Source organism: Quercus suber, unplaced genomic scaffold, assembly GCF_002906115.3.
Source record: "Quercus suber isolate HL8 unplaced genomic scaffold, Cork oak 2.0 scaffold_463, whole genome shotgun sequence".
NCBI lineage: Eukaryota > Viridiplantae > Streptophyta > Magnoliopsida > Fagales > Fagaceae > Quercus > Quercus suber.
In genome coordinates, this window is record NW_027069914.1 from 3,597 (window position 1) to 75,685 (window position 72,089).

The 72,089-nt window shown below is 37.5% G+C and overlaps 4 protein-coding genes across 6 annotated transcripts; all 4 read right to left on the reverse strand.

Moving 5' to 3' along the window:
• Nucleotides 1-6,848: 6,848 nt before the first annotated feature.
• Nucleotides 6,849-33,657, reverse strand: LOC112038888 (thaumatin-like protein 1). Of its 3 annotated transcripts, none has more exons than XM_065762552.1 (2): nucleotides 33,467-33,602; nucleotides 6,849-7,665 (listed from the first exon to the last, which is right to left on the reverse strand). In XM_065762552.1, exons 1-2 carry the CDS (start codon nucleotides 33,516-33,518, stop codon nucleotides 6,989-6,991), a joined length of 729 nt encoding a protein of 242 aa, XP_065618624.1. In that variant the 5' UTR covers nucleotides 33,519-33,602; the 3' UTR covers nucleotides 6,849-6,988. The 3 variants fall into 3 exon arrangements, with proteins under 3 accessions (XP_065618624.1, XP_023927478.1, XP_023927494.1); XM_024071710.2 differs by lacking the exon at nucleotides 33,467-33,602 and adding an exon at nucleotides 8,188-8,332; XM_024071726.2 differs by lacking the exon at nucleotides 6,849-7,665 and adding an exon at nucleotides 32,321-33,163 and having other exon boundaries at nucleotides 33,467-33,657.
• LOC112038887 (thaumatin-like protein 1) lies at nucleotides 31,109-32,348 on the reverse strand. Its single transcript, XM_024071725.2, has 2 exons — nucleotides 32,265-32,348; nucleotides 31,109-31,971 (listed from the first exon to the last, which is right to left on the reverse strand). The coding sequence occupies exons 1-2, from the start codon at nucleotides 32,344-32,346 to the stop codon at nucleotides 31,304-31,306; spliced, it is 750 nt and encodes a 249-aa protein (XP_023927493.1). The 5' UTR covers nucleotides 32,347-32,348; the 3' UTR covers nucleotides 31,109-31,303.
• A 13,539-nt stretch (nucleotides 33,658-47,196) lies between the features above and the next one.
• Nucleotides 47,197-51,094, reverse strand: LOC112030036 (ABC transporter F family member 4). Its single transcript, XM_065762547.1, has 2 exons — nucleotides 51,037-51,094; nucleotides 47,197-48,344 (listed from the first exon to the last, which is right to left on the reverse strand). The coding sequence occupies exons 1-2, from the start codon at nucleotides 51,092-51,094 to the stop codon at nucleotides 47,197-47,199; spliced, it is 1,206 nt and encodes a 401-aa protein (XP_065618619.1).
• Nucleotides 51,095-58,490: 7,396 nt separating this feature from the next.
• Nucleotides 58,491-61,488, reverse strand: LOC112030943 (ras-related protein Rab11C-like). The gene is made up of 3 exons (XM_024063612.2): nucleotides 61,354-61,488; nucleotides 60,893-61,085; nucleotides 58,491-59,373 (listed from the first exon to the last, which is right to left on the reverse strand). Exons 2-3 carry the CDS (start codon nucleotides 61,055-61,057, stop codon nucleotides 58,888-58,890), a joined length of 651 nt encoding a protein of 216 aa, XP_023919380.1. The 5' UTR covers nucleotides 61,058-61,085; nucleotides 61,354-61,488; the 3' UTR covers nucleotides 58,491-58,887.
• Nucleotides 61,489-72,089: the final 10,601 nt, after the last annotated feature.

Here is a 72,089-nt window from a genome sequence, read left to right on the forward strand (position 1 = left end):
GTAATTCCGTTTCAACAATCTTCGATCCATCCTTCAACAAATTGAAGGATACTTTGTGTTCAAGTGAAAATCACATTACCACAAATCCAATTAACAAATCTTTCAAGGAATCGAATCAGAGGATCACTCTTTGTAATTACAGAGAATTGTACCACACATATATTCAATACAAATTCGCATTTGTGACACTTTTTACTTGTTTGACTTAAAAAAAAAAAAAAAAAAAAAAACAAAAAACAAAATAAAACATGGCTAATTTATGCGGGACAAAAGGTGATACTGAAACTTGTTGCCCCACTGCAACTATAAATTGGAGGTTGATTATTACCAGGATAAGTGTGGGCTAGACCACATGCTTTCTTGAAGACACTTGAGTACTCATTAGGCTGGCAAGTCTGTGGACTAGCAAATTTCCAAAGCAACAATGTTTTGGATCCTTTAAAGCATCACAAGAACTAAGACAACCAACATATCGCCCATCCTCGCCCTTGGCCACTAAGTTAGGTGGGCACACATCGCTAAAATCTTGAGCACAATCCACCGCAGGGCATGGTCCAGAACCACCAACAGGTTGGATCCGGACTGGTACGTTATGCCCGTGGTTCAAGTTCAGTTCATAGGAGACCACAAGGGGTTTGTGCTGGCTGGTTAATAGTGAAATTAATTATGGTCACTGGGGAATTGGGTATTGGCCATTGGCAAATTTTGTTGCCACCACAATCTCCAGTTCCACATGAAAAATAATTTGAGGCATTGAGGCTGCACTTGGTCCTCCCCCAAATGAAACCCTTCCATTGATCAGGCAATTGGAGTGTTTTTGAAGTTCCTGAGGTGAACTCAGGATCACTATCACCAATTGATGGGGTGGCACCAAAGCCATATTGACTCAGTGCATCGGTTCTCGTATTTGAAGGTTACCGTAGACTGTCCACCTGAAAAATATTGTTTCAAACTTAGACAGTATATATTACTTTTGAAAAATAGTGTTTTTGTTAAGTTATGATCTTTATCATAACATTTTTGTTGGCTTATTCTATGACAAAAAGTGTTGTATTTGTTTTAATTGTGTTCCTTATATTTTGTGGGATTTTATTGTATTGGATTTAGTACTAAGTTAGTGAAAAATTGAGCATAAAATGAAGAATCAGTGGATTTCGCGAGTGTCTCGTGGGTAAGGCTTTCTCATGAGATATCCACGAAACTCTCTAACTAAAAGATTTTTAAGTGTGACTTTCTTATCCTTCACCCATACTATATATACCCTTATCATCCACAAAAGTATTAAGGAGGTCATTTAGAGACAAAAACCCTAGATAGATTTTCTACAACACGCACACACCCATCTTTTAGAGAGAAAGTTACTCATCCTTAGTAAGAAATCATTTTAACTTCTTCTCCTTCCTTCTCCTATTGTTATAACTTGAGAGGATATTTGTACCCAAACATAACCCACACATTTTCAAAGTGTAGAGAGTGCTTTGGAACTTGGAAAGTTTTGGGGATTTGCCAAAAAAAGCCAGTGAGACTTGATGATGCAATCGGACATATTGCGGGATCTAGAAAGCTAAAGAAGACATGACTCCGAGAAGTTTGTTGGTAGCAGGAGCTTAGAGGACTCGAGTATATTAGGTAAACTAGACTTGAAGGGTTTTTTATTATTCGTGTACTCCAACTTTATTATCTAGTGGATCAATTTACTGTGGGCGGCAGAGAGGTTTTTCACCAAGTTTTTTAGTTTCCTTTTTGATAACAAGTCTTGGTGTTATCTTGTGGTTGCATCTCTCTTCCCTTACTTTTGTACTTTATTTTTATTGTTTGTTATTCATGTTTATGCACTAGAGTAGTGTCGGTTCATTGAGCACATTTACTCTTGTTTCCGCACTTTGATTAAGTAAGAATGAAAACAATCTAGCCCTAATTTTTAATTAGGGGGTCTAAACAAGCTCTTGTGTTTCACACATATTCGAGCTTTCAATTTCAAAATTCATGTATACATCTTAATGTCCACAATTAAAAAGAGAAATAAATAACGTGCATGGAATATGTACACTAAATGAGTGTGAAAGTTACAACTTTACCCTATCACCCTATACTTTAACTACTACACTATTAGTCAATAAAATAAAACATAGGCGCAATCGCCTATGTTTTATTGAACTTGATACGTTCAAGAACTTCATACGTGATAAGTTGATATCACTTTGCCAGTTTGTCCAAACCACTTAGACAGTGTGATCTTGATAAAAGTCAATACACTGTCATTCTCACGATTAAGGTTCTTATACCTCTAGCTTCTTTGCTTCTCCTCATAAATATCAATATTAAGGTGCATTTAAAATTTACACATATCTGTGATATTTTTGTGATATACTACCATTTAGAAAAAGAAAAGAGAAGGGCGTATCAATCAGTTACCTGTAATGAGCAAGAGAAGAAGGATAGTGAGTAAAAAAATATAAGTTGGAATTACCAAATATGTTAAGCAAGGGGGAATATATATATATATATGGGAAAGTTAGGGTTTGTATTTTGAAGGAAAGCCAAGCGTGATTGACAAGTTCAAAATTTATTAATTCTATTAAAAAATTGACTTGATACAAATCAATTCCCGTATCATTCATTCACATATATATATATATATATATATTTGAACCTTTGCTTTTGACTTTTGAGTTGAAAATGTAAATTGGAATAACCAAATTAGTAAGGGATTGTTTACAAGAAAGGCATTGGATGCATGATTGGCGAAGTTAATATTTGATTGATTTTAGGCTTCCATCCCATTTATTTTATTTTGACCAAAATTGACTTGAGGATTGAGATTCGGTATAATAACTAAATTAAAAGTTTTAAAAATTACTTTTAATCTCAACCCTTGAATAAAAAAAAGAAAAAAAAAATTAACGTTTAATTTTTTTATTGTTACACACACACACATGTAATTAAGCATAGCATCTATTATTACTATACCCTCCTGTTAAGCCACATTAATGACCACATCATTCACCCATTTCCAACATTCTTTTTTATTTTTTATTTTTTTCTTATTAATTTCCCAACTTATTGTTATACTTTTTCTACCTTTTCCCATTCCTTTTATCTTTTCATCTCCCCACTACTATCTACCTTAATATCATTTTTCTTCTATCCCTTTATCTTCCTTTATTTTTTTACTTTTCTTATTCTCCTCCTCTTATTATAAATTTACAATTCTCTTTTTCATTCCATTCATAGATTTTTCACACACAAGATGTTATATCTCTCTCTCTCTCTCTCTCTCCATTTTTGGTGGATTTTATTATATTGTTCTTTCATCTCTATTTTAGGTTGAATGAAGTGGACCAAAATAATCCGAAGTGATCTGAATAGATTGAATTGGACCGAATATGACCGAAGTGGACAAAATAAGAATGAATAGACCGAATAGGATTGAAGTAGACATAATGGATTGAATGAGACCATATCGGATTGAATAGGACCAAAACAACGTACTGGACCGAAGAGGACGGAATAGGAACAATGTGGACTGAATAGGACCGAAGTGGACAGAATAGACCAAATAGAACCAAAGTGTACCGAATGGCCCAAATAGGACTAAAGTGGATCAAAGTGGACAGAATGGGGCCAATTTGGATGAAATAGGACCAAAGTGGACTGAATAGGGCCAATTTGGACTGAATAGACTGAATTGGACCTAAATAGACTAAATAAGACTGTATAGACTGAATTGGACTGAATAGAACTTTAGTAAACAAAATGGACTAAACAGGACAAATAGGATCTAATTGGACAAAAGAGGGATAGAATGGACCGAATAAAACCAATATGGACAGAATAGGATTTTTGAATATTTGTCATTTTTATTGCATTTAAGGCTCATTTTTCTAATTTCTAGCGTCTATTTTAGTATTTTCTTTGTATTTTTTAACTCAAAACTATAGAGTTTAGCCCAAATATAATAAAATTTCACACTTTTCAACCCAAAAATTAAGAAAAAAACCAATAGACCTAATTGGATTGAATTGAAATTGTCTAATTTTTAGTGAGAACAAACTATCGTCAAAAAATTTTAGAGAAAAAAAATTATACATTATATTATAATATAAAATAATTATTTATTCCCACACATCGCGTGGGCCTGCGACTGGTTTTTTATTTATTTATTTTTATTTTTTAAATTTCTCTCTCATAACTAAGAGTTAATTGCATGGTGCAATAGCAATATTGCATCGGATCTTAGTGCATTGTCATCATGTATACAATTTAATAGATTCTATTTGGAAGGATTAATTTCATTGATTTTATGCTTCCGCATATAATTGAAACAAATTCATTAATTTTAGAAAAGAATGATAGGACCACCACACACCCTTAGCGTGATGGTGTCTTCATAAGTACACAGTTCTTGTTGGGGGTGGGGGGGGGGGTAAGAGCTAGAGTTGAAGTCTCTAGGAGAGAACTTCACATATATATACATTTGGATTAGAACTTCACATATATATACATTTGGATTAGACTAAAGTAGAATTTTTATTTTATATTAAAAAAAAAGTTTGGGCACGTTAATAATTTGTTGATTCTATTAAATTGGCTTCCATGTATGTTGAAACAAATCAATTTCCGAATCATACCACAAGTACAAGTTATCGTGCCAATTATCAACTTATCCGGAAATTATTAACTTTATCATAGTAATGACAAGGCAAATTTATGAGGGACAAAAGGTCATACTATAACTCATTTCCCCCCATTGCAACTATAAATTGGAGGTTGATTATCACCTGGGGATAGGTGTGGGCAAGATTGCATATTTTCTTGAAGCTAGNAAAATGGACTAAACAGGACAAATAGGATCTAATTGGACAAAAGAGGGATAGAATGGACCGAATAAAACCAATATGGACAGAATAGGATTTTTGAATATTTGTCATTTTTATTGCATTTAAGGCTCATTTTTCTAATTTCTAGCGTCTATTTTAGTATTTTCTTTGTATTTTTTAACTCAAAACTATAGAGTTTAGCCCAAATATAATAAAATTTCACACTTTTCAACCCAAAAATTAAGAAAAAAACCAATAGACCTAATTGGATTGAATTGAAATTGTCTAATTTTTAGTGAGAACAAACTATCGTCAAAAAATTTTAGAGAAAAAAAATTATACATTATATTATAATATAAAATAATTATTTATTCCCACACATCGCGTGGGCCTGCGACTGGTTTTTTATTTATTTATTTTTATTTTTTAAATTTCTCTCTCATAACTAAGAGTTAATTGCATGGTGCAATAGCAATATTGCATCGGATCTTAGTGCATTGTCATCATGTATACAATTTAATAGATTCTATTTGGAAGGATTAATTTCATTGATTTTATGCTTCCGCATATAATTGAAACAAATTCATTAATTTTAGAAAAGAATGATAGGACCACCACACACCCTTAGCGTGATGGTGTCTTCATAAGTACACAGTTCTTGTTGGGGGTGGGGGGGGGGGTAAGAGCTAGAGTTGAAGTCTCTAGGAGAGAACTTCACATATATATACATTTGGATTAGAACTTCACATATATATACATTTGGATTAGACTAAAGTAGAATTTTTATTTTATATTAAAAAAAAAGTTTGGGCACGTTAATAATTTGTTGATTCTATTAAATTGGCTTCCATGTATGTTGAAACAAATCAATTTCCGAATCATACCACAAGTACAAGTTATCGTGCCAATTATCAACTTATCCGGAAATTATTAACTTTATCATAGTAATGACAAGGCAAATTTATGAGGGACAAAAGGTCATACTATAACTCATTTCCCCCCATTGCAACTATAAATTGGAGGTTGATTATCACCTGGGGATAGGTGTGGGCAAGATTGCATATTTTCTTGAAGCTGGTTGTGGACTCATTAGGCTGGCAAGTCTGTGTTACACACCATTACTGTAATATATATATATATATATAGTTAGGTTCAAGTTACATCTAGTGTAACTCTAAATAGTGTTATATCATCTAATAACTTGTTATTAAATTCATATTTTAAGAATCCCATTGTTGAATTATATGTTCTATATGTGCTTAACAAGCATTCCAATTTTTATGCCAATCGGATGTTATTTACCATATGATCCATAAACTTATCTTTTATGTATTACTTTAAACTACAAAAATTTAAATTTAAACAATTAATTAATAACATGACTATTGACCTTTAAGTGGTGTAATATCACTTAAACTTACACTAGGTATAACTTGAACCCAACTCATATATATATATATATATATATTCTTAATCCTACCTAATCTTAACCTAAATTCCACATGTTACTATCATGTTGAAATGGTCAAAGTTGTCACTTACCAAATCTAAGCCCAAGCACTCTTTCTTTAGTGCTTTTTGAGGAGAGCTTATTTGTATTGGGTTAACTTACAACTTCAAAACTTGTACATAAATTAACAAGTTGAGAAAGTTGGCAAAAAATTCTACCAAATGAATTTTCAAAGAGTTCAACTCTTTGAGAATCAATTCATGTTTGAATTAGTTAAAATATGTTGAGTAAGTTTACACTTAATAAACACATTTGCACAGTCAAGACTTTCAATTAAAATGACCCCTAACATTAGGGGAGTGGATCTAGACTTTGAAACATTAGAAGAAAAAAACAGAATGGCCCCAAATTTGAGAGGTATGATTTGCAATTTACTTTTAAAATTAAATTTGTATGCTTACCCTCAAGAATAAAAATCCCATATCTTAGTACAATATGAATAACAAGTGATAGAGTAGCACAAAAAAACTTCCTTCTCATAACTCATAAGCACAACCCCCCTTTTCTCAACAAAAAAATGTAAAATTTTGTAGTATTTATTTAGTATATGTTTTATTCAAATAACTATTTTGTTGACACATGCATACATGTGCCTTAGTGCTAGAAACATATCAGTTTCTTATTGCAAATTTGGGAACACATAATTCCTCTCTATAATTCATGGACAAAAGGTGATAACATAGTCAGGTGCACCTGAGCAGGTAAATGTGCTGTTCTGATCATCATAAGCATAGCTATAAGCTTGAGGACATTGTTGCTCAAAGATACGAGAATAGTTTGTGGGTGGACATGTTTGAGGGGTGTTAAATGCACCAGTGCAACAGTACTGTGGTTGATTGAAAGCAGTACAAGCGCTCTTGCAAGCAATCACGCTCCCGTCAGACCCTTTCACTTGCAACTCCGCTGGGCAAACTGCGTTCACGTTGGCTGGACAGCTTGAGGGCTTGCAGTCACCAGTGCCGCCTCTTGTGGCTACCGAAACAGGCAAGTTGAAGCCATCTACAAGGCTAACATCGTAGAAATCCTTCCCACCATTGGCTGCTATGTTGATTTCTACTAAAGAAGCTGGCGGGATCGCGCCATTTCCATTGCATGCAACTTGACCAGTGCTACAATCTGCAGTCTCGCAAGTGAACTTTCCTGCGTTGGTTGAGCATCGAGTTCGGGGCCAAAACCGGCCTTTCCATGGAGCTTGAACATCCAGAGTTAAGGAAGCTTTGGATGCTAACTCAAATCCAGTATTTGATAGTTGTGGTTTTTGATCCGAAGTTAGAGTTCCGGGCCAAATGGTTGTTGGACAGTTGTTTGTGAAAGTTATTTTAGCAGAGTGAGCACCTGCATGCAAGTAAACCAAACGCTTTTGAAGATGAAAAACAAAACATATCTTGTAACCAGGTTGTAATTATGAACAACTACATTATTTTTATTCTGTTCGTAAGTGTTACATTAGTCGACCAAGACCTGACTCAGGCTTATAACCGTAAGTATCAATCATTTTAGGCAATTGAAAGGTGTCTATATAAATAAATAAAATAAGAATCATCGATGATATAAATATGCATGAAATCTAGCACTTGCCCTCAATGTGTCCTGTTCATTAGAGGTACAATCCACTATGGACTATTAGAAGAGATCAAGAGAGAAGAACAAGTGTCCAGCACATAAAATCTAAAATGTGTTACATGTGAAAAATTAGTGAGTATAATAATGAAAGCTTAATCCGTGGGTTTCATGGCTTTATTGTATATCTGATATGATGGTTGCCGCAACCTCAAATTTTGTGATTTAAAAAAAAAAAATTACTGACAAAAGCAATGTGGTAACGCATATCAGAAGTAGATAGTGATCGAGACATACCATGTAAAAAAAAGAAGGCCAAGGCAAGGCCGTAGAGTGCCAGGGTTTTCATCATTGTTGCTTAATTTGGTGGTAACAAGTAACAAGTATATACGATCAATGATGAACTTGGGTTTGGTATGGCTTGGTGCTAATCCAATGAACTTTGCGTGGTATATATAGTAGTTAATACACCGATTCAAAGGCGAAATATGTGGAAAATTGGACTTGGATTTAATTTCTAGGAATTCTTAATTGACCCACTTGGTAGTTATCTTCCATACGGAATCGGGTCGCTACTGCTAATGTTAAGGAAAGAGACTGATACATGTGTCAGTATTTGGTAAGGGAAGCAGTGTGAATTATTCGTTTACAAAACGGGTTTTCAAATGTAATAGTAGTATGACTGTTATGTTCAATAGACTTTCGTGTTCAATATAACAACGTGTGAGGTTGAGACGAAGCATCCAGTCTAGTACACCATGACTAAAAGGTTACGTCCATAGAATTTTTACTTGGGAGATTTGAAGATAATCCTATCCAAACTGTAGGATGTGCCAAAACTAATTTGTCTGATTTCAACATGGGAATGGTTTGATGCTTTGAACTTATTGAGGCGGCTTGAGTTATTTACGGGCCGTAGGGCTGCAAATGTAGCCAATTCGTAGGGGCATCTAATCCCGGTGTAGGTTCCGTTTCCTCTCCTTTGGCCAAAAATATATTGTCATAATTATTATTTTTTTAGAAGAGATATTGTCATAATTTAAAAAAAAAAAAAAAACTATCATTATTTTAATTTGTACCCATTTAAATTATTTCCATTCACTAAGAACAAGGAAATGAGCAAATCAAAGCTTTGGTTTTTGCCAATGCCGACTCAATGGGTGAGGCAAATAGGAAACCGCCTAAGGTCCCTAATGAAAAAATGCTCCCAAATTTTTATCAATAAGTGTACTAATAGAAGTATTAATTAAGTGTCAAATATTCACCAATAATTAAAAAGTAGTCTTTTATCAAAAAAAAAAAAAAAAGTTTAAGAAAAAACTTTTCATTGGATGTGGCAATTATTGTTTGTTAAGTTTTAGAGTGTACAACTCATTAATTTCCTACACACAAATGCTGAAATAACTCATTAATCTTCCATTAATAAATAAACTAGCATGTAACTCGTGTATACGCATGAGAATTTGAACAATATTAATAAAAAGGGAAAAAAAAAACTTTGAAGAATTTTATCAGTTATCTCTACATCCTCATCAACTTAAAAAATTTTTGGAAATAATATTTGGGTGGGGGGGGGGGGGTAAAAGCCCAGACATACCTATTGGGCCGGGGCCCTGTATTGAGGATTATTGTATGTCCGAAGAGGAATAACGGGTCGGGTTAGAGTTCATCTGAACGCAGCCAACCCAGAAATGGAGGAAGAGTATTATCTAAAGATGTCACCTTTTGTCCGAAGAGGTTCTACTCCTCAGATACAAATAGTCTTGATCAAACAAACAAATGGAAGGTCCGAATGACCTTCCTGGCAATCCCAACGACAAAGATAAGTTCTGGGCATACCTGGGGATGATAAGGACGAGGAAATATCTCAAGGAAAAGCTGCTACCACCACATTATATGCACTGTAGCTACTTTTCTGGCTGCATTAATGTGGAGAAGACCCTGAACAGTGTAATCTCAGCTACTACCACTCACAGAGAGTTAAAGAGGATACCTGATGGGACATGCATTCAAGTGGATGCTTAGATGAAGAACAAGTGGACGATGAAGATGATGGGAGAGGGTGCTATATAAGGAGAAGTGGTCTCTGATAAAATGGATGGAGAAAAAAAGGAGAGAAGTAGGAAATAATTTTACTGTAGCTCCAAGAGTTGTAATCACCTTTCATTTAGTAATACACCTCTTCGGACATACACTTGTCTAGTTAGTCAAGCATGATTTTGTGCTAATGCATCCTTAAATACCATAATTAATCACTGTTTAATTTGCAACCAGCCAACTCTTTCGCCCTCTCTACAAATTCATTGTCTTGGTTCATTGGGCTCATAATCCATCTCTCTTAGGCTTGGGTTACAAAAACTGACCCTACAATTAGCGCCATCTGTGGGGAGAGCTTGTGCAGGGGTGAAAACAACAGTTGATGATGGCTGAACGAAGTCAACAATGAGCAGAGTCTAGGGCATCCCAGCATGTGGACCCTTTCCTTAATTTGGAGCAGAGACAGGACCGTAAGGGCAGTGCGCACACCGTGCACACTGGGCAAAGCCAGTCACGTGATGGTGGTCATGTGTCCCATGCAGAGAAGAACCAGGATTTGCAGCTGGAGGTTGAAAAGCTAAAAAGAGAGTTGCGTCATGCAAAGCAGAAACAGGTTCCTTCATATTACGATGAGGAGTCTGATGACCAACAGGATTCCGTTTACCAACAAAGATCGCGAACGCCAGTCAGTGAGTCCTTTTCCTACGAGGAGGAGTGTCATCATGAGAGGCAACCTCAAAGCCCACCACGCGAAGGTGTAGGGAACGATGCCATGAGCAGGGCCTTGAACCAAATCTCTAGATCACCCTTCACACGCAGGATCGAAGAAGCGAGACTCCCCCGGCATTTTAACCGGCCTACGTTCACCATCTATAATGGTAAAACAGACCCGGTGAAATATGTCAGTCATTTTAATCAACGAATGGCAGTTTACTCCAAGGACGAAACTTTGATGTGTAAGGTCTTCCCCTCCAGTCTTGGACTGGTTGTAATGGGTGGTTTGACAGCATGAAGGTAGACTCCATCAGTTCCTTCAAAGAGCTCACTCAAGCCTTTGGTTCACGTTTTGTCACCTGCCGAAGAGTGTCCAGGCCCTTGTCCTCCCTACTATCCTTGAGCATGCAAGAGGGTGAAACTCTAAAGGCATATTCAGATAGGTACTGGGAGATGTTTAACGATATGGAGGGCAACTTTGACGCGATAGCCCTCGACACGTTCAAGCTCGGCCTCCCTACCGACCATGGCTTAAAGACATCCTTGTCTGGTAAGCCAGTCATTAGCATGCGTCAGCTGATGGACTGTATTGAAAAGTATAAAAGAGTTGAAGAAGATCAGCAACAAGGGAAGGGTAAGGAAAAGGTTATCCCTCAAGAGAGGAGGGATTTTAGATCGGATCGATACAATAGCAATAAACCGCGGAGAGATTTTTCTGCGCAAACAGATCAACAAACCCTCAAGCAGTCAACACTGTATTCAAAGAGCCGATACACCAAGTTTTGGAAAAGATTAAGAGTGAACCATTCTTCCGATGGCCGAATAAGATGGTGAGGAACCCCGAAAGGCGTAATCATACGATGGACATACCACGGAGGATTACAGGAGCCTGTGGGACCACTTGGACCAACTGGTCCGGGATGGTAAATTAAGACACCTCCTACACCACTCTAGTGGCTGAGGAAGTCAGATGAACTCAGAACCCTGAGGAGACGACCTATCCAAGCCTCTGTTGGGAACTATTAACGTCGTCTTTGCCGCACCAGGAAGAACAGGATCCTTGCCATCGAAGGTGATGTCAGTTGTCCGTTCACCCGCAATGGATTCCTGCCAAGATCCAAAGAGAGCTAAGGTGGCTGCTCAACTGGTTATAGGGTTCTCGGATGAGGATAAGATGGGGACCATCCAACCCCATGAAGACGCCTTAGTGATTACCCTTAGAATTGGGGGATATGATGTGAAGAGGGTGATGGTGGTCCAGGGCAGTGCTGTGGAGATAATGTACCCTGATCTTTACAAAGGGCTAGGTCTAAAACCTCAAGACTTAACGCCATACAACTCTCCCCTTGTGAGTTTTAAAGGAAGGGTTGTCACCCCGAAAGGCCAGATACGCCTACCTGTGCAGACCAGTTCTGAAGTGGTGGAGGTGGATTTTGTAGTCGTGAGTGTGTATTCTCTTTATATGGCAATCGTAGCCAGACCTTGGCTTCATACACTAGGGGCTGTTTCCTCTACTTTGCATCAAAAAGTCAAATACCTATCTGAAGGACAAGTTTATGAGATTCGAGGGGATCAGTCTGCAGCCCGACAGTGCTTAGTGGCCGCCATTCAACATGAGCCCGAAGCCGAGTCCTTGCCCAGGGCCGAAAGGGGTTTATAACAGTTAAAGTCTCGAGAATTGCCCACCGAGGATCCAGAAGAGAGAGCTAGGTGCGAGGATTTGACAAAAGTCACCATTGGAGACAATCCGAAAAAATTCTTTCAAGTCGGATCTCAGCTGCCTCTTCGGGAGAGGGAGGAGTTAGTAGAGTTCCTTAAAAAAAACCTTAACGTATTTGCCTGGGATGCCTATGAAGCCCCAGGGGTGGACCCAGAATTCATTTGTCACCATTTGAAAGTCAACCCACTGATAACCCCTAAGAAGCAGCATCCTCGGAGTCCATCTAAGGAACACGCTGATACAGTAAGGGAAGAAGTAGCGAAGCTTAAACAAGTTGGAGCTATTAAGGAAGTTTTCTACCCCGAGTGGCTAGCAAATACTGTGGTGGTAAAGAAAAAGAATGGGAAATGACGAGTATGCGTGGAATTCACCCATTTAAATAAGGCTTGCCCTAAAGATCCATTCCCTATGCTAAAAATCGACCAGCTAGCGGATGCCACTGTTGGCCACCCTCGGATGAGCTTTTTGGATGCCTTCCAAGCCTAACACCAGATACCCTTGGCCCTGGACGACCAGGAAAAGACCGCTTTCGTCACCCTTATTGGTAACTACCACTATAAGGTGATGCCATTTGGCTTAAAAAACGCGGGGTCTACCTATCAGAGAATGATGACGAGGATGTTTGAGCCACAGATCAGAAGAAATATCGAGATTTACATAGATGACATGGTGGTGAAAAGTAAGGTTGTTGCTAAGCATGTGAAGGACCTTGAAAGTACCTTTGAAGTCCTTAGGGAGTACAAGCTGCGCCTAAATGCTTCCAAGTGCTCACTTGGTATGGGATCTGGCAAGTTTTTGGGATACATGGTGACTCACAGAGGAATTGAGGTTAACCTCGACCAGATAAAGGCCATCAACAATTAACAAGCTCCTCAGAATTCCAAGGAAGTCCAGAAACTGACTGGAATGACTATTGCCTTGAATCGATTTATTTCCCGGTTAGTAGACAGGTGTCGGCCCTTCTTCTCTCTGCTCAACAAGTGGAAGGGATTCGAGTGGACTGAAGAATGTTCTGTGGCCTTTCAGCAACTCAAAGATTATCTAGCTCGGCCACCAATCATGTCCAGCCCTGAGCCGGATGAAGTGTTGTTTGTCAACATTGCGGTGGCTCCCTATGCTGTGAGCTTGGTATTGATCCGAGCATATTGCGGTGTGCAAAGACCAGTCTATTACGTAAGTAAGTCACTGCATGAAGCCGAGATCCGTTACTTGCCACTGGAGAAAGCCATCCTAGCAGTAGTGCTTGGTACACGAAAGCTACCTCACTATTTCCAGGCCCATACGGTCATCATCCTCACTCAACTACCACTCAAGGCTATACTCCGAAGCGCTGACTACACCAAACGGATTGCTAAATGGGGTACGATCTTAGGGGCTTTCGACATTAAATATATGCCCCACACGTCGGTCAAAGGCCAGATCTTTGCGGATTTGGTGGCCGAGTTCACGGAACCCCATTTAGAAGAAGCGATACCAACATTGGACATGGATGAAAAATCGGTTGACATGATCTCTCAACAAAGCCCTTCCCATTGGGAAATGTACATGGATAGCGCAGCAAATCAAAAGGGTTCTGGTGTAGGACTGGTATTAATATCTCCAGAGAAGATAGTTATCGAAAATCAATAAGATTGAACTTCACGGCCACAAATAATAAGGCCGAATACGAAGCCTTACTGATAGGAATGACCATGATTTGGAGAATGAGAGGAAAGTCATTGGAAGCATTCTCGGACTCGAGATTGGTAGTCGGTCAAGTGCAAGGTGAATTTGAAGCGAAGGATGAGAGAATGCAGGGATACCTGAGTCGAGTTAAGCGCTTATGGTCGGGGTTTGACTTTTTTATTTTGCTACACATCCCCAGAAATTGTAATGCACATGCTGATTCTCTAGCTACGCTTGCTACCTCCTCGGCGTAGAATTTGCCGGGAGTCATCCTCGTCGAGGACCTGCATGGGCCTATAGAAGCAGGAACAGAGGCAGTACAGGTTCACTAGATCAAGGCCTAGCCTAGTTGGATGGATCCTATCATTAACTTTTTGCAGGGTGATATTTTGCCCAAAGAAAGGGGAAAGGCTGATAAAGTCTGAAGGAAAGTGACCAGGTTCTGGCTATCTAAGAACCAGAGACTGTACAAACACTCCTATCCAGGGCTGTACCTGCTATGCATTCATCCTGGAGCGGCTGAGCTGCTATTGGAAGAGTTGCATGAAGGGATTTGTGGGAGTCATAATGGGGGTAGATCTTTGGCTCATCGAGCCATTACTCAAGGTTATTGGTGGCCGAACATGCAAAAAGAAGCCCAGGAGTACGTTAAGAAGTGCGATCAATGTCAGCGATTTGCGCCGAATATACATCAGCCAGGTGGAACCCTCAACTCACTATCCAGTCTGTGGCCATTCGCTCAATGGGGCTTAGATATCGTGGGGCCATTCCCTAAGGCTGCAGGGAACAGGAAATACCTGCTAGTCGGCACTGACTACTTCACCAAATGGGTCGAAACTGAACCTCTTGCCAACATCCGAGATGTAGATGTACAAAAGTTTGTGTGGAAGAATATCATCACTCGTTTTGGGGTTCCTCATACTCTTATTTCGGACAATGGCCTGCAGTTAGATAGCAAAGCATTCAGGAGTTATTGTAGCGAATTGGGAATCATGAATAGATACTCCACCCCAGCTTATCCCCAAGGTAATGGCCAAGCGGAAGCTGTCAACAAGGTCATTGTAAATGGCCTAAAGAGATTGGACGATGCAAAGGGCAAATAGGTAGAAGAATTGCTGCATGTACTTTGGGCCTAAAGAACTACGCCTCGTAGATCTACTGGGGAGACCCCTTTCTCAATGACCTATGGGGCTGAAACTGTAATACCTTTGGAGACTGGGTTCCCGACGTTGAGAACTAGTTCATTCAATCTGATTGACAACAATGAGCAGCTAGAGAAGAGTTTGGACCTGGTTGAGGAAAGAAGGGAAAGTGCAATGGTTCGTCTGGCACATTATCAACAAAAGCTCAAGCAGGGCTACGACACCAACGTAAGGCCAAGACCTTTGGAACCTAGTGATTTAGTGCTGAGGAAAGTTGTCGGCACTGCAAAGAACCCAGCTTGGGGAAAATTAGGGTCTAATTGGGAGGGGCCATATCGTATTACTTCAGGGGCTAGCATTGGGACGTATTTCCTTGAAGATTTAGATAGCCATGTGATACCCCGCCCTTGGAATGTAAATAACCTCAAAAGGTACTATTATTAATCGAATCTTCCCTTTAATCAGCATGCCAACTTGTCATTTGAAGCACATTTTCCTAAGTGTTTAAACTTAAATCTAATCATACTTGTAGTCCTTAGACTAGATGATTTAGGTTAGTTAACACTCTGTTACAATTTCGCTAAGTGTTTAAACTTAAATCCATTCATGTCTGTAGTCCTCGGACCAGATGATTTGGGTTAGTTAACACTCCGCTACATTTCTCTAAGTGTTTAAACTTAAATCTAATCATGCCTGTAGTCCTTAGACTAGATGATTTAGGTTAATTAACACTCTGTTACAATTTCTCTAAGTGCTTAAACTTAAATCTAATCATGCCTGTAGTCCTCGGACCAGATGATTTAGATTAGTTAACACTCTGTTACAATTTCGCTAAGTGTTTAAACTTAAATCTATTCATGCCTGTAGTCCTCGGACCAGATGATATGGGTTAGTTAACACTCCCTTGCAATTCCTCTAACTGTTCCAACTCAAAACCTTTCTCGCCTCTAGCCCTCGGACCGGATGATATGGGTTAGTCAACACCCCCCATACAGTTATTATTACTGAAATATGACTTTATGACGAGCTACGCTTGAAATTCTCGAATGTATTTAAGTTAATTCAAATTTATGATAGGATTCCCTAGTCATATTTAATTCAAAAACAAGGGGTAATAATGCTCTCTACGCATATTTGAAAAGACTTGTGAAGCTCCCATAATCACTTGCTGCTTTCGTGGCTTGTTGGTAAGCCTTATACTAACTGTTCTTTTTAGTACCAATTTTAACTACTTACGTCATCTACATGATATGGTGGATAAATTTATCCATATTGTCACCATAATTACAAGGGACAGTTGCTTGCAACAATAATAAGTCATAAGATATGCAACGAAGACACAAGAAATAAAAGGGAAAAAGTTTCATTGATTAAGAGAAAAGAGTTTACAAAATCCTTGCATAACAGAAGAAACTATTATAAGTACAAAATGGAAACCCCTAAATTTCTAGGCCTTCAACTGAGAGACCAAGGGATCAGCAGCTTGGTCCTTGGATTCTGGGAGGGTCTTCTTCTCCCCCAAAACTTTGTCCTTGTCCTTGGGAGCCTCAACAGGCTTGTTTTGATCATCGGGCCGACTAGATTCCTTGGAAACCTCAAGGTTGACTAGTGGGAGTTAGCCGACCAAGGATTGCTCCGAAGCCTCAGGGAGCTGTGTAGGAGGAGGGGGATTAGACCCTAGGAGCTCTCGGATTTCAGGATCGTAGTATATACTCCCAGGTAATCTTAAGTCAGATTATGGGGGGACTCCAGCAGCATCCAATGCCTTTTTCCAGGTTATGTCGCAGTAGTCTCGACTAACCAAGGCAAATTGCTCCGAAAGCTGGGTCCCGGTCTCATCCACCCCCAGCTGGTAGGCTGCTTTTCTCTCAGCCTCAATTGCCTCTTTGGCCAGTCGAGCATTTTGCTCAGCTATTCGAGCGCTCTCCTTGGCCTTTTGAAGTTCAACCTTAAGACCCTTCACCAGCTCCCTCTCAATCGCCAGGTTGATCTCTGCCATGTTCAACCTTTTACGCTGCTCTTCGGCCTGAGTCCAGCGTTGAGACTATTCCTCTGATTGGTTATCTCTTTCAATTGCTCGGAGAGCAGAGAATAATCCCCCTTCAGGCTGCCTAGAGATTTTTCTACCTCTGATTGAGATTGGGTTGCAGCTTGGGCTTCAAGGTTGGATTATTTCTTGTTCCACTCCTCGGCCACATATATTTGCTGAGTAATCTGCATGACAAGAATTTTCAACATAGAGTAAAGACAGGAGGTAAAGTAAAAAGCAGCATCTGAATTAAGAGGATCAGTTCACTCACCATGGCTATATCCCTTTTGAGGGATAGGAAGAGGTCGTATTGGTTGAATCGCCGATACGAGTCCATATCCTTTGGGAGGAGAAGTGACTGCTCCAGAGCCTCTGTAACAACACCTGCCCTCCCCCCATTGTAGTTTCTGAGGGAGGTGTCCCAAGGGATTGGAGCGCCATCTAGCTCCAGCCTTGGGGACAAGGTGCGGGGCCCTCAGCGCACGTCGGCTACATGGAGGTCCTCTCGGGTCTCAGTAGAAAAGGCCCTCTTGTTCCGGTGGTCTTTCACCACCTTTTGCTGCTTGGCCCCTCTTGGGGGAGCCACATCCCTCTCCTCAGTGTCAATGATGGGTCTCTTCTTCTTCGGATCTGGCACTTGCTTGATGCCAAGATCTAGAGGAATCTGAGGAGGTGGCGGTGGAAGGTTCGCAGCTGGTTAGGACGTACCATTCCCTTTGGTCTCCGCCTTTTTGCCCCTATTTTTCATTAAACTTTTTAAATCCACCATATCTTTGTCCGAAGAGTCTTCGGGATGGGCAGTTATCAAAACAGGATGGATACTGGACTGCCTGTCGGCTTCTTCTTCGGCGTCTGAAACCTCTATCACTCGATCCCCTCCTGAACCTTCTCCCCCAAACTTAAATTTATCTATTTGCTCCTCTAGCGAAGAGGTGGAAGAGCCAACCCTTTCGCCTACAACCGTCGGTTCAAGAGAAATTTGCTGGATCGGCTGGACGAGCGGGGGTACACCCTGAAGGTTTGGATGTGGTACGGGTGCGAGGTCGTACGGTGCCAAGAAGCCTTTCTGAGTAACGTCTATGCGGTTGAGACGATAATCTCCCTGCATTATCGCGTTGCCAATCGACTGATAATCCTTCGGTTTCGCTGTATACCCAACGATAAGCGGAATCGACCTGAGTTGCCCGTCCTCACTTATAAAGATTTCCGATCTTAACAGGTAATTGAGGGCGGCGGTGTTTGTGAGGCTGAGCCGAGGAGTAACGCGGTCTCTATCTATCAAAAATCAGAACTGAATTCAATCAGAGACTTGAAAATAGTAGTGCGAAGAGAATTAAAAATTGCTAAAAGGCGAAGATCCTAAGCCTACTGTTAGTGAACCTAAGTCTAGCATGTCCCACCTGGCTCTCTTGGCTTGGTTGGGCAATGATGACCATCGTGCCATGCGCTCGAGACGATCACATAGTCGTCCTTCATCCCTTTGTTGGATTTAGGAAGACAGGAGACAAGCCTAACAATATCAGACCGGGATTTTAGTATATATCCCGCCCCTTGTTGGCTGTGACACTCGTACATGTGTACCACATCCAGCCAGGTGAGCCCCAATCCTAGGTGACGGTTAAGATCCTCAACTGCTTCTAAGATCCTAAACATGTTGGGCGCACACTGTTCGGGACTAAGCCTATGGTTTCAAAGGTAACTAGTGGTGATGGGGCCCATGGGGATTGTCATACCCCCTTCTAGGAAAGCGATGACGGGGATTACGATTTCGCCTATTCTTCGATTCATTAGTATTTTTTCTGGAGGGCAATACCTCACACCCACATTTGGGGGTATGCGATATATGGCCCTAAATTCCTCCAACTGGGTAGGACTGTCCACCAGATACTGGAGTTTACCCATCACACTTAAACAGAAAGAGGGAAGCACTGAGCGTAGCAACTAGGGAGTAATTGTTCAAAGGTTGAGAAAACTGGCCAAAGAGAAGACTGAAGGATCGAAAAGATGAGAACTTACAGGAACTAAACTGGAGATTGATCTTCGAACTCGCACAAGGATTCTCAAAGATTCTGGAGAAGACTAGGATCGATGACTGAAAGAGCGTGATGGAGTCGTGTGCTTGTTCTTGCTGGGCAGTCTGATAATTTGCAAAGTAAAGAAGGAGTAACTTCTCCTGAGATTTTATACGAGGTCAAACGAAGGGGCAGAAGTTACCTCGCCCAAATCCTGGGGAAGAACCACGCCTGTTAGATCAACAACCCACCATTGGATACAAAGGACAAGGCGCTGCCTAGATTAATTAATGCAGCGCTTTAGAAATACGAAAACAACAGCGGCAATGATGAAGCGCTTATATCTATGCCTACACACGTGCCAGTTCAGATATTTGTCTATTCTCAAGCTTCTTACCTCGTGACAAGTCAAAATCCCACTTTTTCTCTTCGGATGCGAGGGAAAAATTAAATTTTAGGATATTTGGTGGGGGGGGGGGGTAAAAGCCAGACATACCTATTGGGCCGGGGCCTGTATTGAAGATTATTTATGTCCGAAGAGGAATAACGGGTCGGGGTAGAGTTCATCTGAACGCAACCAACCCAGAAATGGAGGAAGAGTATATCCAAGATGTCACCTTTTGTCGAAGAGGTTCTACTCCTCGATACAATAGTCTTGATCAACAAACAAATGGAAGGTCCGAATGACCTTCCTGGCAATCCCAACGACAAAGATAAGTCTGGGCATACCTGGGGATGATAAGGACAGGAAATATCTCAAGAAAAGCTGCTACCACCAATTAAATGCACTGAGCTACTTTTCTGGCTGCATTAATGTGGAGAAGACCCTGAACAGTTAATCTCAGCTACCACCACTCACAGAGAGTTAAAGAGGATACCTGATGGGACATGCATCAAATGGATGCTTAGATGAAGAACAAGTGACGATGAAGATGATGGGAGAGGGTGCTATATAAGGAGAAGGGTCTCTGATAAAATGGATGGAGAAAAAAAGGAGAGAAGTAGGAAATAATTTTACTGTAGCTCCAAGAGTTGTAATCACCTTTCATTAGTATACACCTCTTCGGACATACACTTGTCCAGTTAGTCAAGCATGATTTTGTGCTAATGCATCCTTAAATACCATAATTAATCACTGTTTAATTTGCAACACCCACTCTTTCGCACTCTCTACAAATTCATTGTCTTGGTTCATTGGGCTCATAATCCATCCCTCTTAGGCTTGGGTACAAAAACTGACCCTACAATATTCGCTGGATGTGATATCATGATACAATCTTCATTTTCTTTCACATTTATATCTATGTTCTCATCAACTTCAATATGGGGATTTCAACACCTTAGCACAATCACCTGAATGTAAAACTTGCCCTAAATGTGAAAGATTTAAATAATTAAAAAAAAAAAAAAAAACAACAAACAAAAAAAATTAGTGTCAAGGTTTTCTTAGAGAGAGAGAGAGAGAGAGAGAGAGAGAGAGAGAGAGAGAGAGAGAATGGGCTTCTATTTATACTTAACATGTTTTAACTATTGCAAAATATTGAAACGTATATTATATAGAAGTAGAAAGAAACGATAAATCACAACCCAATCATGAATTTTGGCATGATTTTTTTATTTAGACCTATGTGTTATGGTGGCTAAAATATTAACTCCATGGATCTTTAACAACATAAATTTGTTTACAACTAGGTTGTAGATTTATAGCTCTTATACTTCCAAATATGTATCATGGAACTAAGGCACGGTGTTGCAAATAACACCTATGATGGGAAATTAGTAACAACAGAAAATATTATGGTCCATAGATGTAACGTCCCTGTCACAGTCAATTAGACCAAAAAAAAAAAATAAAATAAAATAAAAAAGGAAGTCAGATTTTTATTGGACCACATGTGCCCCACCTAACCCAACAATCCCCCACCACTCATTTTCACTCATTCCCTTATCCTTTGCCCGGCCCCTCACATCTCTTTTCTTTCTTTCATTTTCTTTCTTTTCTCTTCACTTAAACACACACACACACACACACACACACACACATACACACTCATTTCCCACACTCTCCCACCAGACTTCACTCCAAACCACCATCTCACCATCATTTTTCGGCAATGTCACCGGAAAATCTTTATGAACCCATGAACATCTTCACATCTTTTATTTGAGGTAAATATTTTTAATATTTTTGGGTTTATATACTTTTGCTTGAGTTTCTTTAGTCTAAGCTTTGATAATGATATCCATGTGATTTATGAGCATTAGAAGTGATATTTATGTGTTTATATGTACTTGAATCCAATTACTTTTTCCAACCCAATATATACTTCTATTGGTACCCGCATTAACACAATTTTTATTCTTCTTAATTCAAGCCAGCTTCAAATCCGAGACATCATTGATCATTCATTCCTTATTCTCCAACTTTAGCATGCTTGATGGAGAGTTTCTATAGCTAGATTGATCCCTAATTGAAAATAAATGGAGACCCTAAATTAAATGAATGGAGCAAAAGTAGTATTTGATCTTAATATATGTAGAATTAGTTCTAAAGTTCTCTTCTAATGTCAAGAGAATGGCTATCTAGTGCAACTTATAATTTTATAATCTTGCCACCATTCCTTGCCTAAGTTTCTTCGTGCAAGACTTTTGAGGCTTCTATTCCTAGGATTTTGTAATTTTTCTGTCTTGATATATCTAATTATATATTAAGGAGGACACCCTAAGTAAGAATCTGGCAAAGACCAAGAATTACTCATTCTTAGCATGTTAGCTGCCACCCCTTCTTTATTACTCCTCTTGTGTGACTATAGAGAATGTTCTGAAGTCATCTTCAGTAGGAGCTGTTAGTTAACAATTCAACCATGGATAACTTTATTTAATTTTTTTTGTGAACACAAGGAAGAAGAACAATTGAATGTAGCCAAATGACAAACCAATTGAAACTTCTGGTTTTGTTACTGATGCTATAGTTAATGATTGTGGCTCCACTATTATGATGGTTAGTTTTATTATTCTACAATGCACTGAAATTCACATGAAATAAAACAGAACTGTGATACAATCCTCCACTCTATTTAGAGTTCTAGTTGTCCAAAACAATTCCATTAAAATTTTATGGGTAGGAATAAAATGGACAATCTACCAATTCTAATCCATTTCAAAACACTCCAATAACACAGTGACTTAGTGTCCACTATTTCTAGTAGTTCCAATATTATGACACTAATAATTTGAATTACCCACCACCCTTTTACCACTTTAGTACCAAATCCCACACACAAATTTTATATAAATAAAACTAAACCATTGAAGTTGCAAAGATCAATAATTGAGACAAACTCATCACTATTTCAAATTAAGGGAATGAAAACTAAATGAGAGAGAGAGAGAGAGAGAGAGAGAGAGAGAGAGAGAGAGAGAGAGAGAGATGAACCTTAGTGAGAATGATATCGAAAAGATCCATCCCTACTTTTGAACCCCAATCATTGTTTGGTGCCTGAAATTTTCATAGAAAAAAAAAAAAAAAAAAAACTGAGTTTGTAATGGTATGGCAGGTAATTGGGTAAGATGATGGACCGTTTGAGTGAGGAAAAAAAAACCTCCTTTGAGTATGTATGTTTAGTCGACAAACTCTATCTATCTCTGTTTTTAATGTGGCTAATAAGGGTAACACAGAGAGAGAGAGAGAGAGAGAGAGAGAGAGAGAGAGAGAGAGAGAGAGAGAGAGAGAGAGAGAGAGAGAGAGAGAGAGAGAGAGAGAGAGAGGATTTACACTTACATGATGGACCACCAAAGCTTGTTTGAGGATGTATCTCTCTATTCTTTGAATAGAATCTTGTCAAAGGATGGTTGGTCAAGTCGTTAGTAGAGTCTTTGGAAGTGAAATTTAGTATCTAACTAGTCGATATCCCGCATGATGCGTGATGCATTTTGATAAATTTTGTAAGAAATTATTTAAGACCCATTGATTTCATGAATAGTATTATTATTAGTCACACTTAATCTATGAGGTTTTCTATTAAAACTAAATTCAAACTAAATACATTGGGAGGAAAATTCCTCTAATTCATGCAACTAAGAAATGTCACCTGATTATAGTGAAATTATACATGGGGATTTATATTGGACAAATGTGGAGACAAATAATATTTGCCTAATTCATTGAATTCGATTCTTGCAATTTTGCATTGAAGTTAGTCTTATGCAGAAAATTGAAAAGTTTTTTGATTCCTATATTTCTCATGAATTTTTAGATTCATCCATATCAATTAAAAGCATGTAAAGTTATAAATGTATACAAATTCTTTGAATTTTTTTAAGTAAACAGTAATAATTATTAGAACACACACAAAAATATTAATAATTCTTTGAATTTTATTTTTACATTTTGCATGACTTTTTAAATCCATCCATATCAATTCAAAGTATGTAAAGTTATAAATGTATACAAATTCTTTGAATTTTATTAATACATTGAAATAAATGCATTTACCGTTACTTAATAATTTGACATAAATGCTAAATTTAGATGAGGTGGAAGCCTAAATGAGAAGGATGTCGTACAATATGCCACTTGGCAAAACCTCATGCTTCTCACATGAGGTATCTGCTTTTATATATATATTGATGATAAGGGTAACAAAGAGAGAGAGAGAGAGAGAGAGAGAGAGAGAGAGAGAGAGAGAGAGAGAGAGAGGATTTACGCTTACATGATGGACCACCAAAGCTTGTTTAAGGATGTATCTCTCTATTCTTTGAATAGAATCTTGTCAAAGGATTGTTAGTTAAGTTGTTACTAGTGTCTTTGGAAGTGAAATTTATTATTTTGTGATATTTGGAAGAAACGAATATTGCATAAAAGATTAAGTTTGAAGCCGAAATTTGGAGAGAGAGGAGTACCAGTGGAGTTGCAATTTTTTATTGTGTCAATCATTATCTGCTACCATCTGTTGTTGTGTTGATCATTAATAGATGGTTCCATAGTTGTAGGACTATTAATTTGTAGGTGAGGTCTATCCTTAACACATTGCCATTAATTTCCTCTACATTCTGTTTCCTTTGGTGTGAAAATAAGGGGTAGGAAGCATAGGCAGAGGGGAAGTGGGTTGACCATGTCTCTTATCCCTCTTTGTTTCTTCCCTTAAGAATTTTCTCTCTTCTTTAGAGCATCATTTAACGCTTGCTTCATTTGACTCCTCGGTAGTTAAATTGCAATAAATACAATGAATATTTTGATGGATATTTATGATGTGATCTTAGTTTTGGCACAAAAATTAAGAAATTTTTTAACACATATGGCACAAAATTGTACTCTAATTTCATATTTGAATTGAACAATTAGAAGGATAATTATAATGTGGTCTCCACATAAATCTAGACACATAGCACAAAATTGGAACTCAAATTTGGATTTCTAATTTGAGTTTCTCTCAGTTTCACCTATTATATATATATATATATATAATCAAATTTTATTTAGAGATATCAAATATATAATTTTATTAAAATTTTCAATCATAATTTTTTAGTATTTAGTCGCTTCACTTAATAAATAATGTTTATTTTAGTTGTATAGTCATTAAGTAATACGATGGATTTGTTTTAATTTGTAATTTTGCATCTAAAAAAAATACATTTTAAATAATAAAAAATACCAAAAGTAAATAAATCTTTTATTAATATTCAAAATATAAGAATATGTCACACTTAAAGTAGTTGTCTTAGGCCCTAAAACCCATGAGTCGGCCCTGGTTCTTGCTTAAAGCATAGCTAACAACTTTTTTTTTCTTTAAAATTTTCAGAAATTTTCTTTATTTTTATAACTTCTTCTTTAGGTTTTTGCTCTTTATTTTTCTTAGCCTCCGTATTTTTTTTTTTTTTTTTTTCATCTAGTTTTAGGTGTTATGACTAGAAGCATGTTTAGGCTAGAAGAGGGGTTTCTACCTCATGGGCAACCTTGGCCTTATATACGCCCCCAAGGAGGCTTGTGTACACAACCTTAAGGTTTGTGCTAATTGTTGAAAACTGAAAATATTGTAGCAAAATAATTTTTAAATGTGTGAATAGTACCGTAGGACCTAATTTAATTTTTTTTTAAAAATAAAGTACTTGCAGGTCCCGTAAACAGTGCACAGGACCAACTGGAAAAGCATAATTTTGCTGAAAACACTTTGCTCTTCCTACACTATAGCCGTGGGTCTCACATATGAAAATGTGAAACACAAATGCAAGAGACTTTCATCGTAATCCAAACGGATACTTAGTCATTCTTAGGTAGGCTCTTTTAGAAACTCAAAAAAAAAAAAAATGTTCTTCAATTATAATATTGTTTTTTTGTCCTTTATCTTTCAACACATGTTAGGAACATGCTTAGAATGTTTAAATCTTATTAGAATCATGCTTAGGATGATTGAATCTTGTTAGAAGCATGTTAAGGGTTTGGATGTGTTGAGAATGTGGTAGATTTCAAAACCCTAAGGAGAGATTTTTTTTTTTTTTTTTTTTTAATTTGTAAATGATATGTTTAGAAAGGTTCCTCTTAAGGGGATTTTTTTTTTTTTTTTTGAAACATGACTATGAGGTACATAAGTGGAGTTCAACCCACTCAACTTAGGATGTTTAGTTGCCATATACCTTCCAAAGTTTGTACCCTAATTTCAAACTCATTTTGTTTTTTTAGAGCTCTCTATAAAGATTCAAATCGGTTTTTGAAAAAAAACCAAATGGCGACTTCCCACCCATAAGGCTAGTGGCATACTCTTGCCAATTAGGATGGACCTGCATAGAATCGCACATGAGCGTGCTCACATGGCCTTAAAATTCAACTTAGTATGTCACAGGGGAATCACATGGTAGTGTTAGCAAACCAAAAACCACCAACTAAAAACAAGACATTGTGGAGATGGGAGCTTTAATATACATTATTGTTTAGTGTTTCCCTGTTTGGTTTAAGTATATTTTGTTAAAATTTAGTTGTGGTTTCTATGATTGGAAAATGAAATTTTATAGGACTAGAATTTTGGTTTCTTACTAGTTCTATTGGAAATAGATTTTGTTAAAATTTAGTTGTGGTTAGTTTTGTGACTGGGGAAATGAATTTATTATTTTGTGATAAACTGTTTGTTTTCCAATTTTTTTCAATAGATTTTTTTTTTTTTCAATAGAAAAAAGTCAAGCATTGTTATTAGAAAAGAGATTAGCTAAAGTTGGTTACGAGTACATTATTGATGTGTGGAGCAACATCCTTTATCTACATAGATAAATTGCTAACATATCTAGCATGTCTAGCAAAGATATGAGTTACAGAATTACCTTATCTACAAGTATGACAAAAACCAAGAGAAGAAAAGGCATGTGTAAATAATTTAGCCTCAATGATGAGGTGACCATAGGAGGAGAATGATTCATCTTTACTATACTAAGAGCTTTAATGATAACTTCGAAGTCACCCTCTAATAATGGATGAAAGTTTGAGGCCTTGGGCAAAACTTAAGAACTTCACTGCTACCATATATTCATCAGCAACTGAGTGGGGTAAGAGTATTTTCTCTTTCGTAAACACCAAAACCAAGCCCGAGAATTTCGAACAACCACCCCAATCCTGCTTCTCTTGACTCCTTAAACACTGCACCATCAAAATTAACTTTGACTAAAGGGTTTATCGAAGGAGACCAACAAACCCGATTTGGATTTAATGTAGTGGGAGGAGAAGATTTTTCTGGGATGGCCCAAATAAAATCACAGTGGGTTTTCCTGACCATTGGGATTACATCATTAATAAGAAATGATTTGTCTTCTACCCAAAGTCTATTTCTACAGAACCAATTGCGAAAACATCCAGATCCTTTTTTTCCTCAATTATGTGCTGCCAAATCTAAAAACTCGGAGAAGTGGTTAACTTGGTGAACACTCCAAGTTGGATCAAAGTCCCATACAGCTGAAACTCATTAGGCTGGCAAGCTTGTGGACTACTATAATCCCCAATGCAACAATATTTTGGATCCTTTAACGCATTACATGCACTATGACAACCAATATATTTTCCCATCCTTGTTTGTGACCACTAAGTTAGATGGACACACATTGCTTGTATCTTGAGCATAATCCACAATAAGGCATGGCACAAGCCCATCAACTAGAGTCCCACCAATGGGTTCGATCCGGACTACCACATTATGCCCATGATTCAAGCTGACTTCATAGGACACCACAGATTGGTTTATATAGAAATTGAGTAGGGTCGCTGCCACATTTTCCCTCTTGGCATGTTTGTACAGGATGGTGGTCTAGAACTTGTTCTAGAGAAGTAATTTAGTCTTACTTTTTGCAACTAGAAACTGGCTAATCAATTACCATGATGCTTGCTGGCAATTTTTTGTGATGTAAAAAATCCTTGTTCCTTTTTTTTCTTTTTTGATAGGGCAAGAATGTATTGACCCGTTCTGATAAATTAACCAATTGATTTAGCCAAGTTAATCAATTAAGTCAATTAACATGCAAAACACGTGATAGTACAAACAATCACCAAGTAAGTAAATATGCAGTGGAAAAGAAAGTTGCCATGGTGATTTGTTTATGAATGGGGAAAACCTCTAAGGCAAAAACCTCACTAGGTGATTTTAAGGTCATCATTCCCGATAATTCACTATTATCACAACAAGAGGTTACAAGTAAAGGAATCCTAGTACTTTATACTAACCTACAGTTGAATCCTTATCCCAATACACAATTGGACTTGTTTTGTAGTGACAGTTTCTCATTTTCAATGCACAGCTTCTAGTACGTGACTAATCAATCAATGCGCAGATCCTAGTACATGGCTTACTCACTAATTTAAGAAAGATGTTGGTTGCAAAGTATTTCAGTTTATCAACACAATGAAGATCACGAAACTCCTTGGTCATAAAACTCAACGATGTACAAACGTAGCAATTTCTTCAAGAGAAAGATGAATTAGGGCAAATTCTGTCCGGTCACAATTTGCATGAACAAAACTTTGTTTCGCACTTGCGCAACCTTTGACGGCCCTCAAAATAATATTTATATATGTTTAGGGTTGTGAGAAAAGAAAACCTAAACATGTACACACGGATTGGAATGAAATCAGAACTGAAAATCTGAGTTTCATAAATCTCGATAGTTAGCTTATCTATCGAGCAGCTGTTGAGCATCGGGCTAAAGCTGCCTTTTAAACTTCGATAGATTCTATTTGTCAAACTTTAAAATCCAGCATTTCTTCACTTGATTCTTGGACAGATTTGCATGGTCTTAATACTTGAACTTGAAATCTTGTTTCTTGAAGTATTAAACAAATTTTAGATCTACCTAATTACAAGCAGAGTGCCTTTTTCAAAGGATTAGCAAATTCTATATTCACATATATTTCTAACATGATTCACACATGTCCTAACATTTGTGATGTAAAAATCTTTTGGCAATTTTTTGTTAGGAACTTGTTTGGTTTTGGTAATGAAATTATCTATTCGCTGGCAATTTGTTGGGAATTGTTCTTGTATATTTGGGTAGGAATTACAGATTTAACAAGGAAAAAAAATGAAAAAAAAAAAAAAAAAAAAAAAAACAAACAAACAAACTATAGCTGCGTTTTTTAAAACACGGCTATAGACAAAACCAATGTAGAGGTTTTAGCCGCATTTCTAAACACAACCCAAAGATGGTATATAGCCGCGTTTTAAAAACGCAGCTACAAGTTTGAGCCTATAGCCGCATTTTAAAAAACGCAACTATAGGTCCAGGCTATAACCGCGTTTTAAACGCAGCCCAAAGTGGGTTTATAGTCGCGTTTTGTAAAAACATAGCTATAGGTCTTAGCCTATAGCCACAGTTGAAAAAACGCAGCTATAAGGCCTAACCTATAGCCGCAATTAAAAAAAAAAAAAAAAAGATAACTATAGCTCTCATTTCTTATAGTGCTTGGTGCCTAATCCGGTCTCCGGTTTCCCATAAAAATTAGAATAAGTCATTGTTGGTGCACTTGGTCCTAGCACAAATGCTACCTTGACATTCATCAAGTGTGAAGAATATATATAAAGTTCCCGAATCGTGTCGAGGATTAGAATCACCAATTGACGGTCTGGCACCTAACCAAAGTCATTGCATTTGTTCTCGTAGTTGAAGGTTAACTCAGATTGCCCACCTAAAATAGTTGAGGATTACCTCAGATTGCCCACCTAAAAATTTTTTTGACTTTATTCTCTAGAAAAAGTTTTAAAAAATATTTTACAGAGCACTGTCCTTAAAGTATCAATCAAAATTTTCTTAAAATATTATTTAATAATAAAGCATTAAATATGTTTTAACCAAGGCTAACAAAAGCCAAGAATATGGATAAATTTAGGGTATATATACTAATGCATTAATTAATTTCTTTATTTTTTTCAAAAAATAATGTCAATTTGTACATACCACCATGCACTCTTGGCGTGATAATCATTCCATAAATATAAGTATTTGTGAGGTATGAGAGATAAGGGTTGGAGCTCAAGTCTCTAAAAAGAAACTTCACACACATAAACTTAAATTAGGTTATAATAGAATTTCTATATTGTATATATATATATATATATATAAAATCAATTTGTACATAAATATTACAAGCGATGATCACTTTACAAGTATAAGTGCTTATGGGGTGTGAGGTGTAAGGGTCAGAATTCAAGTTTTTAAGAATGAACTTCACACACATATACATTTAGATTAGGCTATAATAAAAATTTTATCTTGTATATATATATACATATAAATCAATTAACAACAACAAAAAACACAAACAATCATCTTAAATTTATGCACACCAACCAATATATTATTAAAAAAATTTGACACATATAGTATTAACAGTTCATAATTGTAATGTCGTATATATTTATTACTACCAAAGAAGATTATTGGCTTAAGAATCTTTAGAGATTTTAAGATAACTCCTCCATAAAATTCCTAAAACACTACTTATTGAGGATTTTCTATAATAACACTAACTCCACAATTATGCTTATTAACCACACAAAGCTCAGTTTTGTCATTGAGAAATGTTAACGAATAACGAATGCTCTAAGTGTATTGTTTTAGGAATTATTTTTAGAAATATGTTTATGGGAAAATGATAAAACAATTAATTTTTTAGTAACTTTTTATACTTTTCATGAAAATGGTGTTAAAAACTTTCTTAATATAGTTTATTAACAATTGTCTTAAGAGTAACCGTTAACATGGTCATTTTATCATTTAAATCAACAAATTAATTTAATAAACTTTTATTTTACTAAATAAATGTTCCAACAACAAAAAATCTTGACTATTGCAAATTTTTATTAGTTAAATTATTAATGAGATAATTGAAAAATCCAATTCACGCATTTCAAAGTGGATAGATAAGATTTTAAAAACTTCCTAATAGAATTACCTTGAAAATTTTGAAAAACTAATTGGTAACCCCTGCAATGCATATGAGAGTTTTATATAATATGAATTTTTTTTTTTGGGTAAAAATATGAAATTTGATGATTATGATAGTTATTAATAAGCATTTTATTATAATTGTGTTTATATGTAAAACTATATATTCTAGCATTGAAATTCAAAGAAAATATAACACGTGTTAAAATTCTACTGTAGCTTTAAATATGAAATAAAATCTAATTCAATTAATATATATACACGCACATACGTGCTTCATTTTTTTTATATATTATAAATTCTTAACCCTACCCAGTCTCAACCTTTATTCACGTATTATTATCATGTTAACCTATATTTACGTATTATTATCATGTTGAATCGGTCAAAGTTGTCACTTACCAGATCTAAGCCCAATCACTCTTTCTTTAGTGATTATTTAGGAGAGCTAACAACAACAACAACAACAACAACAACAACAAAAAAAAACCTTCCTTCTCATAACTCATAAGCACTACCACACTTTACTCAAAAATATGAGTAAAATTTTGCAGTATTTATTTGGTATATGTTTTATTCAAATAACTATTCGTTGACACGTACATACATGTGCCTTAGTACTCTACATATCAGTTTCTCATTACAAATTTGGGAACTCATAATTCCTCTCTATAATTCATGGACAAAAAGTGATAACATAGTCGGGTGCACCAGAGCAAGTAAAGGAGCTGTTCTGATCATCAGTAACATGACTATAAGCTTGAGGACATTGCTGCTTAAAGATACGAGAATAGTTTGTGGGTGGACATGATTTTGGGGGGCGATATGGGCCAGTGCAACAATACTGTGGTTGATTGAAAGCAATACAGGCGCTCTTGCAAGCAAGCACGCTGCCATCAGACCCTTTCACTTTCAACTTCGCTGGGCAAACCGCGTTCACGTTCGCTGGACAGCTTGAGGCCTTGCATCCGCCTCTAGTGGCTACAGAAACAGGCAAGTTGAAGCCATCTACAAGGCGAACATCGTAGAAGTCTGTCCCACCCCTGGCTGCTATGCTGATTTCTACTAAAGAAGCTGGCCGGATTGCTGGATTACCGTTGCACGTAACCTGATCGGTGCTACAATCGGCAGTCTCACAAGTGAACTTTCCTGAGTTGGTGGAGCATCGGGTTCGGGCCCAGAACTGGCCTTTCCATGGAGCTTGGACATCCAGTGTTAAGGATGCTTTGGATGCTAACTCAAATCCGGTCTTTGATAGTTGAGGTTTTTGATCCAAAGCTCGGGTTCCTGGGCAAATGGTTCTAGGACAATTGTTTGTGAAAGTTATTTTAGCAGAGTGAGCACCTGCATGCAAGTAAACCAAACTCTTTAAAACATAAAAAACAAACCTATCTTCAAAAGTTGAGAAAGTTGGCAAAAAAAATTCTACCAAATGATTTTTCAACTCTTCGAGAATTGAATCAATTAAAATATGTTAAGTTGTCACTTAACAAACACATTTGCACGGTATTAACAAAGAGATTGACCTCCTGATATTAGGAGAGTGGATTTCGATTTTGAAACATTTGAACAAAATGACCCCAAACTTGAAATGTGTGATTTGCAATTTACTTTTTAATTTAAATTTATCTACTTACCCTCAAGAATAAAAATCTTCAACCTTAGTACAACATGAATAGCAAGTGATAGAGTGTAGCACGAAAAACACTTTATTCTCATAACTCATGAGCACAACCTCAAACTTTGTACATGTTTTATTCAAATAACTATTTCTTTGACACACACATACATGTGCCTAGTACTTGAAACATATCAGTTTCATATTACAAATTTGGGAATGCATAATTCCTTTCTATAATTCATGGACAAAAAGTGATAAAATAGTCGGGTGCACCAGAGCAGGTAAAGGTGCTAGTTTGATCATCATAAGCATAGCTATAAGCTTGAGGACATTGTTGCTTAAAGATACTAGAATATTTTGTGGGTGGACATGTTAGCGGGGTGCTATATGCACCAGTGCAACAGTACTGTGGTTGATTGAAAGCAGTACAAGCACTCTTGCTGGCAAGCACGCTCCCATCAGATCCTATCACTTGCAACTCCCCTGGGCAAACTGCATTCACGTCGGCTGGACAGCTTGAGTTCTTGCAATCACCAGTGCCACCTCTGGTGGCTACAGAAACAGGCAAGTTGAAGCCATCTACAAGGCTAACATCGTAATAGTCCATCCCACGATTATCTGCTATGTTGATTTCTACTAAAGAAGCTGGCGGGATTGCACCAGTACCGTTGCATGCAACCTTACCAGTGCCACAATCAGCAGTCTCGCAAGTGAAATTTGTTGAGTTGGTGGAGCATTGGGTTCGGGCCCAGAACCGGCCTTTCCATGGAGCTTGAACATCCAGTGTTAAGGAAGCTTTGGATAATAACTCAAATCCAGTATTTGATAGTTGAGGTTTTTGATCCGAAGTTAGGGTTCCGGGCCAAATGGTTTTTGAACAGTTGTTTGTGAAAGTTATTTTAGCAGAGTGAGCACCTGCATGCAAGTAAACCAAATATGCATGAAATCTAGCACTTGCCCTCAATGTGACCTGTTCATTAATTAGAGCACGTTTTTCTATGGACTATTAGAAGAGATCAATAGAGAAAGAACAAGTATCAAGTACATAAAATCTAAAATGTGATTCAAGTGAAAGATTAGCTTAATCCGTGGGGTTCATGGATTTATTGTATAGCCGATATGATGATTGTCGAAACCTAAAATTTTGTGATTAAAAAAAAAAAAAGACCGACAAAAGCAATGTAGTAATACATATCAGAAGTAGATAGCGAGGCATACCAGATAAGAAAAAGAAGGCCAAGATAAGGCCGTAGAGTGCCAGGGTTTTCATCGTTGTTGCTTTGGTGGTAACAACTAACAAGTATTTTTGATCAATAATGAACTTGAGTGTGGTATGGCTTGGTGCTAATCCAATGAACTTGGCATGGTATATATAGCGGTTTATACACTAATTTAAGGGCTAAACGTGATGAAATTTGGACTTGGATTTTCTAGGAATTCTTATCGACTCACTTGGTGGTAATCTTCCATACAGAATCGGGTCGCTACTGCTACTGTGAAGGAAAGAGACTGACACGTTTTACAGTGTTAGTATTTGTTTACAAAACAGGTGTCAAACGTAATAGACTTTTGTATTCAAAATTTAACAACGTGTGAGGTCGAGACGAAGCATTCAGTCCAGTACAGCATGACTAAAAGGTTACGTGTATATATTTTATGACTTTAGAAATTTGAAGACAACCCTATCCAAACTGTAAGTTGTGCCAAAACTAATTTGTCTGATTTCAAGTGTGGTATGGCTTGGTGCTAATCCAATGAACTTGGCATGGTATATATAGCGGTTTATACACTAATTTAAGGGCTAAACGTGATGAAATTTGGACTTGGATTTTCTAGGAATTCTTATCGACTCACTTGGTGGTAATCTTCCATACAGAATTGGGTCGCTACTGCTACTGTGAAGGAAAGAGACTGACTCGTTTTACATAGTATTTGTTTACAAAACAGGTGTCAAACGTAATAGACTTTTGTATTCAAAATTTAACAACGTGTGAGGTCGAGACGAAGCATTCAGTCCAGTACAGCATGACTAAAAGGTTACGTGTAGATATTTTATGACTTTAGAAATTTGAAGACAACCCTATCCAAACTGTAAGTTGTGCCAAAACTAATTTGTCTGATTTCAACATGGAATGGTTAGGTGCCTTGAACTTGACGCGGCTGGAGTCATTTACAGGCCGGCTCAATGGGTGAGGGCGTGAGGCAAGTAGGCAACTGCCTAAATCCTCTAATGAAAAAATGCCTCCAAACTTTTATCTATATATATATATATATACACACTAATGAAAGTATTAATTATGCGCCAAATATTCACCAATAAATAAAAAGTAGTTTTTTTAATCAAAGAAAAACTAGTAGTTAAAGAAAAATATTTTCATTAGATGTGACAATGACTAGTTATTGTTATTTTAGGGTCTGTTTAGATACTGCTTATTTCTTAAAATTGAAAACTTATTACTGAAAATATTGTAACAAAATAATTTTTAAGTGTGTGAATGTAGGACACAGTTTTAAAGTAAAATTTGTGTTTTTCTGTACTTGCGGGTCCTGCAAACAACGCATGATACCCAAGGCAAAAACACCAAACGCAAATGCAAATGTGTAGTTCAAACTCAACTTTAATCTCCCACACACAAATGTTGAAAGAACTTATTAATCTCCTATTAGTAAATAAATATATACTCTAATTTTATTTAGAGATATCAAATATATATAGTTTTATTAAAAAAATTTATCATAACTTTTTAGTATTTGGCTGCTTCACTTAATAAATAGTGTTTATTTTAGTTGTATAGTCATTGAGTAATACAATGGATTTGTTTTAATTTGTAATGTTGCATCTAATTTAAAAAAATAGATTTTAAATGACAAAAATACCAAAATTTAAATAAACATTTTCTTAATATTCGATATATAAGAATATATCAAACTTAAAGTAGTTGCCTTAGGCCCCAAAATGCCATGAGCCTACTATGGTTTTTGCTTAGAGCATAGCTAACAACTATTTTTCTTTAAGTTTTTCAGAAATTTTCTTTATTTTCATTACTTCTTCTTTAGGCTTTTTCTCTTTATTTTTCTTAGCCTTAGTAATTTTTTTTTTTTTCCTAGTTTTAGGTGTTATGACTAGAAGCATGTTTAGGCTAGAATAGGGGTTTCTACCTCAGGACGCGTTACACAATCTCTGCCTTAAGTACGCACCCTAGGAGGCTTGTGTACACAACCTTAGTCATCCATAGGTAGGCTCTCTAAAAATAAAATAAAATAAAATAATAAAATAAAAACTGGTCTTTAATTTTAATTTTGTTTATTTGCCCTTTATCTTTCAAAACATGTTAGAAACATGCTTAGAATGTTTAAATTGTATTAGAATCATGCTTAGGATGATTGAATCTTGTTAGAAGCATGCTAGCAATTTGGATGTATTGAGAACGTGGTAGCTTTCAAAACCTTAGGTATAGAAAAATTTGTTTTTTAATTCGAAAACGAATGTGTGTTTTTGTTTGTCCCAAAATTAATATGTTTGATTTCAACATGGGAATGTTTGATACTTTGAACTTGAGGTGGCTCGAGTTATTTACGAGTCGGGGGGCTGTAGCATGCAGATGGAGCCAATTCATAAGGCATCTAATCCTAGAATCTAGTAGGTTTAGTTTCTTCTCCTTTGTCCAAAAATTAAAATTTAACCAATGAAGGATTAAGATCTAGACTTCTTAGAGTAAAATTTGTATCCATACTGTGCGGCATCCAAACCGTTGGGCCCACTCAGCCCCTAACCTCCGCTTCGAATGCACAGTAATTGGGCCCAACTCTCATTCGCCCTAAAGCCCAGCCCTCACTACCGCAGCCCGGGGGCCCGAGCTTCACTACTAAAGTTATGCTCGGCATATATTTACTGGGCATGTTCGGAAAGGTCACTGAACGATGCGTCATCTTTGTTTTGCTCAGAGAAGTCCCTCTAAGCGCCGCTGCCGAGCTTTAAACGGAAGTGGGCACCAAGTCCCAAAGCCATCCAAGCCTAGACTCTCACTTACCATCCCCTTGATTGGACCCTCCGTAACACTAAGCGCGCACCAACTCTGCTGAGCTGCCAACGGGGGTGGGAACCAAGTCCCAAAGCCACCCATACCTGACCTCCCACTTATAGAAAACCTTACTGGACCCTCTGTGGCACAAACTATGAGAGCAATGATTACCTACGTCTGAGCTAGGAACTATAAATAGGAAGGGAGGATAAGAGGGAAGGGTTGGTTGAGAGGAGGGTGGAAAAGAGAGGGAATAGAAAAGTCAAATGGAGAGAATATCTTAGGGGAGGAAGAGGAAGTGGTGTGTTGCTGAGGAGGAGAAAAGTGATCTCATTGAGCCTTTAGTTGGAGAACGACCTATAGTAGGAAATTCAGCCCAACAAACAAATAAGTTGTGAGTCCAAGTGGGGCTGAGCCCATAGGCCTCATTTGCGACCCGCACAATTGGTGCTGTCTGTGGGAAACTCCTACGCTGCTGTGGTTCAGCTGAGGCTCGCACACGAGATAGATGTCCGGAACTTGTTCGGGGAGTGACGCCGAAAGTGGCTCGGTCGAATCCTCTCGGGGGTCGTCTTGGCGAGAACGAAGGCAGAAGGGGCGCGAAGACAGGCGTCAGGAGAGGGCAGAAGAAAGCCCGGACTCGGAGAGGGCTCGTACCAAACGCAACAGACGGTATCCGGTGCCTCGGGGCGTAGGCGGTTTGATGAAAGAGACGAGGAGCTTGAGTGTTTGCGAAGGTTGGTGAGAGATTTAGAGTTGGAGGCAGAAGACAAGCACCAGAGAATGAATCAGGACAACCGAGCAAGAAGACCGGGTGCCGGGGAGGAGCGACAAGGAGCGGGGTCCGATCAATCTGGATATCGCCGTCACTGAGAGCGCTCGCCTTTGCGAGAATCTCACCTACGCAGGGGTTAGCGTCGAGAACGCTCACAATCACGGGAGTATCCAGATCGGGGCTCGGATTCTCCGGAAGAAAAGCGGAACCACAACGCGGCCATGGACGCAATGAGCCGTGCGTTGCGCCGAGCTGCTCGGTCGCCGTTCTCAACTGACATTGAGCACGCCCCAATGCCGGACAGATTCACACGCCCCCCGTTCAACTCTTATGACGGGAAGACCGACCCGGTGGAACATGTCAGCCACTACATCCAAATGATGTCATTGCATACCCGAAATGACGCGCTGATGTGCAAGGTGTTTCCCTCAAGCTTGGGCCCTACCACTCTCAGGTGGTTCAATGGTTTGCAAAAGGGTTCCATCCGCGGTTTCGCCGAATTGATATAGGAGTTCGGAGTTAGATTTCTTACTTGTAGCCGTGTACCACAACCGGTAGATGCACTACTGTCAATTTAGATGAGGGTGGGGGAAACCCTTCGTAATTACGCCAGTCGGTATTGGGAGCTTTACAACGAGATCGGTGGAAGGAACGAAAAAATTGCTGCGAGTACTTTTAGGATGGGGCTGCCCGAGAATTCAGGCCTAAGGGAGTGATTGACTAAGAAACCTCTCGAGGACATGAGACAGCTAATGAGGCGCATAGAAGAGTATAAACAGCTAGAGGATGACCGGCTGCAAAACAAAGGTAAAGCGCCAATGATAAATCATCCCCGGCAGAACAGTTTCCCACCGAGGATACAAGGGAACGTAAGGATGCAGGGATCAGAGGCGCCGGCAGGGGAGGTAAATGTGGCGTTCAAAGAACCGGTGCATAAGATTCTAGACAAGATCAAGCATCAACCCTACTTTAGGTGGCCGAACAGGATGGGTGGTGATCCAACGAAAAAGAACCAGAACTTGTACTGCACTTACCATAAAGATAAAGGACATACCACCGAGCAATGCCGAGTATTGAAAGATCATCTTCGGCAACTGGCTGGAGCCAGGTACTTAAAGGAGTTTGTGACGGACGCGGGGGACCGAGGAGCAGGGCAAGGCACTCCACATAGGTGCAACTTGCTCCCACCCCTTCTCGAGATAATTGAAGTCATCCACGCTCCTACCAAGAAATGTTCCACGGCAAGAGGGAAAGGGGTGTGGGCACTAGCAACGGCGGCGGAAAGTTAGGACGGGCCGTCATATGGGAAGAGGATGAAGCCCACCAAAGAACCAATCGCCTTCGATGATAGCGATTTGGACGGAACGGTCCAACCACACGACGACGTGCTGGTAGTCAATGCCCGTATAGGCGGTTTCCTGGTAAAAAGGGTGATGATAGATCAGGGAAACGGAGCAGACGTGATGTACCCAGACTTGTTCTGAGGACTTGGACTGAGGAGTGCGGACCTCTCCAAATATGGTACACCTTTGGTCGGTTTTGACGGCAAGACAGTGATCCCTGAAGGGCAGATATCTTTGCCCGTAAACATGGAAGGTAAGGAGGTGGTGGTAACCTTTATAGTGGTAGCTTCCTTCTCCCCGTACACTGCGATATTAGGAAGACCGTGGATCCATGAAATAGGGGCTGTGTCGTCCACTCTGCACGTGAAGGTGAAGTTCCCATCCGAGCAAGGTGTGACGGTGGTAAGAGAAAGCCAGCAGACGGCGAGACAATGTTTGGTCGCACTAGTTGACTGGAGGAGGGAGTCGCTCAAATGGGGAAAGAGTACCGAGGAAGAAGAGGCGCAGCAAAATATCCCGTTATAGCAACTACAGAGTCCCCGAGGTGAGAAGGGGGACAGGCGCGCAGAAGAAATGATGAAGGTACGGATGCTCCCGGATTCCGATAGGTGTTTTTATGTAGGGGAAAGTATGGATGTTGAAGATAAGGTAAAAATGTTGTTACTGTTAATACAAAACGTGGACGTATTTGCTTGGAGCCCATATGAGGTGCCCGGGGTGGATCCCGAGTTCATCGTTCATAGACTCAATGTTGATTCCTCGTATCCGCCTAAGAAACAGAAGCCAAGGAGATCGTCCAAGAAGCATGCCGAGGCTGTAAAGGAAGAAGTTCAAAGGCTGAAGGAGTCGGGAGCAATAAAGGAAACTTATTTCCCCGAGTGGTTGGCAAACACCGTCGTGGTGAAAAAGAATGGCAGGTGGAGGGTTTGCGTGGATTTTACAGACCTGAACCGAGCATGTCCAAAGGACCCATTCCCCGTGCCTAAAATTGATCAGTTGGTTGACGCCACGTACGGTCATCCTAGGATGAGTTTTCTAGACGCTTTTCAGGGGTACCACCAGATCGCCCTGGCAGCCGAGGACCAGGAAAAAACGGCGTTCATCTCCCCAGAGGCCAATTATCATTACACGGTGATGCCGTTTGGGTTGAAGAATGTCGGGGCAACTTATCAGCGAATGATGACGAAAATGTTCCGCGACAAAATAGGATGCACGGTCGAAGTTTACATTGACGATATGGTGGTAAAGAGCAAACGGGAGGACCAACACACAGGCGATCTCCGGGAAGTATTCGAAACACTAAAGCGACACAAGCTGCGCCTTAATGCCGAGAAGTGCGCGTTCGGAGTGGGGGCTGGAAAATTCTTGGGATACCTGATCACGAGCCGGGGAATAGAGGTCAATCTCGATCAAATCGAAGCAATAAAGAGGCTAAATCCACCGAGCAATCCGAAGGAGGTACAGGTTCTAACCGGGATGCTAGCAGCACTTAACCGATTCATCTCCAAATTTGCGGATCGTTGCCGCCCATTTTATCAGCTTTTGAAGAAGTGGACAGGGTTTTTGTGGAGCGAAGAATGCGACAAGGCCTTTCGGGACTTGAAGGAGTACTTGGCGAGGGCACCCATGCTAGCCGCGCCAGAGCCGGGTGAAGATTTATTTATGTACTTGGCAGTATCCGATCATGTCGTGAGTGTCGTGCTGTTGAAGGATGGGGCGACCCAATAACCCGTGTACTATATCAGCAAGACCTTGGTCGATGCCGAGAAGAGGTATTTGCCTTTGGAGAAGTTAGTGTTGGCCCTTATCCATGCCACGAGGAAGCTGCTGCACTATTTCCAGGCCCACACGGTCTATGTGTTAACCGAGTATCCTTTACAGTCACTTTTGAGAAGATCTAACTTCACAGGACGGATAGCCAAATGGGGAACTAGGCTGGGCTCCTTCGACATACGGTACCGACCACGACATTCGGTGAAGGGCCAAGTCCTTACAGATTTTGTCGCTGAATTCTCACCCAGAAACGGCGAAGAGATGATCTGCCACGTAGAAGCTTGCCCGTGGAAGGTTTTCATGGACGGAGCCTCAAGTTCCCAGGGAGCCGGTGCCGGGATCGTTATCTTCTCTCCCGAAGGGATTCGGCTGGAACACTCTTTTAGGTTGGGATTTAAGGCCTCCAACAATGAGGCCGAGTATGAGGCCTTGCTCGCCGGACTAAGAATAGCATTTTTTTGGTGCCGGAGCGTGGAAATACATTCAGATTCTCGGCTGGTTGTCAATCAAGTCCAGGGAAGTTTTGAAGCTAGAGATCCTCGGATGAAGGCGTACTTGTGCACGGCAAAAATGATCATAAGCAAATTCGTCTTGGTGAAAGTGTCCCAAGTGGGACGGGCACAGAACAGGCACGCCGACTCCTTAGCCATGCTGGCATCATCAAGCGTCGAAGACGTGCCTCGGCTGATCAGGGTGGAGCTTATAGCTGAACCAAGCATCCAGGTCCCCGATGAGATTACAGTCAGGGTGGATAGCGTCGACACGGTTTCATCACCTGCGCCGTGTTGGATTGATCCCATCGTCGCTTTCCTGGCTGAGAATATAGTCCCGGAGGATGAAAAGGAGGCCAGTAAGATACGTAGGACGGCAGCCCGCTATTGGTTGTCAGGAGACGGCAGGTTGTACCGAAGATCTTTCGGAGGACCATACCTTTTGTGCTTGCCCCCCGAGAAAGTTCCCGAGATTTTAGCCGAGCTTCACGATGGGATATGTGGGAGCCACGTGGGGGGGCGTTCCCTGGCACATCGGGCGATGACCCAGGGGTTTTGGTGGCCAAAGATGCAAAGGGACGCCGCCGAGTACGTTCTAAAATGTGAACAATGCCAAAAGCATGCCCCCTTGATTAACCAGCCCGCCGGTCAACTCAATCCGATCAGCCGCCCCTGGCCGTTTGCACAATGGGGGCTGGATATCCTCGGTCCATTTCTGCGGGCTACGGGGAACCGCCGGTTCGTAATTGTCGCCGTCATTACTTCACCAAGTGGGCAGAGGCCAAGGCCCTCGCGAATATCCAGGACATAGATGTGAAGAGATTCGTTTGGAAGAATATAGTGACTAGGTTTGAGGTGCCGGAGTCGTTAATATCCAATAATGGGTTACAGTTCGACAGTAGAGCTTTCCGCATTTTCTGCGAGGACCTCGGCATAAAAAACAAGTATTCTACCCCGGCGTACCCTCAGAGTAATGGATTGGTAGAAGCTACGAACAAAGTAATACTGAACAGATTAAAGAGAAGGCTGGACGGCGCAAAGGGCAGTTGGGCCGAGGAGCTGCCGAACGTACTTTGGGCTTACCGAACTACCCCTAGGAGATCCACGGGGGAAAGCTCATTTTCCTTGACTTACGGATCAGAAGCCGTCATACCAACCGAGGTAAACTTATGTAGCGCACGGGTCGCGGGGTTCGACCCCGAGCAAAACGAGGAAATTATGGTCGGGCTTTTGGATAGCTTGGAGGAATGCCGTGAGATGGCCACCGTGCGACTCGCAGAGTACCAGCAAAGGCTCGCTAGAAGATACAACCAAGGCGTAAGACTCAGGAAATTCAGCATGGGAGACTTGGTCCTGAGAAAGGCTTTGGGGGGTATGCGCGATACCAACTCTGGGAAGCTAGCTCAAACGTGGGAAGGGCCCTACAGGGTAACCGCAATCGCAGGTGCGGGAGCATATTATCTGGAAGACCTAGACGAGAGACCTTTGCCGCGGCCGTGGAACGTTCATAACCTAAAAAAGTTCTATCACTGATCGGCCATGTAAAAAAAAAAAAAAAAAAGGGGGAAGGGAGAGAGAAAGAAGTGGGGGCATATGGTTGAAGCACCGCTGTTGTATAAAGGCTAATGAAAATGATGGTTCATGCTGATTACTGTTATCCCATTTTACGAAACTATGGCAGCCCTATTATTTCTATCTTAAGGACAGAAGCCTGTCTCTCGGCTCGATCCATATCGCCGAGCAGGTGTAAACCTTATTATTTCTATCTTAAGGACAGAAGCCTGTCTCTCGGCTCGATCCATATCGCCGAGCAGGTAAACCTTACTATTTCTCTCCTAGGGACAGAAGCCTGACTCTCGGCTCGATCTATATTCCCAAGTAGGTGTAAACCTTATAATTTCTACCATGAGGACTAAGGTCCGATTTTTTTTTTCGAGGATAAAACCGGTAAACAGGCCAAATCCCCGCCTTATGACGAAACAGGACTTAGCCTACCGGTAAGTATCGCACAAATACGAAACAAAAGAATAGAGAAACAGCAAGAATTAATTGCAAACATTAGGAAATCATTGTNCTCTCGGCTCGATCTATATCGCCGAGCAGGTGTAAACCTTATTATTTCTATCTTAAGGACAGAAGCCTGTCTCTCGGCTCGATCTATATCGCCGAGCAGGTGTAAACCTTATTATTTCTATCTTAAGGACAGAAGCCTGTCTCTCGGCTCGATCTATATCGCCGAGCAGGTGTAAACCTTATTATTTCTATCTTAAGGACAGAAGCCTGTCTCTCGGCTCGATCTATATCGCCGAGCAGGTGTAAACCTTATTATTTCTATCTTAAGGACAGAAGCCTGACCCTCGGCTCGATCTATATCGCCGAGCAGGTGTAAGCCTTATAATTTCTACCCTGAGGACTAAGGTCCGATTTTTTTCCGAGGATAAAACCGGTAAACAGGCCAAATGCCTTATGGCAAAACGGGACTTGGCCTACTGGTAAGTATCGCACAGGTACGGAACAAAAGAATAGAGAAACAGTGAGAATTAATTGCAAACATTAGGAAATCATTGTCTCGGCTGCAAAACAAGGCGGCCATTTGAGTTTCAAGACCAGCAAAAAATTAAAATTGTTTAATCACCACAACCCGGTGATATGGGCAAACCAAAAAGGGAAAGCAAACAAAGAAAGTCTATTTAAAGCAAATGGGGCAAAGTTCGGTAATCATGATGCGAAGGTTGCAGGGCGTTCTCGGGCCTCGGACTCGGATGGTTGCTGCTGGACGGGATTGTGAATGGGTACTTGGCCGGGCTGATCTCCAAGGCAAGGATGGCTGACCACTTCTGGTTCTTCCATCCCCACGTGGGAATCAATCTGTTCCACCAATTCCCTTAGGCTGGTCGTTTCTTCCTCGTCAGCATGTCCGGCTGCGGTCATTGGCTCCGGCGGTGGGACTGGAAATGGGATCTGGCCGGGGTTCCTCAAAGGAGAATCCTCGAGGACCCCCAAAGCCTGCAGAGCGGCCAACCAACCCTCCTCGAAGCCAAGCTGCCGTGCCTCGTGAATGACTGGCTCTGCCGAGTTCTCCGCATCCGCGAATCCCTCCTGGTACCACTTATTCTCACTCTCCTCCAAAGCCACCCTCATATCACCCAACTCCTCGGACTGTGCATTGAGCTTACTCTCGGCCTCTCCCAACCTGAGCTCGGTCTCGCTCTCATATCACCGTTTTCTCCTTCGCAGTTACCTCAGCCACGTCCTTTAGAGCTCTCTCTCGGCCAGCATCCTCCGCCAGATCTGTGACGCGCCGGTCAAGGATGTAGGCCAGCTATGCAGCCTGGCAAAGCATATGGACGGCAACTTAAAAAAAAAAAAAAAAAAAAAAAAAAAAACTTAGTCTTACCGCGACAGTGTGCCATTGCAGCCGTCGCCCCATCGATTCGTCGGTGCCATCTTCGAAGGCATGCACATCCTCGGGCAAAAGAAGCCCCCGAGCCAAAGTCTGGGAGATGTGGCCACCAGCCGCTTTCCCCCAAACGTGTACACATGCATCCGAGGGAAGAGGTTTGCCGTCCAGCATAAAGGAGAGCTGCCACGCGGGCACGGCACTGGAGGAAGACGCCACGTTCAGCCCCGTCTGGGTCGCGGGTTCACGAATTACGATGCCGCTCGAGGGACGCAGGGGCGTCTTTGACCGTGCATAAACCGGGTCGGCCTGAGTTTGTTCGGTAGTGCGCGGCCTCTTTCTTTGCCGTGCAGGAGCTGTCAGCTGTGGTGGACTGGGCTAGGTGCGGCCTTGAGTTTGTTTTTGTTGCTGCTGATGCCCGGCAGACCGGGCTCCGGGGACAAAGCGAGTGATTGACATTACTTTTCGAGTCACCATAACTTCACCTGATGACTCACCAACTACTTCGGTATCTGTGGGCGGGGGTTCCTGGTCAACTTGAACTTCTTGTTGGGCGGGGGCTTCTTGTTGGATCTGTTCGTGTGCACGTTCTCTTCGGGCCCGAGAGACACGTTCGGCTGATTCGTCCCTCACTGGTGGAATCTCGTCAGAACAAATGTGCCGGGGACCCAGTTCGCGTGCCTCGCCTGCTGTGAACTTGGGGGGAAGAAAGTTCGCGTGCCGAACGTCTATGTAAGAGAGAAAGGGGCTGTCAACTAGCAGAGATTGACTAAAATTCTACCAGGTGGTATACACGGGGTCGACCCCGAGTATAAGATGAGAGGCCCGAAGCTGCCCGTCTGTGTGAACGAAAATCTCGGACCTGAGGACGAAATTAAGATCCCTTACGTGCACGGCTCTGACATCCGGGGCGAACACCCTTCAGTCTGAAGTAACCAATAGAAATGAAAATCAGAGTAGGCAAAATGCTTGTGCATGTATGTTCGAGCATAAACTCAAACAAAAAAATAAATGTACGTAATAATGAAAAGGAAAAAGAGGATTAATGATCGGGACGAACCCACTTCTCGCCTAGTAAGCGGACATGGAAATTCGCTGACAAACCAATTGCCGCGCACCATAACGAATTCTCCGGCAGAGTTTCTATTTGAATCGGGCAGGCAGGATATCAGCCGTACCCTCATGTCTCTCACTTTGAGGTAGTAATTCGTTTTCTTACTTCCGCATAGACTGTACATATGGTTTATATCATGCTGGTTTAGCTGTAAACTGAAGGTCTGGTTTAATCTACTCACACAACTCACTAACCGGTAAAAATTGGGAGGAAGTTGGTCCGGGCACAGGCCGTAGTACCTAAGTGTGTCCATTATCAGGGGGTCTATGGGAAACCTCACCCCACCCTCCAAGATGGCCATTAAAGGGAAGAAGGCAGTATTGCCCCCCCTATGAAGTGCCATCTCGCTTTCGTGACAATACGCAACCTCCACATCGCTGGGGATGTCGAAGGCCTGCCTAAAGGTAGCTAAGGCCGCAGCCGTATCTAAGAGATATGAATACCCCATCCTAGGACCCTAAAATTTAAGACGAAATGGAGATATGGAAAAAAGAAGTGTAGAAAACTTACTGTGGGCTCTAAGGAGAGAGAAATTTATGGGCTGGAGTATGAAGACATAGATGAATGCGCGGCAGAGAAGAAGTTGCAGAATTCAGAGTTTGTAAAGTAAAAGAATAGTTTTGAGAGTACCTTTTATAGTGAACCCAAAACGGATGGGCAGCAGTTAACCAGCCATTATGGAGATTGATTAACAAGCTTTGATGACTCCAACACCCGATACAAACTGCGCCTCCTCGGTTCACGAAGCGTCAGGCAATGATGAGGGTTGTAACGCATAGCCAGATCCAGCGCGCCTTTTTAGGGCGCATTAATGGAACCCTGCAACGCCCCAGACGTCGCTTCACTGAACTCGTAACGTGCGCTCTTTGAGTTCCTTGATTCACGCCGGGCGCCGAGCATAAATCAAGGGGGGGCTAATGTGCGGCATCCAAACCGCTGGGCCCACTCAGCCCCTAGCCTCCGCTTCGAATGCACAGTAATTGGGCCCAACTCTCATTCGCCCTAAAGCCCAACCCTCACTACCGCAGCCCGGGGGCCCGAGCTTCACTACTAAAGTTATGCTCGGCATATATTTACCGAGCATGTTCGGAAAGGTCACTGAATAGTGCGTCATCTTTGTTTTGCTCAGAGAAGTCCCTCTAAGCGCCGCTGCCGAGCTCTAAACAGAAGTGGGCACCAAGTCCCAAAGCCATCCAAGCCTAGATTCTCACTTATCATCCCCCTAATTGGACCCTCCGTAACACTAAGTGCGCACCGACTCTGCCGAGCTGCCGACGAGGGTGGGAACCAAGTCCCAAAGCCACCCATACATGACCTCCCACTTATAGAAAACCTTACTGGACCCTCTGTGGCACAAACTATGAGAGCATTGATAACCTACGTCTGAGCTGGGAACTATAAATAGGAGGGGAGGATAAGAAGGAAGGATTGGTTGAAAAGAGGGTGGAGAAGAGAGGGAGTAGAAAATTCAAATGGGGAGAATATCTTAGGGGAGGAAGAGGAAGTAGTGTGTTGCTGAAGGGGAGAAAAGTGATCTAATTGAGCCTTTAGTTGGAGAACGACCCATAGTAGGAAATTCAGCCCAACAAACAAATAAGTTGTGAGCCCAAGTGGGGCTGAGCCCATCGGCCTCATTTGCGACACGCACACCACTATAGGCCCTTGTAAGACCAGGACCTGTCGTGGTCTTTTATAAACGCCACTATATGCCTTTGGAAATACTACTATAGACCCATTTTTTAAAACGCCACTATAGGACACTCGAAACACCACTATAGGGTACCTATAGTGGTGTTTTTTACAAACGCCACTAAAAAAAAGGCCACTATAAAACCAGTTTTTTGTAGTGCGTGTAGCCAGGGACATTTTATTTAGCCACACGTCCCACCCCTTCAACATCTTATCATTTTTTTTTTAAAGGACATATATATTGGACCCCTATAAACTTGTTCAAAACTTTTATATTTTTCCATAAATATTGCTTGAACATTTTTTTTATGTAACCACATTTTGCTTTTAAATTTCATATTTCAACAGAGTCCAAATTTTCCAAGCTTTGCACGTACAGCCTCCTGCTTGCTAAGTCCCTCTTGATCTGGATGAAGACGAAGAAGATACTGAACTGGCGTTTCATCCATTGTTAGTAGGTCCACAAAGTGCTGCGAATACCTCCCAATCCTTAACTTTTGACTCCTTCGTACTTCACCTTCTGTTGGAACCAAATCACCTGCAAGAAGATTCAATAGGGTAGATTTTCCAGCACCATTGGACCCAACAATAGCAACACGTGTTCCCATATCAATACCTACATCGACATTCGAGAGCCTAAAATCCGCTCGATTTGGGTAACTAAAGCTGACTTCAATTAGCTGCAAAAGTGGCGGTGTGAGCTCAGTAGGTTCAGGGAAGTGGAACTCCACACTATAATCTCTCCACTTCTTTGGAGCCTCAGGCAGAGGCTCATCCTCGTCAACCTTTCCCTTAGCCTTGCTCTTAGATGCTTCCTTTGCAGCATTAAACTTAGCCCGGTCTTTCACCTTTTCCTGCTGAGCCCGACTCCCTGACCTCTTCGCTGCTTTAATTTGCTTCTTATAAGTTTCAAACTTCTTGTTCTTCTCTTTGCGACGCTGCTCATACCCACTTTCAAAATCATCAAAATTCCCACGGTAGAAATGAAGCTTAAAATCATGGAGGTGAATGATCTCAGTGCAGACAGTGTTGAGGAAATCCCGGTCATGTGACACAACTACAAGAGTTTTCTTCCACCAACACAAGTACTCCTCCAGCCAGAGAACAGCCCTAAGGTCAAGATGGTTTGCGGGTTTGTCCAATAAGAGAAGTGTTGGTTGCACAAAGAGCGCCCTAGCCAATGATATTCTCATCCTCCAGCCACCACTAAATGATTGGGTTGGGCGACCCTGCATATCCTTGGTGAAACCCAACCCAGCAAGAATCTTTGATGCCTGAGCCTCTGCTGCATCTGATCCCAAGATATGCAACTGTTCATACAACTCAGCAAGCTTATCTCCCGCATCATCCCCATTCTCATCATCTCCATTCTCACCCTCAGCAACAGAAGATGAATTCTGCAAAGATTCAACCTCTTTTCGGAGATTTACCAGCTCTTCATTAGCTGTATCACTTATAGAAAACCTTACTGGACCCTCTGTGGCACAAACTATGAGAGCATTGATAACCTACGTCTGAGCTAGGAACTATAAATAGGAGGGGAGGATAAGAGGGAAGGGTTGGTTGAAAAGAGGGTGGAGAAGATAGGGAGTAGAAAATTCAAATGAAGAGAATATCTTAGGGGAGGAAGAGGAAGTAGTGTGTTGCTGAAGAGGAGAAAAGTGATCTCATTGAGCCTTTAGTTGGAGAACGACCCATAGTAGGAAATTCAGCCCAACAAACAAATAAGTTGTGAGCCCAAGTGGGGCTGAGCCCATCGGCCTCATTTACGACCCGCACAAATGCTTTTATGTCAATTTTATAGGGCTTTCAAAAAAAAAATTTATTATCTCCCAAAGAAATATACATAATTTATTAGAAGCTAAAGGATTTGGGTTGGCCAACCAAGGTGAAAAGTAAAAAAAAAAAATATAGTGTGATTGTCATGTACTTCTTGATATAAAATAAACTATAATAGATATAAAATATAATTATTACCTCAATGTCACCAACCACAACAATAAAAAGAAAGCTGTTTAGGTTGGAAATTCGAGAATACTACGTTTTCCAATAGAAATTGATAGTAGAAATAAAAATAGCTATCATCAAAAGCTTAGATAACACGTTAACAACATTAATCTCTACAATATGTTATATATGTAAGGCTTATACATTTTACTTTTTATTTTCTATCAAACTATTCACAATTACATACTAAATTTAGGTAGGAAAAAGAGAAAGTAAAGAGAAGTTCATTAAAAAAGTAAAAACCACCAAGAAATTATTGGCTAGTGGGTCCCAACACCTCATCACTTTCTCTCTGAAGTCTAAACCTCTCACACACGCCTCTTTCTCACACACAAATGTCAAATACCGAATCAATGTTTTGTTATGAAGCGAACAATATGTTATATATGTAAGGCTTATATATATATATATATATTTTTATCAAACTATTCACAACTACATACTAAATTTAGGAGGAAAAAGAGAAAGTAAAGAGAAGTTCATTAAAAAAGTAAAAATCACCAAGAAATTATTGGCTAGTGGGTCCCCACATCTCATCACTTTCTCTCTAAAGTCCAAACCTCTCACACTAACCTCTTTCTCACACACAAATGTCAAATACCGAATCAATGTTTTGTTATGAAGCGAAGTAGTTTATATTGTATTCTTTATAGAAAGCTCAAAATATCTTCCCCACTAAATTGAAAGCATAAAAAAAGGAATGAGAATGGAACCTAAGTCTCACGATTCTTTGTTGCCACAATAGACGAATAGCTTGCTAAAATTGTGACTTCTATATATGGGTTGGTGTCTTTCTTTGTAAATTAGTGTGTCATGTTTTGTAGGGGCAGAACATTGTATAAAGGAAAACTAATTAGGCTAAACACGATTAGGGAGTGTTAAGCCACTGTGGTAGTTGATAGGATTTTGAGATGAAAAGAGAGTAGTCCTAAACGTGTGTCTCTCTAGCTCTAATTATGAGCCACATTATGTATCGTGTGGCAGTAAAAGAAATTTAAAAAATAAAATAAATTATAATGAGGTGTAAATATGTGAGGCTTACAAGACTGATATGTCAAAATTTTAAAAGGTCAATAAATAGTCAAAAGCTTCAGTTTTATAGTGTGTGTATATATATATATATGTGTGTGTGTAGATTATTAAGTATGTTAAAAATTAAAATTATTTAAAAAATTATGTAAATAAAATTTTACAACCATTGTCTTTTCCTTTTTGCCTTACAATTCCTAATATTCACTGTACTATCAATCATGAATATTGAAAAACGATGATTTAAGAAGAAAGTTGGATGTAAAGAACCATGGGTCACTTCTTTGGAATATTTTTTTTTTTTGAGATAGTTTCAATATGTTGTTAATCTCACAACTCGATCAATTTCCTTAATTAGACCCCAAACACTTTGCACATAAGGATGTGTCAATTAAGTTACAAAACTTTTGACATTTTTTGAAATAAAAGCTGAAAGTAAAGAACTATGGACTACTTCTTTGGAAATAAAAACTTAGGGATTTTTTATATATTTAATTTAATTTTTTTTTTTATAATCAAAAGCTTAGGGATATTAAAATTTGCAGTACACTCACATTTTATAAGCAGTATATAATGCGGAGGAAAATGGGCATTCGCCCCCAAATTACAAATTATGTAGTAAAATGCTTTTGTTTTTGAAACTTGATTTTAACAAAATCGAGTTACAAGTGGAGCTCGACATTAGCAATGTCAACTTCTATGCATATTTTACCACTTATATTTTTTTGAAAATTTAAGTGGAACTTGATATTGTTTCACTTAAAAATATATATAGAACTTGATTTTGAAGATATCAAGTTTTACATAGAACTCGATTTTGTTAAAGTTGAGTTTAAAAAACAAGGGAATTTTGCTAAATAGTTTCAAAACAGCTCAATTTTGTTAAAGTTGAGTTTTAAAAACAAAGGAATTTTGCTAAATAGTTTCAAAACAGGGGTTGTAGGGGTAAAAGCCCAAAATTATGTATTGGGCTTAGGGCCCTATTTGAAGACGAGGGTGTGTTCGAAGAGGAGAAAATGATTAAGAAGGGACTCAGGTGGAAGAAATATACCTGGAAATGAACAAAGAGTATAGTCCGAAGAGAGCATCAGTATTCTGAAGAGTGTGTTCTCCTCGGATATAAAGAGTTTCGGTCAAGCAAGTACCTGGGAGTTTCAAGTGACCTTCCTGACAGTTCCAATAATAAGGATAAACTTCAGGCATGTATGGAGATGATAAGAACGGATAAATATTTAGAGGAAAAGCTGCTACCACTACATTAAATGCACTGCAGCAACTTTTCTGGTCGCATTAATGTGGAGAAGACCCCTGAACAGTGCATTCTCAACTACTATCACTCACAAAGAACCAAAGAAGAGGCCTGATGGGATCTATACTGAAGTAAAGGCTCAGATGACTAACAAGTGTGCGATGAAGATGATCCAAAAAGAGACTATATAATGTAAAAGATCTCCCATAAGAGGGGGGGAGAAAAATAGAAATTGGGGAGAGAAGAAGATACATTGTAGCATTAAAGCTTGTTAGAGTTCAAAAACAATATCCCAACTTATAAATTATCTCCTTGGATGTCTATTCAATCAGGCTTTAAGAGTATTTTTATGCTTATTTATCTTTGAAACCTATGCTAGCAGTTGTAGAATTCACAATCAACCCAACTCATTCACCCACTCTCTACAAATTCATTGTTTTGGGTTCATTGGGCTCATACTCCAGATATTTTGGGCTTGAGCTACAAATCTTGACCTTACAGGGGTATTTTGCTGCATAGTTTGTAAATTAGGGGCAAATGCTCATTTTCCGCTTAAAGAAGAGGAACATTTTATTAAATAGTTTCAAAATAGAAGTATTTTGCTACATAGTTTGTAAATTAGGGGCAATGTCCATTTTCCGCTTAGAATGCTAACTCATTATTGTTATGATTGAGAAATTGAGATGAATTAGTTTAAGGAGGAAAAAGAGAGAACGTTGTTCGGAGATTCGATGCATTAATTTTCCACACCAAAATGGAGAACTGATACCTTTTGTAGCACTTTGATAATATAAAAAAATTACTTTTTTTTTTTCTTAATAATGATAATAGTGCAAGATATGAAATCTTTGTTTTTGATTGAGTAATAAGATCAAGACCATAAGATAATTTTGTTTACTAAGCACTGTCTTTTATCACGTGGCCCTCAGATTTGACATTTGTCCAACCTTATATATTAATTCACTCTAATTAATAGTGGGTCATGATCAGATTCCCATATCCCGTTTCAACTATGAAATACTTTCAACTGGGTTTTAGTGGGTCATGATCAAATTCACATATCCCGTTTCAACTGGGTTTGTTTTTTAATTCGATAGTTACTGGGAAAATTTTGAATTCTAAATATCTCTATTGAAAAAATTAGAAAGCGCTAGTATAAAGCTCTTGGTGAAGTAAGTATTAGTCTCCAATAATGGGGAAGATATTACCTGAAAAATCTAGTTTAGACCCTTATGCGATTTGTGCAATGGAATAAAATTTATTCACTGATCATATAAGTTTTGAATTCACTAAATAATTGAAGTTGAATTGTCTGTTTGTGTAGTTGGACGTAATTGATGCAACTATGATTAACCGGACTTTGTGGCCTGCATCCGGGGGATTATACCCGGATCGGTTATCCTGAGGATTAACCAATTAGTAGATTGGTCTAAACTCTAAAGTTATAATTTATTTTTGAAGATAAGTTATAGTTATAAAATTTGAACCTGATGTTCTAGAACTTTAAATAATTTGAACTTAGGACTTCAAGGTTGAATGACCAAACGTAACAGGTTAACAACTATTTAATTCAAATGTGCTCTCTTTTTATATTTATTAATTACTTTTTTTTTTTGAGATAGCTTTAATATATGTCATCGGCTTCTGATAATTGACTTTTTATTATTAGACTAATTTACTAATTGGTTTTGGTTAGGTGGGAATAGTGACATGTTTAAAAAACTTCTCTGAACCCTAACCTTTTTCTGTGGGTCGGATTGTGTATTTATGAAGGGGAGAAAAAAAAAAAGAGTAATGCTAAGAACACAAGAAAGAAACAACATAACATAGGCCTTACCAGTTACCTCTTGCCCCAAACTACAATCATTATCGGTGACTATGTTTCCTCTCATGTGGGTTTTAGGATTATTTGAATTGATGATTGGTACTGATGATACTCCACCATCTCGTGTCCAAAGTTACCATTCATAAATGAATGGACCAAAAAAAGATCAGAGGACAGCTACAAGTCAAGACCAGCCAATATCTTGTCAACTCAATTTCTATTAAGCAAAGATACTCAACTATTGCTAATAGTTGAGTATCTTTGCTTAATAGAAATTGAGTTGACAAGATATTGGCTAGTCCTGACATGTAGCTGTCGCTCTAGCTAGGGAGAGAGTCTTACATGTTCCGAAACATGTATCTTCTCTCTCACAAGGAGGTGGGCCCCACACATGTGGGGCCTCCTTGTGAGACAGAGGATGTATGTTTCGAAACAGGATCGATTTTCTCCTAGTTAGGAGACGTCAAAAAAAAAAAAAAAAAAAAAAAAAAAACTCTATCTAAGAGCATATAACTTGTTGATAGATATAACTCTTTTTTAATAAGACTGATATATATATATATATATATATCTTGGGCTCTGAAATCTGAATACCTAAAGCTCCACACTGGTGGCATATATTCAAAGTGGTGTTCAAAAGCTTTGCAAGAACCACACAATGTTAGATGGCTATATGTACCTAAAAAGAGTTTTATACTAAGAGATTGTTCTCTAAACAACTAGATGAAAAAATTCGTCCTCTTAAGATTATTATGTTCTCCTACAATTGGATAGTGTGGTGGTAGCTTTATTCTCTTCCTTGACTGAAGACTTTTCCATTTATAATTGCACTTGTTCTCTAAGGACTAGCTTTAGTGGTAACTCGAGTGGTTGGTATGCTTCACAATTTAAGGGGATGCTTGAGTTCAGAACTTTGGATGTGTTGAATTTCTTAGCACTAAAAGAGTATCTAATAACACTTTATGCTGTCAAACGTACAGAATTTAGTGGTGATTCGTGTGGTGGGGATGCTTCACCTTTGGGTTTTTTAAAAAAATAACTATAAATTTCAAACTATATTATTAGTTAGGCAAGGTTTGAAACATATTTGGTTTATAGCAATTCGACTTTTTTAATAAAATCCTTCACCTTTTCATGCCATACTTTGATATAATAATTTAAGTAGATTTACTTCACAATATTGGGTATGCTGAATTTCTTTGGAGCACTTAAAAGGGTTTTTTTAGAAAATAACTATAAAACCCAAACAATATTGTTAGTTAGGCAACGTTTTAGACATATTGCATTTTTAGCAATTCGACTATAGAGGAGTCGATTTTACTGTTCATATTACCTTTTTTTAAAGAAGTCGACTTCAGAGAGGGCGACTTCTACACAAAGAAGTCGACTTCAGTGGAGTCGACTTCTGCACAAAGAAGTCGACTCCACTGAAGTCGACTTCCTTAAAAACCCACAACCTCCAGGCGAACCATTCCAGGCGAAGAACCCAGCAACACCGGCGAACCCAGCATCCCAGGCGAAGCATTCCAGGCGCCGACGAACCCAGGCGAAGAACCCAGCAACACCGACGAACCCAGCATCCCAGGCGAAGCATTCTAGGCGGCGACGAACCCAGGCGAAGAACCCAGCAACACCGACGAGCAAGACCGACGAGCAAGCGAACGCAGGCGCCGATTTCTTCACCAGACCCCGACGAACCCAGCAACACCGACGGCGAAGCACGAACCCAGGCGTCGATTTCTTCACCAGCGACGAAGCACGAACCCAAGCGCCGATTTCTTCACCAGAACCCAGGCGAAGAACACGATCGGGTACGGCGAAGCACGAAGAACACGCTGGTTGTGAGGTTTCTTTGAATTTTTACAGAGTGGATTAGTTTGTATAGAAGTCGACTTCAGTGGAGTCGACTACTTTGTAAAGAAGTCGACTCCACTGAAGTCGACTTCTTTGTGTAGAAGTCGACTCCACTAAAGTCGACTTCTTTCCAACGCCACCCATAAAAAAAATGCATTATGAACAGTAAAATCGACTACTCTATAGTCGAATTGCTAGAAATGAAATATGTTTGAAACGTTGCCTAACTAATAATATTGTTTGGGTTTTGTAGTTATTTTCTAAAAAATCCCCACTTAAAAGAAGAATTCTAAGCTAATAACACTTCATACTGTTGTTGGGGCCTTGGGGGTCTCTTTGTTGTTGTGTCAAGCATTGGATTTTGATAAGTTAGTGGCTACATCTAGGGTTTTTTGGGTAGTCTCACGCTAATGGGTCACCCATTGACCGTTATCGTTGTATTCTCTTAGACAATAAAACAACATAGTGATTAGTGAGTGAAGGAAAAAAGAAGAAGTAGAGAAACATAGTCTTTTCTCATTTGTTAGTAATTTACACTATTAAGCTTATAAATAGAGGTCAAGAAATATGCGTGCCTAATGTTAGTGAGGCCAACCAAATATATTTGTGATATTAGTCAATATCCAAATAGATATATTCAGAAGTAAATTTAATCTATTAAATGTATTTAGAAATAATATTTTAAGGGCAAGGTTAATAAATTATTCCAAGAAAGTTTTGACACTAGTTTTATAAGTTTTATGAGAAATATAAAAACTATTAGAAAATTAATAGTTTTTTTTTTCTCTAAAAATTTTGTAAAAATATTTTTTAAATCAATACCAGTATCCGTTAACTTTTTCCATAAAAATTATCTAATTATAAAGTAGTATAAATGATAACAATAAAATGAAAAACAGAAAGAAATTTATCTTAGTCCCATGTGACATGCATTAACAAGATATAGAACAACCTATATATTGTTCTCTCTTTGCCAGAATAAATGGGAAGCTCGTGCTAGAAGTCAAGTCCAAGGAGGATTCATACAAGAAAAAATGATTGACAACAGCTTTAATTAGGCTGGTTTTGGTCTCCTGGCACATTAGTGATGCATAAGAGGAGAGAAAGATAGCACTCGGAGAATACAATTGAGTGAAAAAGAAGCTCACTTGGACCTCTTGAATTATAAAGAGAATGTGTGTTACAATTTTTTTAAGTTAAATGAACATGGGAGCTTTTGGTGATAAACATTATAATGTTTCTAATATAGATAGTATTTTTAATGAGAAGGAACACTGGTCTCTGATGGACTTACATTCTAAGTATATTTTGCAAGGCTACTCATGAAACCTCCTAAAGAAAAGTTTCTGAAATACCCTTTTATAACCAGAACTCTCATACCTTCCCAGTAAAAGATATTGAAGTCCATGCGTTTGGGTAATTTTCACAGCAGTGTAGCTATAATGCTATATTGCTAAAATTTAGCTCCATAAACACAAAAATCACGCTGCAGCAGTGGAGGCAAACGTTAAAATTTTAGATGATTTGTTACAGTGCACATCTTTATATAGATGTGCACTGTTCATCAAAGCTAAAAATAAAATGCATTCTTGTATTCCGGTTTTGATTAAAAAAATGCCACTTGCTCTCTCTCTCTCTCCCCTTCACTCTCACCATGCCTCTCTCTCTCTCTCATTCACTCTCATCTAATCTCTGAACTTCATCTCTCTCAATCTCACTCTCTGCTCACTGCCTCTCCATCTCTTCTTTCTTCCTCCACAGACCCAGACCCTTCTTTCTTCCTCAGAGACCCATCGCCGATCTGCACGAGCCCAGCCGCCACAGACCCGTTGCCGCTGACCCATGTTCAGTCGCCGACTTGACCCATTTCGGCCTCTCTTCTCTATTTTTGGCATTTCGGTTTTGTGTTTCGGGCTGTGCTTGTGTTTTGGCTTTGTGTTTTGAGTTGTGCTTGTGTTTCGGCTTTGTGTTTCGGGCTGGGTTTTTGTTTTCGACCCACGTTCGACAGCCGACCTGACCCATTTCGGCCTCTCTTCTCTATTTTTGGCATTTCGATTTTGTGTTTCAGGCTGTGCTTGTGTTTCAAATTTGTGTTTTGGGCTGGGTTTTTGTTTCGGGCATGGGTTTTGGTTTTTGTTTCGGGCTGGGTTTGTGTTTCCAGTTGTGATTTTTCTGCTTTTTTTTTTTTTTCTTCTTCAATGGTTTTGATGGGCACGACGGAGTTGTGGTTGTGTAGTGATTTTTATGGGTTTGATGGTGGTTGTTGTTGTGTGTTGTTGGTTGAATAAAATATTATTTTATTGCAGTGTTTATATTGTTTTATTGTGTTAAAAGCTAAAATAGATTCACTGTTGTAGCATGTGTATAGGTAAAATAGATAAAGTGACTTTTTGTGTAGCTAAATAGCTAAAATTTTAGATGCACTACTGTAAATGCTCTTAGTTTCTTTTTTTGAAAAGGGTTACTTTAACATGCTCATAGATTTCAAAAAAGTGTCCTTAAAAACTGTCAAACACACTGGGGTAAGGAAATGAAGATAAGGGCCCAAGAAGCATGGAGGTTTTAATAAAAGGAAACGAAGAAAAGGGCCAAGAAAGTTGGAGGTTTTAAAAGGAAAGGACGTGTTGCTCCTTTTTTTTCTCCATGATCATTGCTTTACATTGACTATGGAGGCCATGTTGGACAGAAAACTTTAACCTCAGGCCAATGATGATGATATCGGATTGTAATTTTGAGGAAACATTGGGGTAATTCAATTAAAAAAAACAAAATGAAACATAATAAAATGGGGACAAAGGACTAAACTAACTGAACCATTGTTGACAATTCAAACCGACCTTCTCAGACAGCAATCCCAAATAAAGGATCAAGAAAATCTGACCAATCACCGAACTTTACCTCGTCCTACAACATTGCTAGCGCCTAGGGAGAAACACGTTTAAGAAAGAAAAAAAAAAAAAAAGGGATTGAGACAAAGATTTGGGATTGAGATCCAGTGCCCAAGTGCAATACTTTTCATTGCTGAAGTTAAAAGTTAAAACCATTGGATAAAAAAAAAAAAAAAAAATTAGAATGAACAAGATAAAAAAGTTACAAGTTAAAAACTTCAAAAAAGTGAACTTTTTTTTTTAATAAGGGAATTTGACGTAGGTTATTGCACAAGATCTCAATCCAAATTTGCATTACAATATCTCAAAGAGACCAAGAATTACAGTCGTTTAGACAGAATTACGTTTCATCAACTCCTGCTATATAGTCGTTTAGACAGAATTACAGTCTTAAGCTACTTGTCGTAGATTATGTGTTATTTCAGTTACTTCAGTTAATTTTGAAATTATCCAGCTGTCTTATCTGATTGGTTAGGAAGTTTAGTGAGTTTGTTATTTTTTTGAAGCTTGAAAGGAAACCATACATATTAATAGCAAATTCTTGTTTGTACTTTGGTATGAAAGGATTTGAAACCTCTAGTTTGACATTAATGGTTTCTATTTGGTATAAGTGAGATTCGAATTTAGGTCTATTATTCAACAATAAGATATTTTGCTGATTGAACTAACTTGAACCCACATTTATCACACATTCTTGAAAGTTCCATTAACAATTCATGAGCAGTAAAACATTCACAACATATTGCATTCTCAAGTACCATGTCACTTTTTCCAGAATTCATATAGAAGAATCAGGAGAAGAGAGATTTATTAAGAATAAGAACCAGCATACAATGTCAAAATAATCATTAAAAAAAAGGTTAAAAGAATGAGAAACTTTTTTTTTTGATAAACAAAAGAATGAGAAACTAGTAGACTACTATTACAATGCTTTCATCTATCCCCTGCCTATACTGAGACTCTAATTTCCCATTTCTCTCTCTTAAGAATAGACTGCTGACATTCCAAGTTCACCTTCAACTATGGTTCTTACAAACTAGAAATCTGCTTCTCACATGACCTCTAGAGAATAAATATATATATGACAGAAGGCAGAAAGTATTCCTCATGTCTTGTAACAAAAGAAGCAAATTGTCTATGCATGCGCTTCTCCTTTTCCTCTTTATGAAGAAATATCATGCTAATTAGTGCAACAAGTTCCTTTGGTTAAATTACCAGAAAGATTTGAAACATTTATAGTAGTACCCTGAGGAAGTCCAGTGGAGGAAGCTGCCTCTTGGGCTGCCAGTGCCTTCTTGCTAATTACATGGTAAATATCAAACAAAATAGTCTGAAATGCCTTCTCAACATTCAATGCCTCCAATGCTGAAGTCTCTAGGAAAGATAGACTTTCGTTCTCAGCCAAGACTTGAGCATCTGCTGCTGAGACAGCTCTGAGATGATTCAAATCAGCCTTATTCCCAGCCAGCATGATGACAATGTTGGAGTCTGCATGTTCCCTTAGTTCGCGGAGCCACCTCTGCACATTCTCAAAGGTCTGCCTCTTGGTTATGTCATAGACTAATAGTGCACCTACAGCACCTCTGTAGTAAGCACTGGTGATGGCTCGGTACCTCTCTTGACCCGCTGTGTCCCATATTTGTGCCTTAATTGTCTTCCCCTCTATCTGCATCAAACTGAACATTATAAACTTGAAGTGACTACTACTACAGCAACAACCACCAAATTTAATCACAAAATTTTGGGGTTGGCTATTGGTACTAATTCGAGTTGGCCACTTGTATTCTTGAAGTAACTACTAATGCAGATTGAAAAGACAAATTGAAAGCTTGGTCCCATACAGACAGCTAATAATGCAGATTGAAAAGACACACATGCACACAACACTCCTGCAAAGGAAGAAGAAACTAGCTAGTCATAGTTCAATGAGAGAAAGTTGAAAACAGCCTCAAGCAGTAACTAATTCCTGTTTCCCATTGCTCTTGTTTGGGCACAAGACAACTAGTGAGAAAATAAGGCACAATTGCAAATATACATTACACCCTACTGCATTTGATGCACTCAGAAGAAAAAGAATATTTATTCCCATCATTTTGTTGCACATCCAACATCAAGTTTCTCCAACAGCTTATGGCCTGTAAATATCTAGTGCATATCCATGTGACCAAAAAATATGTTCATTCAATCTTTAGATATAGTCAATGTCATGGCAACTGTTTCTTAACTGAAAAAGAGAAATACAACATCACACTAAGTTCATCCAGTTCAAACATGACACAGATAAAAACCAATAGAACTTTTCAAAACCCAAAAAAAAATAAAAGAGAAGAGAATTACACTTTAGTGTGTGTCCTACATCTAATAATTCATTCAAACATATTTTACAGCCATCACAGTAGTAAAATGGCCAATCTCCAATAATTCATTCAAGCTAAGAAGAATGGACATGGACACAACACAATACAAGATATAATGACATTAACATTCTTGAAAAATTAATACACGTGAATATGACAATTAATTAATTAACATCTTTAGGTAAATTTTATTTACAGACATATTTTATGTTCATTTTGAGTATTCAAAATAAATAACAATCATCAAAATCTTTAAAAACATATCTACAATAAAATGATTCTTTTTCATTTTTCTCCCAACACATTGAGACAACAAATGTAGGGGTTTCCCCTACATGTCTGACACATACATGCTGAAGATTTTGAAGTTTCAATTATTAGGAGAAGAGCAAATGTCAATAAAACACCAAAAACATACATGCCAATTAGAATAAATAAAAAGTAAGAATGTTGCTGGTTGTCTTTGGACCAAATGGCTCTTCCTTACTCATAGGTATATGGGGTGGGAAGTGACTCTGAAGGTTAGCTAGGATTTGTGACTTGTGAGTAAATTTATCGAGAGAGAAAAAATTCCTACACACTGTTATGATCCACACACCTATACTATAAAGGTTGTCACCCTAGATTACCAGTGACGCAACAAAGTAAATGTAAACGAATAATACTCTACCAATAAATAAACAGAGAATCATTCACCAAAAACAAAAATACAGACAAAACCAACAATATTACAGGACCATTCAACTGAGTTATCAATAACCACCATAAGAACAGGTAATAAAAAAAACTATAAATCACATTTCAAATGTATTTATAATCCAAAACAACCTGCAATGTTCTTGTTGCAAATTCAACACCAATGGTGGACTTAGACTCCAAGCAGAACTCGTTTCGGGTAAACCTTGAAAGAATGTTCGATTTCCCAACACCCGAGTCACCAATCAAAACAATCTTGAAGAGATAATCATATACATGATCCCCTTTGAATGCCATGTGTTCTTCTTTCTACACCTCTTCAAACCTGCCAGACAACAATTTGGACATATTATCAATCTCTCTGTATCGTTTCAATTTTATCGGATGTCTCCAAATGTACCAAAGTACATATTATCAATCTCACTATCAAATACAAGACCTTAACTATCAACTTGTATGACAAGAAGGAAAGAAAATTGCAAAATGTGGCTTATTTTCAATATGCATTTTTTGCCGCAATGTTTTTCTTTTCATTTTTTCTTGAGAAACAAACGTGTGGTCAAAGAAAAGACAAGGAGAAAAGAAGTACTAACCATAAAAAGATGGTGAACTGGTTTATTATGAGAGAGATTATGGGATTGGAATCTTTCCAATTGTTGAAAATTTGCAGGAAAGTTTAGGGGAAGAGAAGAGAGAGAGAGAGAGAGAGGACAATATTTCAAAGCAAATGAGAATAAACAGAATAACGGACGAAAAGGCACTTAAACCGGCGTTCATGTGGGAAAGAATCAGCGAAAGTTGGAAACTTTAAGAAGAAATATACGTTATTCTTAGTTTGAAAAATACTATAAAAATTTGTTTTTTTATTTCCGAAAATTTTCATTTCTGAGTCTGTTCGGTTCCAATCTTGAGGCAGAGTGAAATTTATTTATTGTTAATATAAAGTTATTTGTAGAGATATGTTACAAGAGCTATAAATAGAGATAGGACACATGCTGTGATTAAAAAAAAGAAAAAAAAAAAAAGATAGGACACATGCTGTACTCTTCAGTCTTGGGTGGCTGTTGAGAATTTTAAATCTTGAGAGTTGTAGATTCTTCAGAGTTTAAATTCACGAAAATTACAAATTTTGAGTCTTAAAGTTTATGTTATTTAAATATATATATATATATTTATATTATTTTGACGGGCAAGGTACCTTAGTTCACTTCTTAAAAATTCAACCATATGATTACTTAATTAAATATACACTTCCATCTCATATGAAAAAAACTCACATGACTTAATTTTAAAAGATAAACTTAATAAACAACATATCTAAGTTTTTTCATATTTTAATTAACATTATATTTAAAAGATGAAAAAAATCCGTGGTACATACTATTTTTTGATGCGTACTATATGTAATTTTGAAAGATATAAAATTTGGTATTTAAGAGAGAGAGAGAGATATATATATATATATATATATATATATATATTATTACAAATTTTGAGTCTTAAAGTTTATGTTATTTAAATATATATATATATATATATTTATATTATTTTGACGGGCAAGGTACCTTAGTTCACTCCTTAAAAATTCAACCATATGATTACTTAATTAAATATACACTTCCATCTCATATGAAAAAAACTCACATGACTTAATTTTAAAAGATAAACTTAATAAACAACATATCTAAGTTTTTTCATATTTTAATTAACATTATATTTAAAAGATGAAAAAAATCCGTGGTACATACTATTTTTTGATGCGTACTATATGTAATTTTGAAAGATATAAAATTTGGTATTTAAGAGAGATATATATATATATATATATAATTTTTTTTAATATATATCTAGAAAAAGTTAGAAACAAGATGATCTTATACTTTCTTGTTAAGTAACTAAATAATGGATAATTTCACAATTATATATAATTTTTTAAATAACAAAGATACATTTTATTTATTTTCTTCTGGAAAAAAAATACTATTTTTTGTTATAAAATTATTTTTGAGGAAAAAAGTGAAAATTAATTTGATTTTAGGAGTCGCATTAGTAATTCTCACAAAAATAAGGTAAGTGAGAATTGACATTTTTCACCTAAAATGTTGGATTTAGAATTTTTGCAATTCTTGAAAATTATCTATTGAGAGAAGTGTTCATAAAAATTGTAATTCTCAAGATTTTGTCAAATTACCTACTAAATTTTTATAAATTCTTAAATATTAAAAAAAAAATCTCAAATTCTTATGTAAAAAAAAAATCATTATAGTTACCCAAAACTGATTTTATAAGCCTATCAAAAAAAAAAAAAAAAAGATTTTATATATAAGTCGCCACATAATGCTTAGTGGAGATTCCTCCAAACTGATTAAGAGGAAAACTTATTTTTTTGGGCTTTCTTTTTTCAATATTGAATGATGGAAAATAGTTTAACAAAACCACCCCCATTAACTGTTATGACATAACTATATTATGGAAGGGGTTTCACAAACATATACATCTAGATTAGACTAGAGTAGAATTTCTATTTCAAATATATTTTTTATAAAAAAACTGTTATTACAAAACTATATTATTTTAGCTCAATATTGCATTTGCATTTTCTATATTTCTAAATTCTTACAATTTTTTATTTATTTTAAAGATAGTTATAATATATTGTTAATCTCACAACTTAAACCTTTCATCCCAAGACCTCCAATCACTTTGTGTATGAAAATGTGTAAATTCAATAATAAAACCTTCAGCTGATTTCCTACAATTAGATAGAGTGTAATTGCTCTAGAATATGTCCTTACCCCAACTTTTACTAATTTTGGACATTTAATAACAAGAAAATAGTGTGTTTGGATGGGTTTATTTTTATGAGAGATGCTACGTCTACAATATTTTTACAATAAATCACAAGTGGTTAGTTGTTATTGGTTCAAAAATTGGTCCTTTTTATGTGGTTTAAAAATACATTATTAATGAAGGGTAACGTCTTTTAAAAATAAGGTCATAAATGTCAAATAAAAAATTTCATTTTGAATTTAAAAAGAGAACTCTTAAATTTTAGGATTTTTTTCCTTCGCATTCATCTTTTTATTCCCTAAAATTTAACATTTTTTATTCATTTTTCATCCTTTTACTTTTTTCTCTAAAGTATATCATTTTTATTTATTCGAAAAAATAAAAAAATATTTCTAAATTATAATAAATATAAATTATTAATATTTATCTTAAAAAAAAAAAAATCTCAAAGCACGAGCAATACTTTTTTTTCCCCCGTTCCAGTGAATCTCATTAAAGTGATCTTTCCTTCCCTCCGAATCAGCTCATTTTTGGGCCAAAATTGTGGGCCTGACGGGGAGTGGATATCACCCAAGCGGCCTAGCCTTCCTGAAAAATATCTGTTATCCCAAAAAAGTTAGGTCTTATTTAACCAGCATTGCATTCCAAATTATCATGAACTAATTGGACTCGTCCAAATAGGCAATTTTTTTGGGCTTGTAACTTGTTTTACACAGTAGCTGAATTTTTGTGGTTCAACAGCTTATTAGTTATTAAAAGTTTCTATCTTTTATTTCATAAAAAGTTATTACAAGTTGTAGATGAACATGAAGTCATTGTGGTTATAACATTATGGGGATTCTTGCACCTCAACTTAATTACATTTGTGATTATTAGGTTTAAAACTCTCAACTGCCAACCATCGAATCATTAAAAAAATGATTATAATATCCAACAAGCTTGCCTACGTGGTAATTATTTATATGCAATATCAAAAGTAACATGTGAAAACTTAGCATTGAGGTAGTATATGTCACTTCCAACCAAAAAAAAAAAAAAAAAGAAAGAGAGAAAAAAAAAAAATATATATATATATATATATAATGATCATCATGCTAAAACACCAATTGATGAGTGTAGATGAGTTCAAAACTTAGATCTCTTATTTGACAAAAGTGTTTCATATTCTATTCTTTTGCCTTATAAGTCATAGAGTACAAAACATACGTTTGATGGAAAAAAAAAAAAAAACCTATATAATATTCTTTTACATCTAAGAAAAATTCAAAATAAAAAATACACGTATATAATATTCTTTTATATCTAAAAAATTTGAAAATAAAAACATAAAAAAAAAAAAAGAAGAAAATTCCTGACTAAGGGTATAACAAACCCACACACTAGTTTGTATACCCACTTTTTAAAGAGGTATATAGAATACTGTTCTAAACAAGAAAACATCAATTTTATTTTGGTAGGTTTACAAGTTATATATGATCCTGTACATGATTAGGTTTAAATGTTTTCTTATGGAATTAGATTTACAATGTTGATAACATAGTTTTAGACTAGTTTCTGTTATCCATTCGGTTTGCAAAGCTTTTCATGAGCCCAGCAGTGGCCTTTTAGCCGCCCTACGGTGCTAAACTTTGGAAGAAAAGACAGAAGGTTCGGGTAATACAAAATCTGACAAAAAGAAGAAGAAGAAGAAGAAGAGAAGAGTGCTTGTTTTGGACCACTTGCGGATGAGAGAGCATTGGCCATCAATTAAACCGTGTTCTATGCGCAAGTGCATTAATTGTTCTTATCTTATCTCTCTCTTTCATCTGCATGTGTGGTTGCTCGATGGCCAATTAGACTAGTTTCTGTTATCCATTCGGGTTTGCAAAGCTTTTCATGAGCCCAGCAGTGGCCTTTTAGTGCTAAACTTTGGAAGAAAAGACAGAAGGTTCGTGTAATTCAAAATCTGACAAGAAGAAGAAGAAGAAGAGAAGAGTGCTTGTTTTGGACCACTTGTGGATGAGAGAGCATTGGCCATCAATTAAACCGTGTTCTATGTACAAGTGCATTGTTCTTATGTCNAGTGGTTAGTTGTTATTGGTTCAAATTTGAAACTAATACTAGAATTACTTTTTTGCCCCAACAATAACAACCAGTAACAATCTACCACTTAAGATTTGTTGTAAAAATGTTGTAAACATATCATTTCTCTATTTTTATTGACTTATCTATATTATCTATAAAAAGATTCTCTTTTTTGAATTGGACTTTTATGTGGTTTAAAAATACATTATTAATGAAGGGTAACGTCTTTTAAAAATAAGGTCATAAATGTCAAATAAAAAATTTCATTTTGAATTTAAAAAGAGAACTCTTAAATTTTAGGATTTTTTTCCTTCGCATTCATCTTTTTATTCCCTAAAATTTAACATTTTTTATTCATTTTTCATCCTTTTACTTTTTTTCTCTAAAGTATATCATTTTTATTTATTCGAAAAAATAAAAAAAAATATTTCTAAATTATAATAAATATAAATTATTAATATTTATCTTAAAAAAAAAAAAATCTCAAAGCACGAGCAATACTTTTTTTTCCCCCGTTCCAGTGAATCTCATTAAAGTGATCTTTCCTTCCCTCCGAATCAGCTCATTTTTGGGCCAAAATTGTGGGCCTGACGGGGAGTGGATATCACCCAAGCGGCCTAGCCTTCCTGAAAAATATCTGTTATCCCAAAAAAGTTAGGTCTTATTTAACCAGCATTGCATTCCAAATTATCATGAACTAATTGGACTCGTCCAAATAGGCAATTTTTTTGGGCTTGTAACTTGTTTTACACAGTAGCTGAATTTTTGTGGTTCAACAGCTTATTAGTTATTAAAAGTTTCTATCTTTTATTTCATAAAAAGTAATTACAAGTTGTAGATGAACATGAAGTCATTGTGGTTATAACATTATGGGGATTCTTGCACCTCAACTTAATTACATTTGTGATTATTAGGTTTAAAACTCTCAACTGCCAACCATCGAATCATTAAAAAAATGATTATAATATCCAACAAGCTTGCCTACGTGGTAATTATTTATATGCAATATCAAAAGTAACATGTGAAAACTTAGCATTGAGGTAGTATATGTCACTTCCAACCAAAAAAAAAAAAAAAAAGAAAGAGAGAAAAAAAAAAAAATATATATATATATATATATAATGATCATCATGCTAAAACACCAATTGATGAGTGTAGATGAGTTCAAAACTTAGATCTCTTATTTGACAAAAGTGTTTCATATTCTATTCTTTTGCCTTATAAGTCATAGAGTACAAAACATACGATTTGATGGAAAAAAAAAAAAAAACCTATATAATATTCTTTTACATCTAAGAAAAATTCAAAATAAAAAATACACGTATATAATATTCTTTTATATCTAAAAAATTTGAAAATAAAAACATAAAAAAAAAAAAGAAGAATTATCTCTCTCTTTCATCTGCATGTGTGGTTGCTCGATGGCCAATTAGACTAGTTTCTGTTATCCATTCGGGTTTGCAAAGCTTTTCATGAGCCCAGCAGTGGCCTTTTAGTGCTAAACTTTGGAAGAAAAGACAGAAGGTTCGTGTAATTCAAAATCTGACAAGAAGAAGAAGAAGAAGAGAAGAGTGCTTGTTTTGGACCACTTGTGGATGAGAGAGCATTGGCCATCAATTAAACCGTGTTCTATGTACAAGTGCATTGTTCTTATGTCTCTCTTTCATCTGCATGAGTGGTTGCTCGATGGCCAAGTACCATAGATAGAACAATTACAAACAAGAAATAAATGACAAGTTGCTGATGTTTATGTTGGAAATAATACATAAAGTAATAAATGAAGAACAAGGATAACACAAAAGATAAAAGAAATAGATAACTTAAAGACATAAAATTGTTATCTTTAGACAATATTTGCCCCCGCACTCTTATTTCTAAAGGGTTATCGCAAACTTGTTCCTAGGATACAATCAAGTTGTTGGGTTTTACAAATATCAATTTTGGAGAATGACCACAAGATTTCTTGTGTTTTTTTAAGTGAACATAAACATCTATTTATACCTATAATGTTATATTCCTTCAAAATGCACATATGGAGAGTTAAAATGTTTCATAAAACCGTTCACAAGGCTTGAAACATCTTCAAATATTAAGAACAGTCACTAGAAAATTCAGTTTTATGAGTCTCGATCGATTGAGTATTGATCGAAAGCTCTTTTCAATCGATTGAATAGGAATCGAATAGCAATCAAATCATCCAGAGACTCCAGAATTATTTTCTTCATCATTTCGATCAATCGAGCAAAAGCTTCAACCGATTGAAAATCCTTTAGTTCGAAGTTCATTTAAAAAATTCTAGAACTTTAATTTTCACTTTATGAAACAATATTCTTCAAACTCAAACATTATTATTATAACTTATCCATATATATACCTATATATACAACAGTTTACAGTACCAAGCAAATGAGAGAGGTTTCTTCCTATAGAGGTAACAATAATTGGCTTAGAAGAGGAAAAAAAGCAAAAAGCACCAAACATGTTACTTTGCTCATCAAACATGTTATAGGCAAATAGACACAGTCTATGTGCAGTGCATCAATGCACTTGACACGTTGAGATGTGGACACATATCTAATTCGGATACGCATTTGCATGTCAATGTGTTTAGTGCATCAATATCCGCATCCTAATATATTGAGTGCATTGATAAATTGAACTTAAGCTAAACCCTATTCAAATATGCTTGGATTGCCTGCTGCACGAATTTCATAGCTAGCATTTCAACTAGAATTTGCTCTAGACTTCAGACTTCAATTACTTGATTCTTGAAATCATAGTTGTCAGTATCGTATAATATGTAATACGTATTGTATGATACGTATCGTATCATGTGTAAAAAGTTCTGTATCATATTGACGTATCGTAAGTGCTCATGAATCGTATAATACAGTATACATATCGTATGAATCGTATTGTATCATAAAATTGTACATATCGTACGATACATTGACAAATGCTTTAAAATGAGATTTTTTTTTGTTAAAATTTGTACTTTTATTTAAATCTAACAAGTTGTTAGACTTGTTTTAAACATAAAATTATTAGTTTACTTAGTTTACCCTACTAAAATAACATATTCATAAGTTTTTTTTTTTTCTCTCTCTCCTACAATTGGACTACACAGTACACATTTACCGTTCACTTTAATATTTACAAATTTATTTTATACACTATGAATAAAATATTAATTGACAATATAAATTTTTTATTGTTATCATTATTGTTATAAGTCCAACAAACTAGAGTGCCAAAAAATATTTATAAAAAAATTATTAAAATAAAAAGAATAAGAAGAGATAGTAAATGTTAATGACGAATGATGATGAAGAAAATTTTATTGAAGAAACAAGTTTGCAAAATTATAAACATAATGATAATTTTTTTTTATTTTTATCACTATTGTTACAAGTCCAACAAACTAGAATTCCAAAAAATAAATTATAAAAAAAATTATTAAAATAAAAAGAACAAGAAGAGATAGTAAATATTAATGACAAATGACGATGAATAAAATTTTAATGAAGAAATAAATTTACAAAATTATAAATATGATGATAACATTGACTTAGATGAGGTTGATTAGGCAATTTAATAAATATGATGAGAATAAATTATTATTTTTGGGTCATTTGTAATATATTATCAATTTCAAATTTAAGTAATTTGAATGTGTGTGTTATATACACATGCTAGTTTGATTTATTTAATTAGCTTGTTAAATATTATTACATAAGTAATGAATAAATTAGTTATTAGTTGAATATATTTAAAATTTATAATTAATATACCCTTTATATATGTATATTTATAATTTTTTATAAATTTTATTTAGTATTTGTGCATCTTATGATACACGATATGATACAATACACGATACGGAAAAATTAAAAATCGATTCACGTTTTGACAACTATGCTTGAAATACTTAATTCAATAGATGTGTGAAGTTAAGAGCATCCGTAACCGGCCTTGCATATCCTATATCTTGAGATGATATGCCATTAAAGGCCAAAATTCACCAACATTCGGACTTATAAACATTCGGAATTGTAAAATTTTTTACAATTGTGCTACAGTTGTCTCTCTCATACGGATATGCCATTAATGACAATTGTCTCTCTCATACTCTCTCTCTCTCTCTCTCTCTCTCTCTCTCTCTCTCATTATTTCTTTTCTTTTCTCTATCGTCCTTCTCTCTCTCATTTCGCTCTCCTCTCTTCAGCCTCAAAACCCCATAGCCACCACACCATGGCTTGGGGTTGCCATGGCATCTCTACAATAGCATCTTGTTTGGGTTTGCCGTGGGTGGGCTGCGTGGGGGTTGCAGTCTCGGAGGATCCGGTAAGCATTTGGACTACTTGTTTGAAGGAGGAAGTGTCTGCTTGGACAAAGGTAGTTAGGTAAGGGTTGGTGGATTCGGATCTGGTGATGGGTTTTGTTGCTTGGCGTGGAAATGATGGTGGAGTTGGAGGTGGTGTGGGTTGCTGTTACTGTTGTTGCTGTTGTTGGAGTCCATTGCCACTGCTACTGGTGCTATTGCTTGAGCTGTGGCTGTTTAGGGATGGCAGAAAAGTTGGGTTTTCATGGTTTCTATGAAAGATTGTTGATTCCATTTCTATCTCTCTAAAAAAATATATAAAAGAGAGAGGTTGAGTGGGTGCAATAGTGGTGGGGTTGTGGGGTTTTGATGGTGGTTGTGTGAGGTTTTGGGTTTGTTCACGGTGGTGAGAGAGAGGTTGAGAGAGAGGCAGAAATGAGAGGAAAGGGAGAGATTATTATTGCAAATATATATATTTTATTGTGTAGATATATTATTTTAATGTATTGAATAGAAATATAAAAGTTGAGATGTTGGGTGTATTGTAAAATGGTATTATATAATTGGTAAAGTAGTTTTTTGAGATGATAAAATAAGATAGGATGAAATTTTCGACTGTGGATGCTCGAAGAGATCATTTAAAGCAGTCCTATCATGTCAACATCTTGATTTAAAGATGTGGACCAATTACTTGGGGGACAAAAATATTGATGTGACCGCCGTGAAAGTAGAGATACCCACACTGTAACTTGCTTCCAGATTACGCCAATGCACCAAGTTATGCTGCACAATGAATCTATTGTTAGCTGCAATAGAGCTTATCGCAGTGCTAACTATGAGTTTGTGCTCATATGTATAGTTTTAAAAATGTGGGTGGTGCCGTGAATTGATTTTTGATTTTTTTTTTATATTGTGTATCATATCGTATTGTGTATCGTAAGAAACGTAAATACTTAAAAAAATTTATAAAAATTATAAATATACATATATTTATATATAGGGAATATTCATTATAAATTTTGAATATATTCAATGAATAACTAATTTATTCATCATTTATGTAATAATATTTAACAAGTTAACTAAATATATCAAACTAGCTTGTGTTTATAATATACTCAAATTGCTTAAATTCAAAAGTGATAATATATTAAAAATGACCCAAAAATAATAATTTATTTATATCATATTGGCTAATCAACCTCATATATATAAGTCAATGCTATCATCATGTTTACCATTTTACAAACTTATTTCTTCATCGTTGTTAACATTTAATATCTCTTCTTATTCTTTTTATTTTACTAATTTTAAAAAATTTCTTCTTGGCATTCTTGTTTCTTGGACTTATAATAATATTGACAAAAATAAAAAATAATTATATTATCAATTAATATCTTATTCATAGTATAGAAAATAAATTTGTAAATATTAAAGTGAAGTGTGGGTGTGTATTGTGTAGTCCAAATTTTGTAGAAGAAAAAGAGGGGAAAAAAACTTATGAATATGTTATTTTATTAGGTTAAATTAAGTAATCTAATACTTTTGTGTTTAAAACAAGTCTAACAAATTGTTAGATTCAAATAAAAATACCAATTTTATAAAAAAAAATCTCATTTTAAAGCATTTGTTTATGTATCTTATGATATGCACGATTTTACGGTACGATACTATTCATATGATACATATATTGTATTGTACAATTCATTAGTACTTATAATACGCCAATAGAATACGAAACTTTTTACACACGATACGATACGTATCATACAATATGATACGTATCGCGTATCGTATGATATTGACAACTATGCTCATATGTATAGCTAAAACGACCAGCAAACATTCTATTTCTGTATATTTTTAGCAACAAAATCCAGACCTGCTGAATTGAGTGGCCTAATCAGCCAAATATAAACTTTTTTTTTGAATTTGTTTAAACCTTTTGCCTGCTATTTTCCTGTCTTATATATTTACTATTATTTGTTTGGTTATTCTTAAAATGGTTAAGGTGATGATGCTGAGATCGTCAGTCAAGATGTTCGTCCAGAATGATCTCGTCCTCTGCTGGTTTTAGCCCTGGGGTGCAACACAAAGAAAGAGTCACCGGTGGGGGTGTTGCCTACAACGCCTCCGATGATTAAGTTAGATGAG

Bases quoted from the DNA above. Each gene is read 5' to 3' on its own strand.
- LOC112038888 (XM_024071710.2), bottom strand. From the start codon at position 8,242: ATGATGAAAACCCTGGCACTCTACGGCCTTGCCTTGGCCTTCTTTTTT. The intron at 7,666-8,187 runs GTATGTCTCGAT...ACTTGCATGCAG, and splicing joins GGCCTTCTTTTTTTTACATG to GTGCTCACTCTGCTAAAATA.
- LOC112038887 (XM_024071725.2), bottom strand. From the start codon at position 32,346: ATGAGAATAAAGTGTTTTTCGTGCTACACTCTATCACTTGCTATTCAT. The intron at 31,972-32,264 runs GTAAGTAGATAA...ACTTGCATGCAG, and splicing joins GAAGATTTTTATTCTTGAGG to GTGCTCACTCTGCTAAAATA.
- LOC112030036 (XM_065762547.1), bottom strand. From the start codon at position 51,094: ATGCCTGAAGTTTATCCTTATTATTGGAACTGTCAGGAAGGTCACTTG. The intron at 48,345-51,036 runs GTACTTGCTTGA...ATGCTCTCATAG, and splicing joins AGGTCACTTGAAACTCCCAG to TTTGTGCCACAGAGGGTCCA.
- LOC112030943 (XM_024063612.2), bottom strand. From the start codon at position 61,057: ATGGCATTCAAAGGGGATCATGTATATGATTATCTCTTCAAGATTGTT. The intron at 59,374-60,892 runs GTTGTTTTGGAT...AGTTTGATGCAG, and splicing joins TTGCAACAAGAACATTGCAG to ATAGAGGGGAAGACAATTAA.